Below are 72,089 nucleotides of genomic sequence, written 5' to 3' on the forward strand. Positions count from 1 at the left end.
AACCTCGGCAAACCACCAGATCAGACAACGCCACAGATTGGCGACAAAAAACGAGAAGAGGACAAGGCAAAAGAAAAGGAGAAAGAGCAAGCAAAGAAACAGGGACTACGGAGTCAGAGCAAAACATAGTTATCAACATTTCCAAATACAAATTATCCAAATTTGAAATTCAGTTACTAAATAAAGGACCCACTTTTGTAAGCACATATCGAACAAATGAATTGGAAACTGAGGTAGCCTTTTTCAAATTCATGAGGATATTGCGATTAAAATATTTCTTCACCATTCTGAATCCTATCGAATCACCAGACAATGTAGCTGAACAATTCAAACCTAAAAGCAATTTTATGGCACCAGTTTCCCACAAAAGTTTGGATTTATTCGAAACATTGGTTAAGGCAGACATGACAAAAATTCAAAACAAAAGCAAATTAAAAAATCTGACACGTGCGGAGCAAAGTGCTTTACGTAATCTAAGTAACAACAAGGAGATTACTATTCAAAAGGCAGACAAAGGGGGAGGCCTTGTCATCATGGACACTGAATTCTACATCAAAAAAGGAAATGAACATGTGCAAGATGCTGAAGTCTACCAGAGACTCTCACAAGATCCAACAAATGAGATATGTCAAAGTCTGGATTTGATCATGGATAAAGCCGAGGAATTAGGTTGGATCACACTGACAACAAAAAGATACCTCAGACAAATCTACCCAAGGAGACCAAGAATTTATTTTTTGCCAAAAGTGCACAAACAACTACAAAATCCTCCCATCAGGCCTATTGTATCTGGCTGCTCGTCAATTTTCGAAAATTTGGGCATTTTCATTGATGCACATATGCAAACATTTATGCAGAATTGGCCTACATACCTGGAGGACACATCGCATTTCCTAAGGAGCTTGACCTCAATTAATCTGGAAGAACAAGAGAATCTAACACTTTGTACAATTGATGTTGTATCATTGTATACATCAATTCCTCACAAAATGGGCCTGGAGGCCATGGAATGGGCATTGTTGAGGTTGGACAAACCTATAGAGACAAAATATTTGATTATGCAACTGCTAGAGTTTTGCCTAAACAACAGCTATTTCAGTTGGCAAAACGAATACTACACCCAGTTAAGTGGCACAGCTATGGGTTTCCCGGGAGCCTGTATCTACGCTAATATATTCATGGCTAAACTGGAATTGGAATACATACTGGAGGACAGTACTTGGAATGAAGGCATCTTATACTATAAAAGGTATATAGATGATATTTTCCTAATCTGGAAGAAACCAATTGCGGATCTCAAGAGGAACATTGATAGCTTGAATCTAGTGAACCCGAGAGTAAAGTTCACTAGCCAAATAAGCAATACGACAATACCATTCTTGGATGTATCAGTGGGGCTAAAGGGCAATATTATCATTACAGAACTATACAAGAAACCCACAGACAAGAACACATCACTGCAATATGGAAGTTTCCATCCGATGGCTTTAAAGGATAACCTACCGATATCTCAATTCATGAGAATAAAAAGAATTTCATCCGATGAAATACAATGCACAAAAAACTTTGAACATCAAAAACAATGTTACCTTGACAGAGGATATCCAGAAAAACTCATCATTAAGCAAATGGAAAGAGTAAAGGTAATACCACGAGGGGAATTACTGCAAAAGAAGACGAAAGTAGCAAACAAGAGAATGGTGTTCACATCCAAATATTCTACTGCCTCAAGAGACATCAAAAGAACTATCAATAAAAGATGGGATATTCTGCAAATGGAAAGTGATTTCGGAACATTATATGAGCAAAAACCATTGTTTGCCTATAAAAGATCACAAAACTTGAAAGAACTCCTGAATAAATCAGAGAAGAAGGAATCTTGTGGGGAAACTTTCAAAGGCACAACAAAATGCTACAATTGTAAAAACTGTAACAACGTAATAACCGGAAGCGCATTGCAACATCCACGGACAGGAGAGAAGATAGTATTGAGACATTCAGCTAACTGTAATGCAGAACATGTTGTATATTCAATCAAGTGCCCCTGCGGGCTATTATATGTTGGAAAAACGGATAGAAGATTGAAAATCCGTTTATCGGAGCACAAAAGCAGAATTCGAAACAAAAATATGATGTCGCCACTTGCAAAACATTGGGCTGAGATGAATCACACTATAGCGCAACTACGCTTCCAGATAATTGAACAAGTTCCACAACGATTGGGACAAGACAATGCAAAAATACTACTGAGAAGGGAGATCTTCTGGATTCGGAAACTACAGACTGTGGCCCCTGATGGGCTCAATGATAAACTGGATATGATATGTTTTCTATGACCTCTAAACTAAATATGGCTATGAATAATCTAAGCTACATAAGTATGAATCTAGTATAGAGCCATTTAAAGCAGTTTGTAACAATACCCAATCTCACATACATACATCAATAGCCAAATTCTCAAAGGAGAAACTAACACAGTGTCATATTACAATAGGTTGTAATCGCACACATTATGTATAAATTTCTTTAAGCATTGAAAAATCTTATTATTTGCAACGATTATATGTACCGGTATAAGAATTTTATTTGTAGACATGTAATCTACTTTCCAAATGTATTCATGATGAAGACTGAGATATGAATTTTTTTCAGTATTTTCTACTTTTTTCTATTTTCTTTACCTCCTCTAAACCATTGCTTCACTGTTTCTACATAAACATACATTAGGAGCAGTAAAAACAAAGGGTTCGAACAAAGAACACATTAGCGAACTACATTTCCGCTTAGTAATGATTTTTTCTTTATTAATGTGATAAAAAGCCTCAATAGCAACAAAGTAACCCGTCACACAAATGCGCTATCGGCAACAATTACAATAGTAATTTGTTTGAATAATGGGTTAAACAGTCAGGAGTAACCCCATTCCATCATGGCCGCTGAAACTTTCCGAACTTAGTCCCTCTTCATTGTTGAGTGATTCAACTGAACATGGTAAAAGGACTGTGCACGCTATTGCGTTACTGACCAAAACATCCCAGCAAGAACGCTAACACGGAGCCGGTTATATCGCCTCTCGGTAAGCTTATCTTAAATGAACCCGCGTATTGCGGTAACACGTGAAGGGCATCACCATCTCTGCTTTTTTGGAACAACAGCTCGCTAAAACCAACATTCTTTCATTTTTTCTAGTGAGAGAAAAACGATGTAAGCGAGTCCCTAAAGGTTAACTCCTATACACGCAGGTAAATCCCCATTTTTCAAATTATGATCTCGTACAAAATACTATGTGGCAATAAACTTATTGCACTTTCCACATTTTGTTTAAACCCTAATAGAACTCACACGCTCGGCCACGTGCACAAGACCTAACAGGTGAGCCTTGTGAGCCTTGTGCCATTAATCTAAACGCATAAAGCAGTCATCAAGAGGAGCGTTTTTTGACATGTATGTTTCAATTATTCACAGATACACTCGTTCAACTCAGAAATTCAGGTAATTTCTGTGAGCATCGTTCTTTGTTACATGATAATAATTTCTTAAGTCAAACCATGTGACTTATTCGCTATTCTTTTCCGTTTTCTGATCTCATAGATTCTATTTCTATTTTACAACACACATACATCAAAGGCAACCAGTTACCAGGGTAAGGCAATTGATATATCATTTAAAACTTGCATAGCACATTTCTTTTAAAACACTAAAATTAATTGAGCTTCCTATTCTTCTTTTTTCCTTTTTTCTCTAGACCCCTGACGAAGGGGTGTAGACCCCAAAATGCATTGGGTTACAAGTGTAATTGTGTTGTACTGAAACGGTTTTGGATAAATGTATATGAATTATTGATTTTTGATGCAATGTTCACAAAATGACATGAATGGATTTTCATTGACTAAACTTGTGATGATTTAAAAAACAAAGAAAAATTTTGACTAATGGTTTCATTTGTATAAATACCTAACTGTCGTGCGCACTGGAGCCCTGGAGATATATTGGAATATACCAAGGCAGTTTGAGGAAAAAGTGTCATCAATTGCTCAAAGGTGTCCTTTAAAAGCATTTCCAGACCTACCCCAGTCAAAGTGCCCAAATGGAAAGGGGCGACCGCTCGGTCCCCCCGAACGTATGGTGGAGTACCTCGATCCCCCCGGGAAGCCATTTTGGGCGGGAGGCGAGTCTCGGCTGGTATGCCCGAAGCGGCGTAGCCGGGACGCGCCTTTTCCCGCCCAGGGGTTGTCCTAGACACCTACACCGTTGGCCACGCCCTGTAGGCGGATTGGAGGAGGGTCCACGCCCGCACGAAGGAGGATAAGAGGAGCGACCATCCAAGGAAGCATCCTCTTGTTCCTGTGCTCGGAAGCTGCACCTCCACGTTGCACGTGAGCTCGAGACAGAACAAGGAGCCAATTTTGAGAATTTGTAATTCTTGTGTTTTCTCTTCTAGCGCTTCGAACCTTGGTTCCAGGAACGTTCGGTCGACTATTGTAAGAAAATGCCGGGCAAAAGGGTCGGAAAGAAGGTTAGCACCGACCAAATGCTTCGTATGCTGGTGAAGGACATGGCGAATATGAAGAAGCAGATGGCGGCCATGAACGGTACGGGCCTGCCTAAGAAAGTCATCGGACCAGCATTGCTGGGGATAGTCCCGGCCGGGAGAGGTAAAAGGGCCAGGAACAGGGCGGCAGGGGGTGAGGCTCTGGTTCCCGAGTCACCTCCGGCGAGCCCGGTCAGGCCAGTAGAGGCCCCAGTTCCGATTCCGGATGCAGGACAGCCGATCCCTGTCGTAGTTACACCTGTGAACGAGGGGGATATGCCACCCGAGTTGGCCGCCCAGTTGGCACCGTGGTTGGGCAAGAATAATGAGGGTGCTATAGCTCCAGGGGATACGGCCGAAGAGGCCAAATTAATAATGAAGCAGTTGCGGCAGTCGCGAGATGCTGCGAAGGCACCTTGTCCTTTTGTTCCCCCTCAGGTTCCCGCGGAACAACCGTCTTCAGGCGTCGGAACAGCGGCAGCAGCGAGTTCAGCTACTGATTCGGGTAAGAGGCCGTTGCCAATGGCTGGGGAGGGGTCGGTACCCTAGAGAAGGGAAAAGGTGGTACAACATATACCGTTGGCCACAAAGGAAATGATATGGGCGGATAAATACGTGAACATATTTTCGCTGTTGACTGATCATTATGAAATAGAACACGTTAAAAATCAGAAGGAATTGTTGCATCCAAGTGTATGGCGAGCAAAAATGGCGGGTTTCAGAGTTGATGAGACAATCGCTAATTGGGCCAGGGCTTTTGGGATGTTTACTGCAATCATGGGGGAACGTAGGCCTGAGGTATTGACTGAGTTGGCTTGTTACCAGACACGAATAATGGAGTTTTATGAATCGTACGATGGTGATCAATGGTTGGGTTATGATAACAAATTTCGTAAGGCCAAGGAGCACGACTCATCCCTGACGTGGGATTGTTTCGACTCCATTTCCTGGCAGAAACAGGTCAGGTCGAACTCGACAAAGCCGTCTTCGTTTGGCGGGAATGGGACAGAGCCTTCCCGCCATTCCCCGGCGGTGCCCTTTCGAGCGGGCGCCGGTAGTGACCAGCATGCAAGGAGTAATGGGAACTCTGGCAAGAAAGGGGTCTGTTGGAGTTTCAACAGGGGCAAGTGCACTAGACCGCAGGGGACGTGCAAGTTCAGGCATGAGTGTGCAGGGTGCGGACAGTCTTCACACCCCGAGAGTTCATGCAGAGCCAAGAATGGCGATACAGGGGGCAGAGGCGGCGCCAAACAGGTCTAATGACGGCCGAGGGGCGCTGCTACCTACTCCCATCGACATCATGGCTATGATCCCCTGGCTGAACGAATACCCTGATCATGTCTCCGCTGGGGTGTTGAGGGACGGTTTCTCATGTGGTTTCCGCATCCCGGCGGGGGATTTTCGGGGGGAAGCACTGTGTGAAAACCAACTGTCGGTTCGGCAGAATGCGGTGGTAGTACAGGCAAAGATTGCAAAGGAGGTGGCCCGAGGTCGGGTTGCGGGTCCATATGCGAACCCGCCTGTTCATAATTTTGTTTGTTCACCGTTGGGAGTAGTCCCTAAGAAGGACCCAGGTGAGTTTCGGTTAATACATAATTTGTCCGCTCCTAAGGGTCTTTCCGTGAATGATGCGATTGACCCGGGAGTTTGTTCGGTGCGGTACGCTTCCTTTGATGAGGCTGTCGCCATGTTGAATCGCCTGGGGCCCGGAGCGCTGATGGCAAAATCGGATATCGAGTCAGCGTTCCGGTTGCTCCCGGTACACCCACAGGATCAGCGTCTGTTAGGTTTTGTGTTCCAGGGACGCTATTACATGGATAAATGTATGCCAATGGGTTGCTCCATCTCTTGTGCGTATTTTGAAAAATTCAGTAGTTTTTTACAATGGGCGTTCACCAGAGCCACAGGCTTTACGCTGGTTATGCATTACCTTGATGATTTTCTGTTTCTGGGGGCAGCTGGGGACACGGAATGTGCGCAGGCTTTGAGTAAATTTTGTGATCTCATGAGAATATTTGGCGTGCCACTGGCACCGGGCAAAACAGTGGGGCCGTCTACTTCACTCGAGTTTCTAGGTATTGAGCTCAATTCTGAAGAGGGGTGCTTCCGTTTGCCTAAAGAGAAGGTATGGAAATTTAAGGCCTCACTCGAGGCATGTATTGACCTTGACGAAAGTAACATTGCATCAGTTGCAGCAGGCTGTGGGTCAGCTTAATTTTGCCCTTAGAGTGATGCCAATGGCTCGCCCCTTTTCACGCTCTATTGCTCAAGCCATGGTTGGCCTGAAGGAAGGGCATCACCGCACAAGACTCTCGGCAGAGGTTCGCCAGGACATGCGCATATGGTTGGCATTCCTGGCGGATTTTAACGGTCGTGTCCTGTGGAACAAACCAGCGGTGTCCTCCGAGGAGCTGGGTTTGTGGACCGACTCGGCAGGGAGTGTGGGTTTTGGCGCCATCTTTGGTAATCATTGGTCGGCACAGACATGGCTGGCATGGTGGCACGAGAGTGGGCTCACAGGTAACATTGGGTTTCTTGAACTGTTCCCTATTCTAGTGGCCTTGAAGACATGGCCGGAGGGATTTCGTGATCGCACTGTGGTGTTCTGGTCGGATAATATGACCGTGGTAGAATGTATCAATAATCAGGCAGCACGCTGCAAATTGATCTTGAGATTGATGAAAGAAATTGTCCTGCTATGTATGAAATTAAACGTCCACTTTAGAGCAAAACATGTGCCTGGGGTACTGAACCAGGCGGCTGATGCACTCTCTCGTTCCCACATGCAGGCCTTCCGGGGCCGTCTGCCCTCTGCGGACTTGGTGGCGGCACCATTTCCCGAAGTTCTCTGGTCTCTCGGTGCCCCGGATTACAAAACCTCGTGGGAGAGAGTCTAGCCCCCAGGACAAGGAAGGCATATGAAGGGGCGTTCCGTTCCTATTGGGCATTTTTGGGTCCAGCTAGGGGGGAGCATTGGGGGCAGGAAGAGTATGTCCTGAAATTTCTTGTATCATTGCATCAGGCAGGCCGATCAGTGGCAACAGCCAATAGGCACCGAGCCGCCATTGCGTTCATGGCGCAGGCTCATGGCATTCAGGACCCCACAGCGTCCTTCCTAGTAAAGAAGGCGCTGCGTGGGTGGCAACGCCTGGAGGGTCGTAGAGAGGACGAGAGGCGCCCGATAGGGCTAGCAAGGTTGTCCCAGTTAATGTCCGTACTCCCTGCGACTTGTTCATCTCAGTCAGAGACAGTGCTATTCCGGGCCGCCTTTGCATTAGCGTTCTATGGGGCTATGCGGCTAAGCGAACTGGTAGCAAAGAACAAGCAGGATACGGGGGGGTCTGTGTCGAGAACACATCCTGATTAAAGGTGACACGATGGTAGTCATTATAGCCAAGTCCAAAACCGATCAGGGAGCGATCGGAGACAGTGTGGTTGTTCAGCGCATGCTAGGGTCCCACATGTGCCCAGTGAAATGCGTAGAGGAGTACTTAGCGCAAAGGGCGGCATCATGGGGGGGGAGCTTGCTGAGACATACCGACGCCACCCCACTGACCAGGTTTCAGTTCCAGCGGGTGTTAACAATGGCAATCGCGGCAGTGGGCTTGAACCCGGGCGATTTTGGGACCCACTCATTCCGGATAGGTGCTGCTACAGAGGCTACAGCCAGGGGGTTGAGTGTGGATAAAGTGAAACAGTTGGGGCGTTGGTCCTCGAATTGTTATAAGAGGTATGTGCGGTTGCACATGTTGTGAAGCTAATTTCATGCACTCACGCTTCTTGGTTTCTGTTTGGTTTTCAGTTTCGCAAGCAGGCTTTGCGGGGCGGACTGTGCAGTTGACCCACACCTGGGGACCAGCGGTCAAAGATCACCGGCTGAGGGAAGAGTGGTGTGGGTCGTCGGCCACTCATACGTGAGGCGTGCCGCAGACGTATTCAAAGCAGGTGACATGATTCACATGGCTGGGGAATACGGGTACAGGGTGACCTTCTACGGAAGGGGCGGGCTCTGTATTGACCAGTTTCAAAATTTTATGGAGGGTTTGTTAGGGCGGACAAGGTCACCGCCATCTGTAATCATAGTGCATCTTGGGGGCAATGATTTGGTGACCACTGGTCGGCGAGTACTTCTCGAATTAATCTTATCCACAGTAAGTTGGTTGGCGAGAAGGGTTCCGGGGTGCACGATTGCATGGTCACACATGATTCCGCGGAAGGTGTGGCGGGGGGCTATTTCTGTGCCAGCTTTAAATCAGTCGGTGAAGAAAGTAAATAACAAACTTGGTAGGTTGTTTCGTACAGGTACATTGCATTGTATTCCTCATGGGTGTATCCGGGGGGACCATATGTATCTGGAGGATGGGGTCCATTTGTCCCGGGAGGGGAATGCTTTACTCATAGGAGACTTTGTAGCTTGGTTAAAGAGTGTGTAGCCATGACCTTTAAGTAGGAGTTTGGTGGGGGAGTCCGGATAGCCGGTCAACTATCCGGCCTGTGGCGGTAAGGTCATGATCGGTGAGCAGTAATTGGAAGATCCCTAGAGGTGGGGGCGTCACCCATTATGGATGGGAGCGCCCGGGGGGAGGCGGCCATTGGCCCCTCAAATGGGGAGGCGGTCCCCTCTAAGGATGGGGCTGCCGAAAGGGAAGGCGGTCATAGGCCCCTCCCTGGGGAGGAGGGGCTACGGGCCCCTCCTGGGAATTTCCCGGGGCCAGGACATCTGCGACGGCAGATGTGGTAAGCAGTGTGGGGTGGGAGGGGGGTCTACGCTACCTTCTAGACACCTCACACGAGTCCTCGGACGACCACTAAAGATGGCGTCGAGTAAATATGGGGCCCCCGTTAAGACAAGGGAAATTGGAAGTTGGCACAGAGGGACAGTCCTCTGTGCGCCCGCCCCTCACAAGTGAGGGGGGAGTTCTGGTTTAGGGATCTGACACCGGTTACGACCTTGCCATTGGCCCGTAATGTTAGGATGTACAATTTGAATTTTGAGAAATGCATTTACAGGATGTTTTAGAATCGGCTAGGAGAACCTTTGTATTAGAGATGTGTTAAGGTTAGCCAAGAAACATCGTAATGTGTAAATGAAATTGTACATGATATGAAACTGTTATTTTAATGTTTTAATTTTGTTTCATATTTTAATAAATACGTCCGGGAGGGTAACTCCCTCCCGCCTTCCAAAAGTTCAAGAACCGTTTCCGTCTTCCCATTCTTGGGGAGTGTGTTGGGAGGGGGTGACGGGTATCCCAACCATATGGAAAGGGGCGACCGCTCGGTCCCCCCGAACGTATGGTGGAGTACCCCGATCCCCCCGGGAAGCCATTTTGGGCGGGAGGCGAGTCTCGGCTGGTATGCCCGAAGGGGCGTAGCCGGGGCGCGCCTTTTCCCGCCCAAGAGGGGTTGTCCTAGACACCTACACCGTTGGCCACGCCCTGTAGGTGGATTGGAGGAGGGTCCACGCCCGCACGAAGGAGGATAAGAGGAGCGACGATCCAAGGAAGCATCCTCTTGTTCCTGTGCTCGGAAGCTGCACCTCCACGTTGCACGTGAGCTCGAGACAGAACAAGGAGCCAATTTTGACCCACCCACCAGCCCCTGATGACAGCGATTTGTTTTTGAATAAAGTCGAGTGACACGATACTGTTTCTTTTTCAGGTTGTTTTCGAATAAAGTTGGAAATTTTTGGTATGTAATAAAGTGGTTGCTCTTTCAGCATGTATGTCGTCAAAGCAGTGACAGCAGAGTTAAATGTAGTGCCTAGTAGGAGTGTATTCTTTGAATCGCTCAGTATGACTGTCTTTTTCCATCCTCTTTAGTTTAAAAAATGTCGTATTTATTTTGGTCGGGCGGTAAGGTCATGATCGGTGAGCAGTAATTGGAAGATCCCTAGAGGTGGGGGCGTCACCCATTATGGATGGGAGCGCCCGGGGGGAGTCGGCCATTGGCCCCTCAAATGGGGAGGCGGTCCCCTCTAAGGATGGGGCCGCCGAAAGGGAAGGCGGTCATAGGCCCCTCCCTGGGGAGGAGGGGCTACGGGCCCCTCCTGGGAATTTCCCGGGGCCAGGACATCTGCGACGGCAGATGTGGTAAGCAGTGTGGGGTGGGAGGGGGGTCTACGCTACCTTCTAGACACCTCACACGAGTCCTCGGATGACCACTAAAGATGGCGTCGAGTAAATATGGGGCCCCCGTTAAGACAAGGGAAATTGGAAGTTGGCACAGAGGGACAGTCCTCTGTGCGCCCGCCCCTCACAAGTGAGGGGGGAGTTCTGGTTTAGGGATCTGACACCGGTTACGACCTTGCCGTTGGCCCGTAATGTTAGGATGTACAATTTGAATTTTGAGAAATGCATTTACAGGATGTTTTAGAATCGGCTAGGAGAACCTTTGTATTAGAGATGTGCTAAGGTTAGCCAAGAAACATCGTAATGTGTAAATGAAATTGTACATGATATGAAACTGTTATTTTAATGTTTTAATTTTGTTTCATATTTTAATAAATACGGCCGGGAGGGTAACTCCCTCCCGCCTTCCAAAAGTTCAAGAACCGTTTCCGTCTTCCCATTCTTGGGGAGTGTGTTGGGAGGGGGTGACGGGTATCCCAACCATATCGTTTCCTCCACAGTGCACTATTATGAGGTCAGGGGTTGGCAAATGTAAAAAGGTTTTCACCAATGGTATCAATTGGTGACATTTCAATCCTCTTCGACCAATCCATTTGATTTCCACATTTTGTAAATTGAGGTTGTGTAAATTTCTGTTATCAGCATACCTGTGAGCCCAGTGGATGTAGCTATGTCCAAGAATCCAGACTGAAAACATAGCTAGAGGAGTTTTTGCTGCAGTCAGATGAAGTGTGGGAATGAAATGGCAGTTGAAATAGTGATGTTTGTAATGTAAAAAACTGTGGAGTTTAAGTGCAAATGATTCATTAGCAGTGATTGGTGTATTTCCATTGCTGAAAACAGAAAGTTAGGGTGCATGGATGTGTTCTTTGAAAGATGTATTTTGAATGGTTATTTAAAAATGTTGTTATAAAAGATTGCAGTGGATTAGCAGGTGTACTGAGAGTTCAGAGTTCATTTGAAACATTGTTGTGTGAACTTGTGACCATGACAGGTCTGGCAGGCGGTAGTTGCTATGGAAAAGAGGTAGAAAGGGCAGAGGGGGGAAGGGTGTTGATTTGAAAAAAGTGAGGGAAGAGTTTTTATTGGCTGACATGAGAGATATGTGTGATGAATATCAGCGTTTCGGTGCCTTTGTTGGTTCCAGCCTCTGGAGTGCATACCTTTAATTCTGCTAAAGAATAATTGGTGTGTTTCTGAGTCTGTTTTGAATTTCAAAAAGAATTTGTAAAGGTGAGTTATCGTTTATATATTTTAGATAAAGAGTAGTATGCTTTTTTGTGTAAATAAGAAAGTCAGCTGTGTATTTAAAATGATGTTTTGCGTCAAGTGTTTGCATTCTGCTTTCAAAGGGAATTTTGGATTCTTTTACCAATTGTAATTGTAGATAATGTAAAGTATTAGTACTGACAAGGTGTGTATGTATATAGGAGCTGTGCATGTTAAAAGTTATTGTAAAAAAGGTGCAAGTTCCTTTAAAAAACGTTTTCATTTGTATTAGGGCATTTTAAGTCTGTTCCCCATGAATGTAGGTGTATTATTGTTTTACATAAAAGGTTTAAAAACTTTTTTTGAAATCAAATGCATGCATTCTTAGGGCCCGATGTAGGTGGTCATTTCAGGCCATTTACCGACCGGTTACGGCCGATTTCGGCCGTTTCCGACCGGTAAATGGCCAATCGGTATGTAGGGGCCTAAATCCAAGGCCACATGTAGGTAAATGTACATTTACAGAATCGGAAAAATTATTGGTTCGGTAAAATACCGAATCGGTAATTTTACCGAGTCTGTAAATTTGCTATGTAGGGGGGACTCTTCTGAGTCTCAAAGGCCTTAACGAATCGGTATTTTAGCATGAAATCAAACTTCATGGTAAAATACCGATTCCGATTCATGGCACCTGTGCCTGTTTTGAGGGTGCCAGAGGGTGTCAAAGTGATACCCCCTGCACCCTTGTGAATTCTTTAATTACCGATTCGGTAAATACCGAATCGGTAATGCCTAATCATTCCTATGGGCTTCAAAGCCCATAGGAATGATTAATTCTTTGAGTTACATAGCCATGTTAAAAGAAAATGATGCATAAGTGTTGCACAGGCATTGTAAATACCCTCCTATGTGTGCTTAGCAATTTCAAGTCACTTCCCCCGGGTTCAAGGGCCTTGTTAATACGTCCCCATGTGTGTCTGGTCATTTGAAGTCACTTTCCTCGTAGTGCAAGGCCCTTGTAAATACGCCCCCATGTGTGCCTGGAAAATTTTCATTTTGATTGTTTGAGTTACATAGCCATGTTAAAAGTTATTGAAAAAAAGGTGCAAGTTCCTTAAAAAAACGTTTTCATGTGTATTAGGGCATTTTAAGTCTGTTCCCCATGAATGTAGGTGTATTATTGTTTTACATAAAAGGTTTTAAAACTTTGTTTGAAATCAAATGCATGCACACTTAGGGCTCGATGTAGGTGGTCGTTTCAGGCCATTTACCGACCGGTTACGGCCGATTTTGGTCGTTTCCGACTGGTAAATGGCGAATCGGTATGTAGGGGCCTAAATCCAAGGCCACATGTAGGTAAATCTACATTTACAGAATCGGTGAAATTGTTTTTGATGGTAAAATGATGTGACTCCTGCAATGCGTCGCTTTTGCGGAACAGATATATGATGCATTTGTGTTGTTAATGTTACGGTGTATATGTAAAAAATGATGCATAAGTGTTGCACGGGCATTGTAGATACTCTCCTATGTGTGCTTAGCAATTTCAAGTCACTTCCCCCGGGTTCAAGGGCCTTGTAAATACGTCCCCATGTGTGTCTGGTCATTTGAAGTCACTTTCCTCGTAGTGCAAGGCCCTTGTAAATACGCCCCCATGTGTGCCTGGCAAATTTTCATTTTGATTGATTGAGTTACATAGCCATGTTAAAAGTTATTGAAAAAAAGGTGCAAGTTCCTTTAAAAAACGTTTTCATTTGTATTAGGGCATTTTAAGTCTGTTCCCCATGAATGTAGGTGTATTATTGTTTTACATAAAAGGTTTAAAAACTTTTTCTGAAATCAAATGCATGCCCTCTTAGGGCCCTATGTAGGTGGTCGTTTCAGGCCATTTACCGACCGGTTACGGCCGATTTCGGCCGTTTCAGACCGGTAAATGGCCAATCGGTATGTAGGGGCCTAAATCCAAGGCCACATGTAGGTAAATGTACATTTACAGAATCGGAAAAATTATTGGTTCGGTAAAATACCGAATCGGTAATTTTACCGTTTCTGTAAATTTGCTATGTAGGGGGTTCTCTTCTGAGTCCCAAAGGCCTTAACGAATCGGTATTTTAGCATGAAATCAAACTTCATGGTAAAATACCGATTCCGGTGTGCATGCACATGTGTGCATGCACACCTATGTCATGTGAAAGGCAGACCTGCCCTTAGGGCAGGTATGCCTGCCACATGGCACCTGTGCCTGTTTTGAGGGTGCCAGAGGGTGTCAAAGTGATACCCCCTGCACCCTTGTGAATTCTTTAATTACCGATTCGGTAAATACCGAATCGGTAATGCCTAATCATTCCTATGGGCTTCAAAGTCCATAGGAATGATTATTTGTTTGAGTTACATAGCCATGTTAAAAGAGAATGATGCATAAGTGTTGCACGGGCATTGTAAATACCCTCCTATGTGTGCTTAGCAATTTCAAGTCACTTCCCCCGGGTTCAAGGGCCTTGTAAATACGTCCCCATGTGTGTCTGGTCATTTGAAGTCACTTTCCTCGTAGTGCAAGGCCCTTGTAAATACGCCCCCATGTGTGCCTGGCAAATTTTCATTTTGATTGTTTGAGTTACATAGCCATGTTAAAAGTTATTGAAAAAAAGGTGCAAGTTCCTTAAAAAAACGTTTTCCTGTGTATTAGGGCATTTTAAGTCTGTTCCCCATGAATGTAGGTGTATTATTGTTTTACATAAAAGGTTTAAAAACTTTTTTTGAAATCAAATGCATGCACACTTAGGGCCCGATGGAGGTGGTCGTTTCAGGCCATTTACCGACCGGTTTCGGCCGATTTCGGCCGTTTCCGACCGGTAAATGGCCAATCGGTATGTAGGGGCCTAAATCCAAGACCACATGTAGGTAAATCTACATTTACAGAATCGGAAAAATTATTGGTTCGGTAAAATACCGATTCAGTAATTTTACCGATTCTGTAAATTTGCTATGTAGGGGGGACTCTTCTGAGTCCCAAAGGCCTTAACGAATTGGTATTTTAGCATGAAATCAAACCTCATGGTAAAATACCGATTCCGGTGTGCATGCACATGTGTGCTTGCACACCTGTGTCATGTGAAAGGCAGACCTGCCCTTAGGGCTGGTATGCCTGCCACATGGCACCTGTACCTGTTTTGAGGGTGCCAGAGGGTGTCAAAGTGATACCCCCTGCACCCTTGTGAATTCTTTTATTTTATTCATTTTTATAGCATTGTTGAATCAAATTCTTACTGTTATTGATTTACTGTTTGGTAATAGTGGTTAATAACATTTTTTATTATATTTCACCACAGATTGTACTGCAGATTATTTGGAAATTAGACAATGCCGTCTAAGGATAGAATTCGAAAGGCTACGAAACGTCAAAGACAGCAGTTGACTAACATTTTGCAGCAGTCCTCTACATTAGAATTACCTCAACGGACGAAGAGAACACCGGGTAAGAGGACGAAATCATTCCTTAGAAACATTTGTAGAAACAAAAGTATAACTACAGAACAAGTTTTAGTCCAGAAAAAGAGAGCCAATTTAAATGGAAAGGAAAGGCCCGTCAAAAAAGTTTGTGCTAGAGCAGGAGATAACTCTGTGCATGGCAGTAGAAGGGCAAATATATTCAGGGACATTCGTAAGCGAATGTTCCGCAACAGGGTAATTGTCAATTTGCTAAAACAATTTAAAAAAGGTCAACAGAAAGTGTCATTTTATAAGAAAAAGAAAAATGTAGAGAAAATTATTGATCAGGCTTTCGAAATTAAGCGAAAGTTATTTATTTTGGTAATTAATAGAATTAGGAAACTAAACAAGGTAATCTATGTTTTCAAATCTAATAGTAGATGGAAGAGAGAAGTTAATCGAAGTAATTTTTGTGAACTTTTCTTAGGAGAATGGATGCATAGTTCAAATAGTGAGGCATTTTTTAATGAGGAGAGTTATTTTCAGGACAATGTTTTGGTGCATGCAGTTGACAGCAGTGGTCGAGCATATGAGGTAAAAGATGGTCATCCGGTTGAAAAAGAAATACTTGTGTCTGCAGATGCAGAAGAGGCGCTAAGTGATGAGGTTTTAGGGAGACGTCCTTAGGGACCAGTGTACACCTGGAAGTGTAGTTCTATTTGCAGTGTGCGACAGGATTCCATCAATTTGCTTTGTGATTTTATACGGACATTTCATAAGAAAAGTGTAAAGCAAAAAATAAAGTTGTTGCAAGAATTAGATCCTTGCAGAGTGAGACAAGTGACAGGTTTGCGTGGTCATTCACTGGCTTGTCTTTCTAGGAGAGTATGCCAGAGTGTATTTCATCATTTCAGGATGCTAGCAGTGCATCATAATAAAGTGAGGAAATTAGTTAGAATGTTGTATTATGCTAAGAGTCCAGCAATTATGCTTAAAAAATTAAGCAGAGCTCTTTTGCATGGTTCTGAAGTAGATGTGAAGAATATTTGTCAAGAAATTGAGTTCTGTTACTTTGCTGGTAAAGAGAACAATGTTGATATTGAACCACTAGAAGAAGGTAATGTGGAAGACAGTGTACAGATTTTCAGTACAGATAAGTTTCACAAGGAAATTTCCACCTTTATGGTGAAATCAAGTGAGAGGCCTAATTTCACTTGTGTGTGTTGTCGAAGGACTTATTATAAGAATCAGACTAAGTTAGTGGATATATATGCAAAAAGTGATATGGAAAACAATAGTGAATGGAAGGATTTTGCCACATACTTTGATGGTAGAAAATTGTTTTGATTTGGGAGCGGACCAACGTATGTGTACTTATTGCTATAACAAATTAAACCAAAACCAGATGCCTGCTAGAGCGGTTTATAATAATCTGGAATTAGATGACATTCCTTCTGAATTGAAGGATTTAAATACTTATGAATCTATTTTGATTCAAAGTGTCCATCCCTTCCAGGGTATTGTACGAATGGAGCCAAAGACAGGGAAGTTGCCTCCATCAGATTTACAGAGAGGATTAAAGGGAAGGGTTGTTTATTTGCCTTTGGATTTGAAGAAAAACATTAATACAATTGGAATAGAGAAAGTGGAAGAGGAACCTCTGGTTATCATAGTTAATGGTGTTCCGACAAAGAGTAAGAAAATCTGGCAAGATTTAGTGGATGTTAGGAAAGTCAAAAAGGCAACATTGTATTTGATAAAAAATTATAAGTACTACAAGAATGTATGTGTTGCAGAAGAGGAAGTAAGTGAAGAAGAGGACAGCGATTTGTGTCCTGGACAAATTGAGAAAGTAGAAGCCTCTAAAAAGGAAGAAATATATGAACATTATAGTGTTCATCCTTTGCATTCCAAGGAAGTCATGGGGAATGCTATTGAGTTGTTTCAAATGAAACAAGCCAAAGGGAGTCCCATTAGTGTTTGGGAGGAAAGTTTGGAAGCTCGATGTTTTCCACAGTTATTTCCCACAGGTCGAGGAGGACGATATGATGAGCGACCTGTTCAAATTCCTGCTTCAGAATACCGGACTTTACGATTGTATACAGAAGATCCTAGGTTTCGACAATGCATTCCTTATTTATTTCATCTACTGTTTGAAAGTGATCTCTCTGGATTGTCTTATGCAGTGAACCACATCTTGAAAAGTGGTGTACAACTGCGAAATATCTCGGCAAGGGACTTTATGGATAAAGTCAATGTGCAAGACAGTATTTTGGATTCTCACCTGATTAATCTCATGGCTTGTCAGCGTGGTACTAATGAGTATTGGTACCTCCGTCATGGTGACTTAAAATGTATGCTGAGGAACTTAGGAACTCCCACATGGTTCCTCACTCTCAGCTGTGCTGAGTATGGCTGGGAAGACTTACTTGAATTTCTACGAGAGGTAAATGGAAACATTGAAAATATTGAATTCAAGACACCCGGAGAACTGTGCTCTTTGGATCCAGTGAATGTATGCAGGTACTTTAATCATAGATTTGAAGCTATGATGTCTTTCATCACAAACAAGAAAAATCCACCTCTTGGAGAGGTGTTGGATTTCATCTGGAGAAAGGAGTATCAAGCAAGAGGTGCTCCTCATATACATATGCTGCTATGGATCAAAGATGCACCCAAATTTGGAACAGATCCGGATGACTTAGTGATGAGTTTCATAGAACAGTATGCTACATGTGCTGTTCCAAAGACAAACGAAGACAAAAGTCTAAGAGAACAAGTTTTACGGTTTCAAAGCCATCGTTGTGGAAAGTACTGTCGTCGTAAATTCAGAGACAAGGACAAGTACTACACCAAATGTCGTTTTGCATTTCCACGGTCGGTGATATCAAAAGGAAGAGTTAACAATTTGATGTCATCGCTGCGACATAATGTGACAAGGAAATCACCCAAAAACACATACAATTTGAAAAGAAACGAAGAGTCCAAGTACATCAACGACTACAACCCAGTGATTTTGTCCATGTGGAATGCTAACATGGATATACAGTTTGTGGCTGACAACTGTATGGCTGTGGCTCGGTATGTGACGTCTTACATCACCAAAAAAGAAAAGACAGAACTGAAGGATATGTGGGAGGATATTTCCCATGAAAAGAGCCTCAGTAAGAAGTTGTACAGTTTCAGTCTGAAGATGTTGTCGCATCGAGAAATCGGAGCTTACGAATGTTCTGACCGATTATCTTCAGCAAGTCTCTATGCCAATTCTAGGAGTATCATTTGGGCGAGTCTTGGTCTTGCTGCAACGCGTAATCGAGTTCTGAAACCTGTACGGGAAATTGAGTATTTGGCGGAGAAGGAGCCAAACAGTACAGATATTTTGAAGAGCAACATGTTGGATACATATTATCCAAATAGAAGCAGTCACCTGGAGAATGCTTGTCTGTATGATGTTCTTCAAAATTACGTTTTCAAGAGGAACATCAAAGAAGATATTGATAAAGGAGTGTATGCTGTAATTGGAAGTGAGGGATGTCTGGTCAAGCAAAAAAAATGTCAATTGATAAGTCATCGAAAATTGGATTGCGAATCTCCCGAAAGAAAATAGTTTTTCTATTTAGCTCTTTTGCAACTTTTCAAGCCTTGGCGTGCAGAAGAGGAACTGCTTGGGGATTTCCTCTGTTACGAAGACTCTTTCAATGCAGCCAAGGAGTCCATAGAATGTCCTGTTTTTCCAAAATATCTACAAATGTTGAATGCAGAAATTGAGCAGGAAGCAACAATTGCAGCCGAGATTGCTAGAGACAGTTCTCAGGACAGTCAGAGTTCTGTTTCATTGAGTCAGGATCCACTAGGAGAACCAGTTATTGAAAATGAAGCTGCCACTGCCATGATTGAAGTGGAAAGAGCCATGGCACATGCTCAGAAGGATGCGGTTAACTTAGAAGAATTGGAAAGACAACTTAAAGTTGAGCAGAGGAAAATATATGACGAAGTTACCAACCAAATTGAGCATGGATTAAGTCATGAGAAGGAAGAGTGCTCATGTACGTCGTTGAAGCCTGTCCGACTGTACGTGAGTGGAGAAGCAGGAACTGGAAAAAGTTTCCTTATTAAAGCAATTTCATGTTATCTGCAGAAAAGGACTGAGTCATCGCTGTCTTGTGTTGTGACCGCTCCAACTGGACTGGCAGCTCATAACATTAAAGGGATTACTTTGCATCGGTTACTGATGCTGCCAGTGGAGCATGATAACAAATTACAATACCACAAGTTATCTGGAGATGCTTGTTGTGAAGTATCTAGAGTCCTGAAGAAGATGAAACTTCTTATCATTGACGAAGTAAGCATGGTTTCCAATGTCATGCTTGCTTTTGTGCATTTGAGAATGCAGGAAGTTCTTAAAACAGAGTATGATGTGTTATTCGGTGGCAAACACATCATTGTTTTTGGTGATCTTCTGCAGCTGACACCAGTGAAAGGACAACCAGTGTTTAAACTGCTTACACATGAAGATACCAAGAAGTGCCTAGGGAGCATTGGCAACGTTAACATATGGTTAAACTTCAGTTATGCTGAGCTGCGTGAAAATATGCGTCAGGCGAAGGACGAAGATTACAAGAATATTCTACAAGATATTAGAATCGGGAAAGTGACTGAGCGTGGTAAAGAAGCTTTACATGCACGCTTACTGTCAAATTTATATCCAGAAGAAGACATTTTACCAGAGGATATTTTTCAGAAAATTACTGTGAAGAAATCTGGAATATGTTTGATGCCAACTCTTGCAGAATGTTCCATCTTCAACAACAAAATGTTGAATTTAGAAAAACAAGAGATTGTGAAACTGGAAGCTATTGACAAAATAGAGCATATGGGAGCAACAATTATTTTGTCTGAGAATTTGAAATCTAAATTGGATTCATTAGAGAAGACTATATCTAAAACTGCGGGTTTTGAAAAGACTTTGAATGTGTGCTTAAATTGCTGAATCATTTTGAGAAGGAATTTACATGTTGAAAGAGGTCTTGTAAATGGATCAATGGGTAATGTTGTTGATTTTGAGAAATACAGAAGTAGAGATGGAATTGAATTTTTAAAAATTAAATTTGATGGCATTGAGGAAGTACAGCTAATTGGTCGTTGCTCTGCTAGGTTTTTGCTTGTTAAAGACTTATATGTTCGCCGTAAGCAGTTTCCTGTTTGCTTGGCATATGCAGTGACAATTCATAAATCGCAAGGTTTAAGTGTAGATACTGCTTTAGTGAATATTGGCAGTTCTGTATTCAAAGAGGGTATGGCTTATGTAGCATTGTCACGAGTCAGAACTTTATCGGGTTTGTACTTGATTGACTGTGATGTCACAAACATTTGTGCGGATCTAGATTGTGTTAAGGAATACAATAGGTTAAGAAGAGAGTATGCGCCACATTTGCCTCAATATCCTTTGATTGAGAAACGTGTGGTAGGCCGGAAACGAAGAAATATCAGTAATAGTAGGGAGGTTGTAGCAAAAAGACGAAAAGTCGATGAACCCAAAATTGTAAGCAGGAATAAAATGAATTCTGTTGAAAATGTTGTTGGTTTTAAATTTGAAAATAGTTCTGGTGTCAACTGCTATGCTAATGTAGTTGTTAATGTTCTCTTTTCACTAGAGACTTTCAAAGAACAGATTGTGATCAATTCGGAACAAAGTTTATGCTGTTTGTTGAATTCTGTGTTAGAGAAATGTAGTGCTGATAGAACCAGAGTAGAAAGTGTGTCTGAAATTCGTTTTCTGTTAGACGAATGTTCAGGTCAAACAGAATTCTCTGAAAATATTCAGCAGGATTGTCAGGAGTTTTTAATGTATATGCTTGATGTATTGCAAGATGAGGGTGTAGATGTAGATTATCTATTTGGCCTTTCTTATCAATGGCAGCATGACTGCGAGAACTGTAGGCTATCAAGTACTACTAGTGTAGACTCAGAAAGATTTATATATTTAACTTTGCCTGACAGTAAATCAGTATCCTTCAATAAGCTAGTAAAGGCAGCCGATCAAAACATGGAGTGCAGCCAATGTAAGTCTGGAATGCTGTCCACGTTAATTTTACGAAGTTATGGCCAGTATGTCATTTTAATGTTCCAACGATGTAGGCCTGATGGAACTAAATTGACAACTTTAATTAATAATTTTGTGGCTTCGCAGTTGTCAATATCAGGAAGGACTTTTATAACTACTGCAATTATATATCATAACGGTCCTTCAACTAATTCAGGACATTATACAGCTTATTTGAAATCTGGAAACGGTTGGTCATTCTGCAATGATTCTGTTTTAACTTTCAAAAAAAGATTGCCTTTCCACCTTCAAAATTCTTACCTGGTGTTCTTACAACCAAAATTTTAGGAAAGGAAGCTTGGGATTTGTTTAGAGGAATTTACAGAGGTTCTAATGGCTCCTACTCTATATGGCCTTGTGGATAATTGTAGTACAGAGCGAAAACTGTTTGTTTTTATAAGCTAAGTCAAGCAGCAGATCAAAATAAAGAGTAGAGGAAATGTAAGTCTACAATGCTGTCCATATTTTTTATGGAAACTTATGGGTGAAATATCATTTTACAATTTGAACTACATAAACTGGATGAAAAAAAAGTTGTTAAGTCTCATTAAAAAATTTTGGGCAACACAGTCATCGATTTCAGGAAGAACATTTGTAACTGCAGCTATTATATAATATGCTGGTCCTTTGACAACATCTGGATATTACACAGCTTATTTGAAATTTAAAAAATGGCTAGTCTTTCAGCAAACATTACTAATTGAGTACGAAGCAATGTTGCCTTTTGACTTGATTTTTGAAGTCAGAATTTAGGGTAATTGGACTATAATGATTCTAGGTGTTGCTGTAACTTAGTGTGCTGTTTTAAATTGCTTTGTATGTCTCAGTTTTCTTAAAACAATTGAGTTTATCTTTCAGAAAGTGGCGGGCAGAAAATAGTAACAGCACAACAGAGTATAAGCTGTTCATAGGATATCCTTTGACGTCATAGAAAGTAAGTTACTTTGGAGAAGTTCCTATTTCTGCTTATTTATATTATTTGGGTTTTTTAAACACAATCATTTTGATTGTGTTTTTTTTTCCCCGCTGTTATATGATGAATACCTTCAACTCACTGTTTTCAGTGAAATTTGATATTTTCTGATAACAGCAAAAATAAACCATTAAATATGTTTAATTAATTATCTACTTTGAAGTGTGATTTCTAATATGTATATGGATTGGTGTGGCTCACTGGTTAGAGGCGGCAGACCCGGAAGCAGAGAACGGCCCGGGACCAGGGTTCGATTCCTGACGTGGCTGGGTATTGGGCCATGGTCAGCGGACTCGATAATTCTCGCCTCGGTGCCTACTCCAACCATGGGTCCCACTCAGCAACTCTGGGCAATAGCTTGCTTAATCTCTACTAACGGCCCCATCAGCGCCGGGGATGCCTGGCTTCATCTTGGGGATGCCCAGGAAGGACCATCTCACAGGGAAAGCCAGGATGGGTTCCCCAGCGGTATACAGCGCCGGGACGCCTCTTTGCTGGGGCAGCTGTGCGCTTTACAAGTATACCACATTTAACATTTAACATTCATTTTGTCTCATGCTCACACTTTTTTTACCACCTTGTATTAATTTAAATTTTTTTTTTCTTTCTTACACAGATTAAAAGTATAAAAAAGATAATTTAGTACGGTAATGACAATTATAAGGTAAGTGTTTAGTACTCTTTACATTACATGTCTATCAGATTTAACTTTTATTAGTTCCACTGCTTCTTTTCTTTAACCCTTAGTTTCCTGTCTTTGCTACTTCCTTCATTTCTTTTTCTTTTACTTACTTATACTACTCTTTTCACTTCTTTTATCAGTCCCTCTTTCAACAGTAACTGTGTGTTACTCCCTCTATTTGTCTTTCTTTTCACATTACTCTCTGTTTATTTACTCGTCTTTTTTAAAAAAATATTTTTTTTAGTTCGCTCCCGGTTCGCGTACCCGAACGCTAACCGGGAAGCGAATCAAAAGAAATAGAGGATGCTAGAGTGCTAAACATTCTAGCAATTTTTTTTAAAAGGGAAGGTAGTTCTGAAAAGAACTTTTTTTTATTATTTTTGATGTTTTATATTTTTTTGTGTTTTTTTTGAGGAAGGGGAAACAAAAATGATTCACTTCAAAGGGCTCAACAGGAGCAACAAAAAAAAAATTACTTTCTTGGACGTTTTGGACATTGATGATTTTCAAATGATCTATTTATTAAAGTAATACTCATCTCTCCACATGAAATTAATTTTCCACATGCTACACATGTCAATCTCATCTGCCCAAAGTTCTTTTGGAGATTTGGGACCATTTCCCTTGCCTCTGACTCACTTATTGCTAAGTCATTGGTGGATATTTTAGCCGGTCGGGGGTTATCCACCAAATCTCGAAGTTGTGCTTTAGAATAATTAAGAGGGTGCCAACTCTCCATGTGCCGATGCATGGTATGATTACCATAGCTATATTTTTTTTCGGTCCCTCTCAAGAGTTTTTTTTTGCAGATGAGGCAGGTAACGTACCTGGCATTAACTTTCTTTTCATGAGAAGGAAAAGAAAAAAATTGCCAGATAAAATTCACTTTCACATGGGACGTTCTTGGCATTTCTTTCAGAAAGCCACTTGTCCCTTGCTCCTGTTCCTCGTCTTCCTCTTCTTCTTCTTCCTGGTCGAAGATGACCTGGCTAGTCGGTCCTCTCTTCTTTGGTGGTGATGGAGGTGGTGGAGATCCACCATCTGCAGCTAATACAAATGCCATGTCTTAGCAAACAAAAACAGGTCTTTCTCTCATAAAAATGAAAGTCGGAGTGAGGAAAAAAGGTGGGACTTTCATCATTTGAGAAAAGAAAATGTTCTAAACCAATGAAAAGTGTTTATTTTACGTCATATGATCAAGCGTTCCATCATTAGGAAACTAAAAGTAAAATGAACCAATGAAAAGTTTTATGAACTAGTCACATGACCTGTTATGCTTGCGTTCCGCGTTCTGCGCTGCGCCTCGGATCGATTCCGGGGCTTTACGTTTCGCGCCTTGATTCGCGTTCCAGAACGCTTCCGGGTGCGCTAACGCAGCACGTCATAAGGGGCATTACGTAGTAACGCGATATGTTGCGTTTACGGGACGCGTCACGATGTGCCTTTCTAACGCGGTATTTGCACTAACGGAACGTTTACCGGTTCGCGGACCGGCAGCGAAACAAGAAAAAATAATTTAAACTATAATATAAATTGAATTAAAAAAATATAATACAAATATATATAACATATATTTGTGAATTAGAATAAGAATATATGTTACAGCTATAGATATTAGCTTTTAAAAAACCAATGAAATTTACTGAAAAAACCATAGGTTATAGACCATATATAGTTAGGGATTAGCATTTACAAAACCAAGAAAATTCACTGAAAAAACCATTGGTTATAGACCATATATAGTTAGGGATTAGCATTTACAAAACCTTATTTTACTCGCACAAAACCATAGAAATTCGCATATATAGTTAGTTGCGCTAACTATATATCGCGCACCCGCAATCCACTGCTGATGATGTCACATATTACATCATTCATGACATGGTCAGTGACATCACTGATGACATCACTGATGACAACTCAAATGACATCACTGATGACAACATCCAGTGACTGTATGTTTCTGTAAAGTTAAAATATGTCTTACATATTGAAGAATGAGTGGATGTATAAGTGTCTGGATGAAGGATTTAGTAGGTGCATGACTGACTGTATGAGAGAGTGATTAAATGTGTCGCACTGAGTGCATGGGTTAGTGACTAAACTGTCTTAATTTGTGCATCATTATATCTGTTGTTCTGTAAACTGCTACATGTTTTGATCAGTAGCTATATGAATAACTATATGGGTTATGGATTGGTTGCCCAAGTATTTGAATAGGAGAGTGAGTGTGTGTGGGTGGCTGGGAGGTGTGTGACTATGTGCAAAGATGTGTGAGCAGTTGATTCACTAGATGTATGGGTTCAAAACTGCATGTGGAAACAGCTGTATGGGTGGTTGACTGTGTGCATGAGTGTATTGGTGAGTGAATGGATATCTCAGTGCAAGATGTCAAAGTAAGTACATATGTAAAACACAGTACCTGTGAGAGTTGACATATATAAATAACTGTGTATAAGAGCCAGTGAATGTGTGAGTGGCTGTATGGATCATTGTAAACTTGTATCAGTGATTGTATAACAGAGTAAATATGTGTTAGAATATGTTAGAATAAGTAAGGTGTGTATAACTATATAGTTGAGGAAATGGAGGTGTGATTGATTCTTTGCATGACTGACTAGGTGTATGAGTAACTCCATGGATGAGTGACAGTCTGTAAGTGTCTGTTTACACTGAGTGTATCTAAGGTTATATTAGAGTCTGAAGAGGTTCATCGTATTATCACATGAATGATGTCATCAGTGATGTTATCAGTGATGTCATTTGAGTTGTCATCAGTGATGTCATCAGTGATGTCACTGACCATGTCATGAATGATGTAATATGTGACATCATCAGCAGTGGATTGCGGGTGTATAGTTAGCGCAACTAACTATATATGCGAATTTCAATGGTTTTGTGCGAGTAAAATAAGGTTTTGTAAATGCTAATCCCTAACTATATATGGTCTATAACCTATGGTTTTTTCAGTGAATATATATATATATATTCACTGAAAAACCATAGGTTTCAGGCCAGTTATAGTTAGCTGGAAATTTTACTGACATAAAACCATTGAAATTCCCACGTTATAGTTAGTTGGACTCACTATAATTTGCGCGCCTGCAATGCACCGCTGATGACGTCACATATTACATCACTCATGACATGGTCAGTGACATCACTCATGACATCACTGATGACACCATCCAGTGAATGTGTGTCTTTCTGTAAAATAAAAATGTTTTACAAATGTATTTGTAAAGGTCGATGGAAGAATACATTTTTAAATAAGTGTCTAAATGGATGTTTTAAAAAGAAAAATGTGATTGGTTAACTGGCTTATTAAGTGTATGTTAGTGAATACATATATTAGCGAGTAATTTTAAAATATTTAAATATATGTATCAGTGTTTCACTTTGTGTATAAGTGGCTGCATGGGTTAGTGAGTACCTACATGTGTGTATATATGGGTTATTAGATGTTTTTTTAGTATCAGTATGAGTGTCTGTATGGTTTGCTGGGGGTATTACTTAGCACATAGATGCATCAATGACTGACTCACTGTTTGTATGTGTTTTGAAGACAGCATATGTGTAGGATTGTAAGGATGGATGAGTGTGTATATGTGTGTGTTAGTGAGTGAATGACTGTCTCACTAGTGTCTTTATCAGTAACGACATATGTTTTAATCTAGTATATGTGAGTATTGATGTATATAAGTGAGTATATGTGAGAGTGAGAGATTATAAGAGTTCCTGTTTAAATAAGTATGTTTTTCTATAAGTGTTTGTTTAATAGAGTAAGTATGTGTAAGTTTCCTTAGAAGTAAGGTGGTAGTGTGTGTATAGTTGTATATGCAAATAAATGGATGTTGGGGGGCGTGGCTAGCAGCCGATGAGAGCGGACGTAGCCTAGTGAGGCTCCCGACCCTCAGCCCGTTTATCCGCGGAATATCCGGAATTAACCGCGGGATCCCCGTGCATTTCGGGTCGATCCCGCGTCTACCGTCGGTGCCTGCACTGATCGAGTGGCGAGCCAGCAGGACACCCACAACGAGCGCTACTGGCCGCGGAGTGCCCGAGGTGACGGAGCACAAAATGGCGACATGGAGGCGATCGGCGGCTGCGGACTGCCTTCGGCTCTGATCTGGAGCCCAACTGTGTGAGGGCTACGGGCCAGTGAGCAAGAGCGTGAACCCGTTTGGCACCCCGGCGGATCCGGACCTTGGGGACACCGGTGCGGGACCCTGGCGGCCTGGTGAGGCTCTGGCCCAGAGTGCTCCGAAATTTACCCTCCGGCTTGAAGGCCTGCGGCCCCCTGGAGGTGGCGCCTCGGCGCCTGTTGGTGCGGCGAGAGCGGCGCCGCGAGTGAGTGGGCAGCAGGCCGGAGCACCCGTGACGGCTGCGGGGCTCCGCAGCGGGACTTCCAGGACGCTGGTAAGCGGACGACCAGCGGTTGCGGGGGGCTCCGACCCTGAGGCCCCATAGCCCGAAGGTGAGGGAACAGCGGAGGAGGCAAGTGGGGGCTGCCCGGGGGTCCGACCGGCCCGACTCGGGAGCGGCTGGTGGGGGGCCTGGGCTTCCTTAACGGGGCGCTGCCCACCCGGGATCGGACCCATATGCCCTGGCTCTAGCCCCACGACGATCCGGAGGCGCGCCCTGCCTCCCCCAGAACCATTACGCCCGGCCCCGAGGGTGCGACCACCGGCTAGACACCCAGCGGAGGACCAGGGAGGACCTGCGGAGCTCTGCACGGGGGTTCTGAGCCACTTGAGAAGCTGCAGGCTTGGGGCTCCTGCGACTGGCCATTGAAGTGCCCTGGTGCTAGCCGGTAGCGAGGTGAGGCTGCTCCGGTCCCGAAGAGACAACTCAACTCCCCGGCTTTGGGGCCTGCTCCCCTCCCCTGCGCGCGCGGGGGGGCGATCGGAGGCACAGCACCACAGCCGGTGAGGCCAACGAACGCGGCGCGAAGCCGTCTTGTGGAGAAGTGACCCGAGCAGCAGTTCGGGGTGCCCGGGCCGGGCGAGGACAGGACCCGACCACAGCTGGGTTTCATCACTGGGGAGAGCGGTCGCGGACACCCCTAAAACTCCCTGGGGAGGTGAACGCACCACAGTGGCGGCGAGACCCGCCGGGCGCCGCCAGCAAGAGGGGGGTACTGACCCCACAGAACGAGGGATACCGCCGCCTGGGCAGCAACCGCTTCTACCAGGGGGTACGAATTAGCCATCTGCTGAGTGAACGGACTGCCTCCGACTGCCCGAGCAAAGCCAGCTGGTATCGCAGAAGCGACATGGGGAAACTGCGAGGACCAAAAGGAGATGGAGGCCCGACCACCGAGGCCTTGGAGGACACCCAGCAGCCCCCTTCGGAGTTGCAGCTGATGCAGGACAGGATCCTCGATGCCATCGCAGCCACGAAGGACGCCTTGCACCGAGACATTGTTCAGGTATCGACGGGCCTGGGGCTCCTGAGGGCTGACCATGGGAAACTAGCCGACAGGGTTAAGGAAGCGGAAGACACTCTGAAGGTCATCGCGCCGGGTCATAAAGCAATGGAAGGGAGGCTCACGGACGCCTTAGACCGCATACAGGCACTGGAGAGACGGGCGGAGGACGCCGAAAATCGCAGTCGACGGAACAATGTGCGCTTGGTGGGCCTTCCGGAGAAAAAAGAAGGGGTGGACATGGTGGGTTTCTTGGACGACTGGCTGAGGACGGTGGTGGCCCCGGAGGGCCTATCCCCCTTCTTCACATTGGAGCGGGCACACCGTGTGCCGGCCAGACCCCCGAAGTCGGGTCTACCCCCACGACCGGTGGTGATCAAACTGCTCCACTACAAGGACAGAGACTGGCTGTTGCAGCGAGCGAGAGAGGCGGGTCCCTTCCAAGTAGATAACAGTAAAGTCACGCTGTTCCCGGATTACACCTTTGAAACTCAGAAACAACGTGCCTCGTTCCTGTCCATTAAAAAAGAACTGCGCACGGAGGGGCTGCAGTACTCGCTTTTATTCCCAGCCAGGCTCCGGGTGCAAGTGGATGGTAAAGCTTTATTCTTCACGACATCGGCGGAGGCATGGACCTGGTGGGACTCTTACAAGGCTGGGACGGATGGGGCCCGCTTCAGAGCTGAAGAGGAGCTCCCACAGCGCTCAGTACGACAATCCAAGAGACTCCGGAAACGTAGACAGTACTCGAAAAAACCGACGGCATCTCAGACAGGGGAGGAACGGAAGGCGGCGTTGCAAGCAGTGAAGGAGGTTTCTGGAATAGCATCGGCACCGCTGGAGGAGGAACCGGCCTCGGAGGACTTAAGAACGGGCTCGGAAACGGAACTATCAGAAGTGGACAGCACGAGAGTCCGAAGGTCACGCCACAAACCGCAGAGGAAATCTTCGGCAGCTGAAATTGGGACATGGGGGACTAGCTGCGACAGGTTAGCTGATATGGTTCGCACGAACACTTGAGCAGGCTGCCGTGAGACTGGACTAACGTGAGTCAAGATGCATATTGAGGGGCGGGGGGGGAACAGGGAAGGCAACTGACAACAGCGAAAGCTAGTACACGCACCCAGAGGCCCATAAGGCCACTTCAGTACAGACTGCCGAGTAAGAGGTTTTGAGAGCACGTTGCTCACTTGTTTGGATGGGGGTAACTCTTTTGCAGTTAGGTCCTGTTCTGGGGGGGGAGGGGGCGGAGAAGTTGGGGTGCCTCAGGGCATGAAGGGGGCGGGAGGGAGGGGGACTGAGCTGGGAGGGTACGGAGCTCAGAGAGGGATGGGAGTAGGGTTGTTGGGGGTGGGTGGGGCTGGTGTTCTGCCTGGCGTCTGGTTATTCCTGGAAATGGATCTCATCCGACTACATCGAGATAATGGATAGTGTGGGATCATTAAAATGTGTGTCCTGGAATGTGCGGGGTCTGAATTCAATGACGAAGAGGCACAAGATACATTCCCACCTTGTCCGCAGAGGGGTTCACATTGCCTTTCTGCAAGAGACCCATTTAACTAAAAAAGAGGGTGTCGCACTGCAGAGGAGATGGAGGGGTCACCTGTTCCACACCACATATTCAGCGTTTGCCAGGGGAGCACTAATTTGGATTCGTGCGGGGGTTCCCTTCCAGGCCACTAGGCACACTGTGGACCCAGACGGGAGATTTGTAGCTGTCGAGGGCTTGCTCAGAGGTCGCCATATAGTACTTTGCAGCACTTACGCGCCGAACGTGGAGCAGGCAACATACTTCACTAGATTATCCAGGCTGTTAGCTACTTATTTAACTGGACCAGTACTGATGGGGGGGGACTTCAACTCTATCGCAGACACCACTTTAGATCGATCACACCCGCCACTGCATGCATCCCCGGTACACAGATTAGCGAGACACAGATCAAACTGGCAGGGGAAGTGGGACCTGACGGACGCATGGCGAGTGCAACACCCAACAGAGAGGGACTATTCCTTCTACTCTGGCATACACGACCTCCACGTTCGCATAGATGCTTTCCTGTGCTCCCAGACGGTTTTACCGATGGTTGCCCGGACTGAATATCTGGCACGCACGATATCAGATCACAACCCCTTGCTCCTCACACTGGCTTGGATGAACGAAGTTCCGCTGGTCCCGACGTGGCGGCTTCATCCGGATACGTTGGATGATCCGCCATTCAGCGCAGCGTTAGAAGACAGAATCTCCCAATACCTTGCGGAGAATGAGGGGACTGCCTCCTCCAGGGCTACGGAATGGGATGCGCTCAAGGTAGTGGTGAGGGGACACTGTATATGGAAATTTGCGGGTGCACGGCAGACACTAGTGGACGATTTGGACAAGGCCGAACGGAAATTGAGGGATGCCGAGAAACAACGACCCAATCACCCCGAACTGCTGGAAAGGGTATGTGCAGCGCGAGAGGCAGTGGCGGTGGAGGTGGAGCGCCTACGTAGTTTCGATTATAAAACATACTTGACTAAAGCACTCGCTGAGGGAGATAAGACAGGGACACTCCTAGCCTGGCTGGCCAACCCCAGTAGGGGCACTACCCCGATATTGTACCTGAGAGGAGCAGATGGCGCTGCCTATAGCACCCAGCCGAACATATTGAATTGCTTTAGAGCATATTATGAACGGCTGTACAGGAGGGGCACGGAGGATCGGAACGGGGCGATAGAGGCCTTGCTATCCGAGGTCCAGCTGCCTCACCTAGAGCAGGCACAAGCTGAGGCCATCGGGGGCCCGATTGACTTAGAGGAAATTAGAGGGGCCATAAAGAGAATGGCGCGCAATAAAACACCAGGAATGGACGGACTGCCCGTCGAGTTTTATGGGAAGTACATAGATATCCTAGCCCCAAGACTCCAAATAATATATAATGAAGCCAAGGAGAAAGGAGAGTTGCCCCACTCAATGCGCGAGGCGATCATGATCCCTTTGCTAAAACCACGAAGAGACAGCACAGATCCGGCTTCGTACCGACCGTTGTCAATGCTGACGACAGACTATAAAATTTTAAGCACAATCCTAGCCACTAGACTGGTAGCCCATATGCAGGGTCTGATCCATAAGGACCAGTCGGGCTTCATCCCTACCAGAAATACGTCGCACAACATTTGCAGGCTGCTTAGGCTAATAGCGGACCCCCCGCCGACCGCTAGAGCCCCTATGGTGTTGGCGATCGACATAGAGAAGGCTTTCGATAGCCTGGAGTGGGGTTACTTGTACATGGTGATGCACAGTTTTGGCCTAGGCGACGGTTACGTGCGATGGATGAAGGTGCTCTATGCATCGGCGGGCACTAGGGTGAGAGTAGGAGCTTTGATATCGGATCGGTATGAGGTGAATAGGGGAACTAGACAGGGGTGTGCTCTTTCTCCCCTATTGTTTGCTCTCGCGATGGAGCCGTTAGCGACACTGGCTAGAAGAGGTGATTCTTACCGCGGGTTGGAGGTTGGAGGGGCCCACCAATATATATCGTTGTACGCGGACGACCTCCTGCTATTCTTGGATAATGCCGAGGAGGCAGTGGAGGGTGCGGAGGACCTACTGGCGCAATTCGGGGATATCTCTGGCCTAAAAGTGAATTGGGCGAAAACTTGCCTCTTCCCTCTCCGGAAAGCGGAACGGAGCCCATTGGCCCGCCCCGAACTACGCTGGGAGCCAGACTGTCTGCCCTATCTCTGGGTGTATATCTACCACGAGCCAGCAGACCTATTAGATGGCAATATAGGCCGCTGTATCCGAGCATTGCAGGGCAACATGGCCTTCTGGGCCACCCTCCCTTTGTCCATGGCAGGCCGGGTGTCCCTGCTAAAAATGATTGCCCTACCACGATTATTATACTTTTTTAGGACCCTTCCTGTATGGATACCGGGAGACACCTTCAAACGCCTAAAATCCCAGATAGTGTCCTTCCTGTGGGGAACTGGCAGGCGGAGAATAGCGTTGGCGACCCTGACCCGCCCGAAGAACGAGGGAGGACTCGCGGTCCCTGATTTCGAGCTCTATTACCTGGCTGCCCAGCTACAATTTTTCACGCAGGAGGTGGCAAGGGTGTATCGGGGTCCGGACCAAGAGAGGGACATTGGCACCCCCGCCATGTGCTGGCGTATATCACCTTCCAACAGAAGCTAACACTCGGAGGGCTGTCCCATGAAGAACGGACGCTGAGACTATGCTGGAACCGCATGCAAAAACGAGCCGGTCTTGAGCACCCGTATGCGCCCGAAATCCCAATCGGTATGGTCACAGCGCTACCACATGGTGGAGACTGGTCGAACCTCCAATTTTGGGAGGAGGCTGGTCTACAGATGGTGGGAGACCTCCATACCGACGGGGTACTCACACCGTACCGGACCCTACAGGAGCAATACGATCTCCCAAGAGGAGACTATTTACTGCACGCGGCCGTGGTAAGGGCAATACAGGCACACTGGGGGGAGGGACTGATTGAACCCACAACGTCGCCGGCGTGCCAATACACGATGATGGCAGCAGGGACGGTCAAGGCAGTTACGTGTCTGTACTCCAGATTGCACGCAGAGAATCTGCAGCCTCTTACACGACTCAAAACCCAGTGGGAGGCAGACCTACAGAGAGGAATCCCGGATACAACGTGGTCCCAACTAGTTCAGAGAGCCAGGAAAAGCACCAGCAACGCCCGCTTCCAATTGATACATCTTTACATTCTCCATAGGGCCTACCTTACCCCGAATAAAATAGCGCGATACTTTGGCGCAGAGGACGCAGCTTGCCCCAGATGTGCGCTACTAGGTGCGGATTTCCTAAACATGCTGAGGGGCTGTCCACATTTGCAGGACTACTGGAGGGAAGTGGGCGACACCCTAAACGAGGTAACAGACAGGGAACTGCAATATGACAGTACGGTTGCACTCTTACACTGGTTTCCGCACACACGCAAAAACAAACTAACAAGCAAATTTATAGATATGGGCCTACTTATTGCAAAGAGGGAACTCACCAGGGGGTGGAAATCGAAGACAGCGCCGACACACCGGAAATGGCTGAACGAATTTCAGAAATGGGCTGCAGCAGAGAGCACAATTAGGTACCAACTAGCCCGGCGTAGGTCAGATGAGAAAGCTCAGGAAACAGCGCTAGCATGGGAAATCCCGGTCCAGGCTCTCAGGGATAGTGCAGTGGAGAGTGAAGAAGAGGGGGCAGCTGTAGACCCAGGGGCCCCAGGGGAGGCGGTTCCAATCCTAGCACCTACCCCGGACACACACACCCAATGATTAACTTCAGACTCCTGAGACTACCAACATAATTCAGTGTACTGATACCGGACGCAGGCATAGGACAACAGAGGGGGGGGGGAGAGGGGGGGAGGAGGGAGGGAGAAGCATCCCAGTGGTACCAGAGGGCACAGCAAACAGATGCCGGATGCTGGGGGGGGAATGTTGATAAAAGTTAAAAGCAGACAGCGGTAGACCACTGGGCACGACTGCACTTAGTGGTGGAAAGGATGTAACCAATGTGAGAGACGCCACCCGGCCTCCGGGATGCGGGTTATAAGGCTGTGTATGTGCTAATCGGAAGGAGCGAAGGAATCTAAGGTCCCGCGCACACCCTGTAAATCTATTGCATTACTTGCATTGAGCTCTGCAATAAAAATTGTTTTACAAAAAAAAATGCAAATAAATGGATGTTCAATAGTTTATTTGCATGTGTGAGTATGTGTGTGAGTAACTTTTGGATGACTGTCGGTGTGTAACAGGATGTATAGGTGTATCACTACATATGATGAGTGAGTATATGTATGAGTGACTATATAGAACTGTTGGTGAATGAGTGGATGTGTATATAGATGGTGGAATTACTGAATTGGTATCTCCATTTTTTTGAAAATGTTAGTTTCTATTTTTGAATATGTGTTTCAAGGGTTACATTACACTGAAAGGAGGTCTGTAACTCTATCACAAGGATGGTGTCATCAGTGATGTCATGAGTGATGTCACTGACCATGTCATGAGTGATGTAATATGTGACGTCATCAGTAGTGCATTGCAGGCGCGCAAGTTATAGTGAGTCCAACTAACTATAACATGGGAATTTCATTGGTTTTATGTCAGTTAAATTTCCACCTAACTATAACTGGCCTGAAACCTATGTTTTTTTCAGTGAATTTAATAGGTTTTTAAAATGCTAATTCCTAACTATAACTGGTGTGAAACCTATGGTTTTTTCAGTGAATTTCATAGGTTTTTTAAATGCTAATTCCTAACTATAACTGGTGTGAAACCTATGGATTTTTCAGTGAATTTCATAGGTTTTTTAAATGCTAATTCTTAACTATATATAGGGCCTCAAACCTCTGTTTTTTTCAGTGAATTTCAAAGGTTTTTTTATAGCAAATTTCTATAGCTATGAAATGTAATATTTTTTATAATGAATCCTATATTGTATATTTATGTAATACTATTTTTTTAATGTATATTGTTCATGTTTTTTTTAAATTTAATTTTTTTGCCCTGGAGCGCTCCCGGTGCGCGTCCCGGTGCGCGTACAGGTGAGCGTCCCGTTAGCGCTTTTGCCGCGAACGAAAACATCATCGTGACGTATCGCGTAGCCGCGTCCGTGTGATACGCACGGCATAAACGCACCCGGAAGCACTCGAGCGCACACGATCGCGCAATGTAAGCATCCGACGCGCTTACCCTATGCGCCCCTGGGCGCGCCCCGGGGCGCGTAGCGTAAGCGCGTCGGTTCATGTGACCTAAAAATAACACTTTTTATTGGTTCAGGACAGTTTTGGTTTCCAAATGATGAAAGCCCTGGTCATGTGACATGAAAATAACACTTTTCATTGGTTCAGGACAGTTTTCTTTTCCTAATGATGAAAGACCCCACCTTTTTTCCTCATTCTCACTTTGCACTTTGAGTGAAGAAGATCTGTTGAAAGACCTCTCTGTACCTTTTTGGACTAAAAAATGGCTTCAGTAGCAGCAGCAGCAGCAGGAGCATCTCAGCCACCATCACCACCACCACCACAAGGACCACCACAACACCACAGTGGTGGAGATGAAGAAGAGGAGGAGGAGGAGGAGGAGGAGGAGAGGAGGAGGTTCCTGCCTGAAGACACTACCCCATATAAGCCAAAGGAGCACATTATCTGGGAGTTTTCATTCCCAAAGGACCAGAAGAAAGTAAATGCGCCAAAGGTGAATTGTCTAATCTGTGGCATTCAACTTTCAAAGGGGAACCCTAACAAAAAATACTCTTTTGGCAACAACACCATAATTTGCCACATGCAACGCCGGCACCCTAACAAATATGCTGCGGCAGAGGTCCGAGAAATGACCAGGAACCCTCCCCAATCTTCTCCCAGCACCTCCCAAAGTAAGCAACCCACTCCATCGGGTCCAGAGGCAAGGGAGATGGTCCCAAACATACAAACACAGTTTGGACAATACAAAATCGTTTGTATATTTTGTAGTAAAACCATTACCTATGGTGAGCAAAGCATTAAGCTCATCAACCATGCTGGTGACAACCACAATTGCCCAAAAAAACCTTAATTTTTTCCTGGTTTTTTTTGCTCCAGTTGAGCCGTTTACAATTCCCTGTTTTTTGTTTTTCCCAATAAAAATAACAAAAAAAATATGAAATTGTTCATAAAAGCCAACAAAAGTACAAAATGTTCCAAAAAACAATAAAAAAAATATAAAACAACAAAAAGAATTAAAAAACAGTTCTTTTTAGAACTACCTCCAATTTATAAAAAAATGCTACTTTTTAAAAAAACTCTGTCATTCATTTTTCCCCATGGTACGCTCCCCAGTACGCCCCCCCGTGCAAATCGATTTTTTTTTCTTTTTGCCCCGCGGGGCCCTTTTATGGCCCCCACATCAAACCTAGGGGGTCAGGGGGGTCTACCCTGCCCCCTTTTGATCATTTCCCCCTTTGTTTTTGCCACCTCTTGTGTCTCGATCCAACCGAGACACAAGATGTCGGCCGCTCCGGACTGTTTGGAATGTTGACAGACACCCGAGAGCCAATCAGCTTTCCGCTCGCAAACTCGCATAGTGCGCTGGTGCGCGCCCCGGTGCGCGTACCGGGGCACGCTTATAGATATATATATTTTTTTTAACCTAAATTACTCAAAATCCACTGGAGCACATATCTTAAGACATAACAAAGGCACATCGGGCTACCAGTCCCTACAATTTTGCCAAGTTTGGTGGAAAACCATTCAGCCGTTCGGGCTAAAAGTGAGTTCAACCGCCCTATGGAAATTAACATGGGGAAAACACATTTTGGGACCCCCTTTTATCTCAGCCCCCGCTTGACGAATCCCCCCCAAACTTTTAGGGAAAGAGCAGAGCGTCGCGAGGCAAATTTGAGGAAAATTTCAGGCAGATTCCTGAACGGGCGCCAAAGTTATTCCCAATAGAATGTTGGCAATTCCCTATACAAAATAATCCTAACTATAACTACCTACTGGCGACCGCCAGTAGGAAATATGTGATCAAGCCACTACGGGTGGCGAAACGCGTTATGGCCGACTAATAAACAGCTGAAATTTTCTTCACCGAATCTTGGGTTCGTGTCTACTTTGCTTTGGATATCTGCGGCTTGGAAACATTACTTTGGATATATACATATATATATGCATTCAAAAACGGCGTTCCTCACGAGCACTCAGGCAAAGGACATACAGACCACAATCCACTTATTAGTCCAAATAGAAGATTTATTCCATCATAAATCTACGTGACGCGTTTCGCACTCCACGGAGTGCTTGATCACACAAATTGCACCCGTCAGTATACATCTTTTATGTTTACAATATGGTTTGACTGTGAACATGAAAAACGGACATCAACATTAGAACACTGTTTTCTAGTGAACTAGACTGTCGCCATTTTGTAACGGTGTAACATCCACACTATATTTTAGTGTATTCGTATATAAACATAAGTTGTCACATTACAAAGCATAAATGCAGAATTAATATAATTGCATATGTTATTAGAGTCTCCTTATTACATATGTACAACTTATGTTGTGTAAATCACATAACATAATTCCGTGACAGATTTATGATCCGTAATCCTGCGATATTCATTATTAATTCTAGTAGATTCTGTATGTGAAGTACATAGATTGTTCTCATGACCCAGAGTTCGTGTAGTTAATTATTACGAAAGGCAATAGCGTCATACTGCCACGTATCTAAACTCCGCCCCGGAGAGATATCCGCCCCGTCATCTGGTAGTCAGGGAAACCTTGCCAAATAAACATAAACATTTGAAAGGACCCCAGAGAGTGATGTGCTATCCTAGGTAATGGATGACATAAACTCGTATATGAAAAAGGGTGACGCCATGCTTGGCGAGGAATACCAGATGCATCATTATATCATATAATATAATATAATTCTCTCCTCTTGTTAGTGAGGATCAACTGTGGTACATGCTCAATTACAATAATAATATCTTAGCAAAACATTTCATAGAATCTTAGCAAACATTTCAATCCTGGTTAGTGGACTAAGGCTAATAATGCAGATAGGCGAACCGGGCATGATAGCAAATCCTTTCGTGGAGTCTTAGCAAACAATTCAAGTGTTCAATCCTGGTTAGTGGACTAGGGCTAATAATGCATATAAGTGAACCGGGCAAGATAGACATCTATGTACAAATATACCTTCAACATTTAATAAGTATAGAGAATAGGCACAATTATACGTAAATTTTCAATAAAGTGCACAAATAATAAAAATGTGTGGATGTTACACCGTTACAAAATGGCGACAGTCTAGTTCACTAGAGAACAGTGTTCTCGTGTTGATGTCCGTTTTTCATGTTCACAGTCAAACCATATTGTAAACATAAAAGATGTATACTGACGGGTGCAATTTGTGTGATCAAGCACTCCGTGGAGTGCGAAACGCGTCACGTAGATTTATGATGGAATAAATCTTCTATTTGGACTAATAAGTGGATTGTGGTCTGTATGTCCTTTGCCTGAGCGCTCGTGAGGAACGCCGTTTTTGAGTGCATATTGAACCCGGCTGCTCCGCCGGCTCGAGCCACCCCTACCGAAGGCGAAGGGTTGCTAGCAGGAGCGCTTTTGAAACTATATATATATATATATATATATATATATATATATATATATATATATATATTACCTACTGGCGGTCGCCAGTAGGTAGTTATAGTTAGGATTTTTTTCAATGTTAAATCTGAAAATTCTATTTGGAATAACTTTGGCGCCGGTTGACGAATCTGCCTGAAAATTTCCTGAAAATGGCCTCGCGGGGTTCCGGTCCTTCCCTGAAAGTTTGGGGGGGATATGTTAAGCGGGGGCCGAGATAAAAGGGGGGTCCCAAAACGCGTTTTCCCCATGTTAATTTCCATAGGGCGGTCGATGTCACTTTTAGCCCGAACGGCTGAATGTATTTCCACCAAATTTGGCAAAATTGTAGGGACTGGTAGCCCGATGTGCCTTTGCTATGTCTCAAGATATGTGCTCCAGTGGATTTTGAGTAATTTAGGTCCCAAAAAATATATATATCTATAGCAGCGCACAGGTGCGCGCACCGGAGTGCGCTCCAGGCGCGACACGCGAGGTGCGCATGGAAAGCTGATTGGCTCTCGGGTGTCTGTAAACATTCGAAACAGTCCGCAGCGGCCGCCATCTTGTACCTCGGTAGGATTGAGGTGGTAAAAATCAAAGGGGGAAATGAGCAAAAGGGGGCAGGGTACACCCCCCCTGACCCCCTAGGTTTGATGTGGGGGTCATAAAAAAGCCGTACGGGGCCCCCCAAAATTTTTTTTTTTAAATTTGCGCCGAGGGAGCGCCTGGTACGCGCACCGGTGAGCGTACGATTGAGAAAAAGAATGGCACTTTTTTTTAAAAAAAAAATAGCATTTTTTTATAAATTGGAGGTAGTTCTGAAAAGAACTTTTTTTTTGTTTTTGTTGTTTTATATTTTTTTATACTTTTTGAAACGATTTTATATTTTTTTTGGTTTTTTTTCAGGGGAAAAACAAAAACAGGGATTCAGAAAATGCTCAACAGGAGCAAAAAAATGAGAAAATTTAGGGACGGGGAGAGCATTGGTGTTCCTGTTTCTTTATTGCAATGAGTTCAACGCTCTGCTCCCCGTAACAGAGTAGTTCGTCACAGTTTGTGCATAAACATTTTATTCCTGCAAATACCGGCTGGATGTTAGGGACCATTCTTGCACGTGTTGTACCTGAAGGTGTTGCTCCACCAGTGGAGGTGCTGCTGCCATCTGTTCGTGCCTTCTCTGCCAGCTCCCTGACACTCTCCCTGGAGTAATTGTTGGGGTGTCTTCTTTTGACATGCCTAATTAAATTGGCATTTCCAAAGCTGTATTTTTTTAGAGGATTGCCTCTGGATAAAATACTTCCACATATTTTACAAGTTACTTTACTTGCATTAACTTTTTTTTGTCCTTCAGGGATGTCATAAAATTTCCAGATGAAGTGGTTCTTTGTTTTCTGGTGAGGAGGGTCCTCTTGCACAAATCCATCTGAATCACTGCTGGAGGACTCCCTTGCAGCCATTGCTGTAGATCAGGAAAATTAATGAGTAGAGAATTCACAAAACACCTCTTGCTCTCTCCAAGTGAAAATCAATAGTGAGAGAAATGGGTGGGTTTCTCTAAATTTAGAAAAAAATAATTATTGAACCAATGAAAAGTGTTATTTACAGGTCACATGACCATGGGCTTCATCATTATGAAACCAAAACTGTTATGAACCAATGAAAAGTGTTATTTTCTGGTCACATGACCCGACGCGCTTACGCGACGCGCCGCGGGGCGCGGCCAGAGGCGCGCCGCGTAAGCGTGTCAGACGTCTACGTTGCACGATCGTATTCGCGCGAGTACTTCCGGGTGCGCTTACGCCGTGCGTATCACGCGGTCGCGGCTACGCGAACGTCACAATCATGTTTTCGTTTGCGATATTGGCGCTCACGAGACGCTCCTCGGAGCGCGCCCGGGGGCGCTTTTCAGAAATACGCTTTTCGGGGCGCACTCCGGGGCGCGCTCTGGGAGCGCTCCCCCCAAAAATTAAAAAAAAAAAATGGGAAAATTGTAGGGACAGGTAGCCCTATTCTGAAGTGGTTTGTAAAAAAATTAACTTTATAAAAATATGTATTGTGCTACATTGGGCTTAATATATGTTAGAGCCAAAATGTAGCCCAAATGTAGCCCAAAGTAGCCCAATGTAGCCCAAAGATGGCCACCAGAGACCAAAAATTGTAAATGTAGCCCAAATTTCAACTAGATGTAGCCCAACTGTAGCCCAATGACAGAATGTACCAGAGTGTTAAAAAGAACAACTAGAGTGCTAACAGTCTTATTTATAAAGTGAAACCTATAGTTAGGAATTAGCATTAACAAAACCTATGAAATTCACTGAAAAAACCATAGGTTTCACACCAGTTATAGTTAGGAATTAGCATTTAAAAAACCTATGAAATTCACTGAAAAAACCATAGGTTTCACACCGGTTATAGTTAGGAATTAGCATTTAAAAAACCTATTAAATTCACTGAAAAAACCATAGGTTTCACACCAGTTATAGTTAGCTGGAAATTTTACTGATATAAAACCATTGAAATTCCCACGTTATAGTTAGTCGGACTCACTATAACTTGCGCGTGCAATGCACTGCTGATGACATCACATATTACATCACTCATGACATGGTCAGTGACATCACTCATGACATCACTGATGACACCATCCTTGTGACACAGTCACAGACCTCCTCTCAGTGTAAAGTAACCCTTGAGACACATATTCAAAAATAGAAACTGAAATTTTAAAAAAATGGACATACCTATATCAGTTACAACAAGCAATTCTGTACTTCCACTATCTATATACACATCCACTCATTCACCAACAGTTCTATATAGTCACTCATACATATACTCACTCATCATATGAAGAGATACACCTATACATCCTGTTACACACCGACATTCATCCAAAAGTTACTCACAGACATATTCACACGTGCAAATAAACTATTGAACAACCATTTATTTGAATATAGAGTTATACACACACTTCCACCTTACTTCTATTGAAAATTACACATATTTATTCTCTTAAACAATCACTTATAGAAACACATACTTATTTAAAAAGGAAATCTTACAATCTCTTACTCTCACATATACTCACTTATATACATCAATATTCATATATACTAGATTAAAACATATGTAGTTACTGATAAAGACACTAGTGAGACAGTCATTCACTCACTAACAAACACATATAGACACTCATCCACCCATACAGTCCTGTACATATGCTGTCTTCAAAACACATACAAACAAAGAGTCAGTCACTCATGCATCTATGTGCTAAGTAATACCCCCACCAAACCATATAGACACTCATACTGATACTAATAATAATATCAAATAACCCATATACATACGCATGTTGCTACTTATCAACACATGTAGCCACTTATACACAAAGTGAAACACTAATATATGTATTTAAATTTTTAAACATAACTCACTAATATTTATTTTTCAGAAAGACACATATTCACTGGATGGTGTCATCAGTGATGTCATGAGTGATGTCACTGACCATGTCATGAGTGATGTAATATGTGATGTCATCAGCAGTGCATTGCACGCGCAAGTTATAGTGAGTCCGACTAACTATAACGTGGGAATTTCAATGGTTTTATATCAGTAAAATTTCCAGCTAACTATAACTGGTGTGAAACCTATGGTTTTTTCAGTGAATTTAATAGGTTTTTTAAATGCTAATTCCTAACTATAACCGGTGTGAAACCTATGGTTTTTTCAGTGAATATATATATATATATATATATATATATATATATTCACTGAAAAAAACATAGTTTTCAGGCCTTATATAGTTAGGAATTAGCTTTAAAAAACCTTTGAAATTCACTCAAAAAAAGTTTTAGGGGTGTTATAGTTTGCTGGACATTTCACTCATACAAAACCATTGAAATTGCTCCTATATAGTTAGTTATACTAACTATATTTCGCGCACCCGCAATGCACTGCTGATGATGTCACATATTAGATCATTCATGACATGGTCAGTGACATCACTGATGACATCTCAAATGACATCACTGATGACATCATCCAGTGAATTTGGTTTGCTTCTTTATTTAAACATGCATTATATATATAGCAATTTGCATTGAAGAATGAGTGGTTATATATAAATAAATATTTGGATGGAGGATTTAGCAGCAGTGTAATTGACTGTTTACTTGACCAATTTATAGTGTCTTACTAAATATAGTGGATAGGGACTAAACTGTGTGAATATATGTATCACTTTGTCAGTTGTTGTGTAACCTGGTTCTCCAGTTGGTTACTAACTATGTGAAAGTCTATATTAGTTATTGATTAGATAACTGAGTATTTGTATGGGAGAGTGAAAGTGTGTGTGGTTCGTTTGGGGCTGTGTGACTGTCCAAAGATGTGTGAATAGTTGATTCAGTAGATATATGAAGTTAAAATTACATGTTCTAACAATTTGGGTGAGTGAATCTCTTTAAGGGTGTGGTGATGAGCAAACATATTTCTCAATGGTACATGTTCAACAGACTAGAAAAATAAAAGGCAGTATATGTGTCAGTTGTTGTATATAAATAAGTATCCATAAGACTCAATGATTGTGTGAGTGACTGTATTGTTAACTACATACTTGTAATAATGATTTTATAATTAAATAAGTATGACTTACTATCTAAATGAATAGATGAAGTGGTGTTTGCATAAGTGTGTAGTTAAGTAAGTACGTAAGTATGATCCATTGTTTGCCTAAGTGAGTAGGATGACTTCATATGTTCAAGTTCAAGTTCCAGTTCAGGAATTTGTATAGTGCACTACTCACCCAGAGGGTCTCAAGGCGCTTGAGGGAGGGTGGGTGCATTACTTATCGAATATCCAGGTTTTTAGTTGCTTTCTGAAGGAGAGGTGGTTCTGTGTAAGTCGGAGGTGAGTGGGGAGAGAATTCCAGGTTTTGGCCGCTAAGTAGGAGAAGGATCTTCCTCCCATGGTGGATCTGTGGATGCGCGGAATTGCGGCGAGGGCTTGGTTGGATGATCGTAGTTGGCGGGTGGGTGTGTAGAAGGACAGTCGTGTGTTGAGGCATTCGGGTACTAGGTCGTAGAGGGCCTTGAGTGCGTGGGTGAGGAGACGGAACGTTATTCTCTTGTTGACGGGGAGCCAGTGGAGATCCTTCAGGTGACCGGAAATGTGAGCATGACGGGGAATGTCCAGTATGAGTCTGGCTGAGGCGTTTTGGATGCGTTGGAGTTTTTTCTGTAGTTTGGCTGTGGTCCCGGCGTAAAGGGTATTTCCATAATCCAATCGGCTGGTGACCAGTGCGTGGGTGACTGTCTTTCTTGTTTCGGTGGGGATCCAGCGGAACATTTTTTTGAGCATGCGTAGGATGTTGAAGCATGAAGATGAGACGGCGTTGACTTGTCTGGTCATCGAGAGGGAGGAGTCTAGGATGAAGCCCAGGTTACGTGCGTGATCTGTAGGTATGGGTGCTGTACCCAGGGCCGGTGGCCACCATGAGTCGTCCCAGGCAGAGGGGAATGATCCTAAGATGAGGACTTCCGTTTTGTCCGAGTTAAGTTTTAAGCGGCTGTTCTTCATCCATTCAGCTACTTCTTTCATTCCTTCGTGTAGATTGGTTTTGGCAGTGTTTGGGTCTTTGGTGAGGGAGAGGATCAAATGGGTGTCGTCTGCGAAGGAGATGATGTTGAGGTTGTGTTGGCGCGCGATGGATGCGAGGGGACTCATGTATACGTTGAAGAGGGTGGGGCTGAGTGAAGATCCTTGTGGTACACCACAGATGACTTCGGTGGCCTCTGATTTGAATGGGGGAAGTCGGACTCTCTGAGTTCTCCCAGTGAGGAACAAGATGATCCAGTCCAAGGCTGTGATAGACTGTGTCGAAAGCGGCGGAGAGGTCGAGTAGAATGAGGGCCACTGTTTCTCCGTTGTCCAGTAGTGTTCGGATGTCGTCTGTCGCTGCAATGAGGGTGGTTTCAGTGCTGTGTTTGGCTCAAAATCCGGACTGAGAGGGATCGAGGGAGTTGTTGGATTCAAGGAAGGTGGCGAGCTGGCTATTGACGGCTTTCTCAATGACTTTGGCAGGGAATGGGAGGAGGGATATGGGGCGGGAGTTCTTAAGTTCAGTGGGGTCTGCTGTGGGTTTCTTCAGGAGGGCGCTGAGTTCGGCGTGTTTCCAGCTTTCTGGGAAGGTAGCAGAGTTGAAGGAGCAGTTGATGACATCACGGAGATGGGGTGCGATGATGGAGTCTGCTTTGTTTAAGATTTGGTGGGGACATGGGTCGGTTGGCGAGCCAGAATGGATGGAGTTCATTAGGTGGATGGTGTCTTCGGTGGTGATTGGGTTCCAGGCGCTGAGGTTGTTAGCTGGCGGTGTAGGTTCGGAGGGGGGTGGGGAGGGTTGTTCGTTGGAAATGTTCTTGAAGCTGTTATGTATGTCGGCAATTTTGTTGTAGAAGAAGGAGGATAATGAATTGCAGAGGTCTTGGGAGGGAGAAATGTCATTTGAGGCTGCGGTGGGGTTGGTGAATTCTTTGACGATGTTGAAGAGTTCCTTGCTGTTATGGGCGTTGTTGTCGAGTCGATCCTTGAATGCTGATTTCTTGGTGGATTGAATCAGTTGGTGGTGTTTGCGGGTGGCTGCTTTGAAGGTGGTCATGTTGTCGGTGGATGGGTTTTTTCTCCAAGTTTACTCTAGAATACGGCATAACTTCTTGGATTTCTTAAGGTCATTGTTGAACCAGGGGGCCTTTTTGTTACCTGATTTGATCTGGTGGTTTTTCAAGGGTGCTAATTCGTCAGCGCTGTGAGTAATCCATTGTTTGAGTTTGGTGGCAGCTTGGTTTGGGTCCAATGAGAGGGTGGGAGGGTTTTGGTTGAGTGATGTGAGGAGTTGGTCGGTGGTGATTTTGTTCCAGTTTCTTCGAGGAATAGGTTGTGGGGGGTTGTGGGTCGAGGTGGTTTTGTAGCTGAAGTGAACACAACTGTGGTCCGTCCAATGGAGAGCTGTGGTGCGATCGAAGGAAATGTGTTGTGAAGATTGGGTCGAGCGTATGTCCGGCTACATGGGTGGGGGAGTCAACAAGTTGTTTGAGTCCGAAATTGGCCAGGTTGTCCAGAAGGGTGGTGGTATTGCTGTCGTTTTTGTTTTCCAGGTGGAAGTTGAGGTCTCCCAGTAGAATGTAGTTCTCGGAGGCGAGGGCGTGTGGGCTGATGAAGTCAGTGATGTCTTCGCTGAATTGTTTACGGGTTCCTGGTGGTCTGTAGATGAGGGTGCCTCTAAGTGTAGTCCTGGGGTCGGTGTGGATCTGGAAGTGAAGGTGTTCGGCGGTAGCGAGGTTGTCGTCGGAGCTGGTCGTGATTCTGATGGTGTTCTTGTGGACGATGGCGATGCCTCCTCCTGTTTGGTTGGTGCGGTCTTTTCGGATGATCTTGTACGCGTCCGGGATGGCTATGGCGATGTCGGGCGCTGATGAGGTGTTCATCCATATTTCTGTGAGGAAGGCGACGTCCGGTGATGTGGTGTCGAGTAGGTTCCAAAGTTCAATGGAGTGTCTGTGGACCGAGCGGGTGTTCAGCAGGATGCACTTCAGGTGGTTCGAGTCGGATCTGTGTTTGGAGGGCGTGGATTTGGTGTGGGTCTTGATGCAGGCGAACTTGCAGGAGTGGCAGGCGAAGGGACCGTGGGTACGTCCTGGGGCAGCTTCGTTGCATTGTGGTGTGCGTCCGGGGTTAAGGGCTAAGAGGGTGGCGGCGTCATACGTTAATCGGGAGGAGTGGGTTTTGCAAGGACCAGGGGGCCTGGCACTGGGCGCGGTCCAGGCGCGGACGGGCGTAGACGGGCTTACCTTTGGCGCACCTTCGGCGCGCATGGGGCACGACCGCTGCGCGTGAACGCTGCGCGTAAAGGCATCTGTCATATATGGATAGTGAAAGGGGAGGGGCGAGGGAGGAGCAGCTGGGAGGCGGGTGCGTGGTTGAGAGGGCGGGCTCCGAGGCACAACAACAACAGAAATGGCGTCGGAAGCGAGACCGGAAGTCGGTTGGGGAATCTAAGTAAATAGCGCTGTGGGCAGGGAGGCGCTAGCGAAATGGAGCACACCTTAATTTCTAAAAAACTTAATTAATAAAATGAGAGCGCTAGTCAGGGCAGCAGCGCTACGATACTCCAGGCAGCAGAGCAGTCAGCTGAGCAGCGCAGCGTTGGTGAGGCAGCAGTGTGGCAAATGGAGCACACCTTAATTTCTAAGAACTTAAATAATAAAATGAGAGCGCTAGTCAGGGCAGCAGCGCTACGATACTCCAGGCAGCAGAGCAGTCAACTGAGCAGCGCAGCGTTGGTGAGGCAGCAGTGTGGCAAATGGAGCACACCTTAATTTCTAAGAACTTAATTAATAAAATGCGAGCGCTAGTCAGGGCAGCAGCGCTACTATACCCCAGGCAGCAGAGCAGTCAGCAGAGCAGCGCAGCATTGGTGAGGCAGCAGTGTGGGACAGCGTAGATCACAAGACACCAGGGGCCTTGGGGAGCGACCGCTTCTGACGAAGATGCGTGCTGCTGTGTAATGTTGATATAGGTGTATAAGTATTTTTGATAATGTTCTATTGTTCATTGACAGCATGTATGAGTGAATCTACAGGTAAGTGATTAGATGTGTAGATACATCTATGAATCACTGAGTGGGTATTTAGATACTTGTATTGCTGTGACAATGGATTCAAATATGATACTCTGTATTTTATAAAGAGTGATGAAAGATTTTACTTGTGTATGAAAAGGTGTATGTGATTGTCACATAGATGATATCATCAGTGATGTCATTTGAGATGTCATCAGTGATGTCACTGACCATGCCATGAATGATCTAATATGTGACATCATCAGCAGTGCATTGCGGGTGCGCGAAATATAGTTAGTACAACTAACTATATAGGAGCAATTTCAATGGTTTTGTATGAGTGAAACGTCCAGCAAACTATAACACCTCTAAAACTTTTTTGAGTGAATTTCAAAGGTTTTTTTAAAGCTAATTCCTAACTATATAAGGCCTGAAACCTATGTTTATTTCAGTGAATTTCAAAGGTTTTTTAAATGCTAATTCCTAACTATATAAGGCCTGAAACCTATGGTTTTTTAAGTGAATTTGCAAGGTTTTTTAAATGCTAATTCCTAACTATATAAGGCCAGAAACCAATGGTTTTTTAAGTGAATTTTCTGGGATTTTTAAATGCTAATTCCTAACTATATAAGGCCTGAAACCTATGGTTTTTTCAGTGAATTTGCAAGGTTTTTTAAATGCTAATTCCTAACTATATCTGGCGTGAAACCTATATTTTTTTCAAAAAACTTCTAAGGTTTTGTAAATGCAACTTCTATTAGCGAATAATGTTTTTATATGTTAATATCTTTCTGGTACCACCTGAGCAGCCATCTTGTTTCTCAGTAGAACTGAGGCACAAGAGAGCACAAAACAAGAGTGGAAAACGCGAAAAGGGGGCAGGGTTGAGACCCCCTGACCCCCTAGCCCTTCTTAGGTTGTCCCGGAAGGACCCCCAAGGGCAAAATTATTATAATTTTTTTTATAAAATCGAGGGGTTCGCGCGCAGTACGCGTACGTACGCGTGCCTGTACGCGTACCGTGAGCGTAGCCCGCAATTTTTTGACTTTTTTTTTTTGCCCTTGGGGGTCCTTCTGGGACCCCCTGAGAAGGGCTAGGGGGTTGAAGGGTCTCTACCCTGCCCCCTTTTTGTGTTTTCCACTCTTGTTTTGGGCTCTCTTGTGCCTCAGTTCTCCTGAGAAACAAGATGGTGGCCAACTCTTCCTGGTTTGGACAGTTTGGAATGTTGACAGTCGACTACCAGCCAATCAGGATTGTGCTCGCGCACTTAAGGGTACGCGCACGTACGCGTACGGTACGGGTACGGTGCGTGGACCCTTAAGCTCATATAGATATATATGTGTTTTTGAACCTAATTTTCATAAAAACCACTAGAGCAATTTTCACCAAACAGAGCAAAGGCACATCTGCGTACCAGTCCCTACAATTTTGCAAAGTTTGGCGTTATTCCGTTCAGCGGTTCGGGCTGTAGACTTGTCAGACCATCCTATGGAAATTAACATGGGGAAAACACGTTTTGGGACCCCCTTTTTTTCTCAGCCCCCACTTCACGAATCCCCCCGAAACTTTCAGGGAAGGAGCGGAGCGGAGCTGGCCAAGCTTTTGGAAAATTACACGCAAACTCCTCAACCGGCACCAAAGTTATTCCCAATAGAATGTTGCAGATTTCCTATGGTAGCCAATCCTAACTATATATACCTACTGGCTATCGCCAGTAGGTAATATATATATATATAAATTCACTGAAAAAACCATAGGTTATAGACCATATATAGTTAGGAATTCGCATTTACAAAACCTTATTTTACTCACACAAAACCATTGAAATTCCATATATAGTTAGTTGCACTAACTATATATCGCGCACCCGCAATCCACTGCTGATGATGTCACATATTACATCATTCATGACATGGTCAGTGACATCACTGATGACATCACTGATGACATCTCAAATGACATCACTGATGACATCTCAAATGACATCACTGATGACATCACTGATGACATCTCATTTGACATTACTGATCACATCACTGATGATATCATTCATGTGATAATACGATGAACCTCTTCAGACTCTAATATAACCTTAGATACAATCAGTGTAAACAGACACTCACAGACTGTCACTCATCCATGGAGTTACTCACACACCTAGTCAGTCATGCCAAGAATCAATCACACCTCCATTTCCTCAACTATACAGTTATACAAACTTTACTTATTCAAACATATACTAACACATATTTACTCTCTTATACAATCCCTGATACAAGTTCACAATGATCCATACAGCCACTCACACATTCACTGGCTCTTATGCACAGTTATTTATATATGTCAACTCTCACATGTACTGTGTTTTACATATGTACTTACTTTGACATGTAGCACTGAGATATCCATTCACTTACCAATACACTCATGCACACAGTCAACCGCCCATACAGCTGTTTCCACATGCACTTTTGAAACCATACATCTAGTGAATCAACTGCTCACACATCTATGCACAGAGTCATACACCTCCCAGCCACCCACACACACACTCAGTCTCCCATACAAATACTTGGGCAACCAATCAATAACCCATATAGTTACTCATATAGCTACTTATCAACACATGCAACAGTTTACAGAACAACAGACATAATGATGCACAAATTAAGACAGTTTAGTCACTAACCCATGCACTCAGTGAGACACATTTAATCACTCACTCATACAGTCAGTCATGCACCTACTAAATCCTTCATCCAGACACTTATACATCCACTCATTCTTCAATATGTAAGACATATTTTAACTTTACAGAAACATACAGTCACTGGATGTTGTCATCAGTGATGTCATTTGAGATGTCATCAGTGATGTCATCAGTGATGTCACTGACCATGTCATGAATGATGTAATATGTGACATCATCAGCAGTGGATTGCGGGTGCGCGATATATAGTTAGTGCAACTAACTATATATGGAATTTCAATGGTTTTGTGTGAGTAAAATAAGGTTTTGTAAATGCGAATTCCTAACTATATATGGTCTATAACCTATGGTTTTTTCAGTGAATTTTCAAGGTTTTGTAAATGCTAATTCCTAACTATATATGGTCTATAACCTATGGTTTTTTCAGTGAATTTTCAAGGTTTTGTAAATGCTAATTCCTAACTATATATGGTCTATAACCTATGTTTTTTCAGTGAATATATATATATACATACATATATAAACATATATCATCTGTATATCTATATAAATACAAACATAAATGCATGCATACATATACTTATATGCATACAGATGCATGTTATTTACATGAAAGTTGAAAAAACACTAATAAAAGCAAAGCTAAAAAGCCACCTCATTACAAACAGAATGGCTTTAACTTAAACGAGGGCGAGATCTATTGCATTTTCAATGCTTGTTTACTTTGGTTCCATCAAGAAGGCATTCAGATGTGTCACACATTTGCCATAAATTCTGAATGTTAGCACTCTAGTTGCACATTAGATCACTGTAGTAAAGCTACTGCTCACCAGGGACGTCTGCTGCTGGTAGTCAAAGTGCATGTTTCAGTCTGCATGTCAGAATTTTTTTAATGAAATAGAAGAGGATTTGAGAAGTCACTCAAAATGATCCCTAATTTTTCTTTCTGAAGCACTAATCATACTTTCTATGGCAAAATTAACCCCCTCATGTTGTTCCTTTTTAAATTGAGTGTTTTCAGACTTACCACTTCATTCCAATCAAGATGGCTTCTGGTGTGCCATACTTTTGTCATAAGTAAGACTGTTAGCGCTCTAGTTGTTCTTTAGAACACTCTGGGACATTCTGTCATTGGGCTATACTTGGGGTACATCTGGGTGATATTTGGGCTACATTTAGGCTCTTTTGTCTCTGGTGGCCATCTTGGGAGACTGTATGTCAGAATTTTTTAATGAAATTGAAGAGGGTTTGAGAAGTCACTCAAAATGTGCCCTAATCTTTCTTTCTGCAGCACTAATCATAATTCATATGGCAAAATATACCCCCTCATTTTGTTCCTTTTTAAATTAAATGTTTTAAGAGTTACCACTTTATTCCAATCAAGATGGCTTCAGGTGTGCCATACCTTTGTAATAAGTAGGACTGTTAGCGCTCTAGTTGTTCTTTAGAACACTCTGGGACATTCTGTCATTGGGCTATACTTGGGCTACATCTGGGTGATATTTGGGCTACATTTGGGCTCTTTTGTCTCTGGTGGCCATTTTGGGAGACTGCATGTCAGAAGTTTTTAATGAAATAGAAGAGGATTTGAAAAGTCACTCAAAATGTGCCCTAATTTTTCTTTCTGCAGCACTAATAATACCTTCTATTGCATAATATACCCCCTCATTTTGTTCCTTTTTAAATTAAATGTTTTAAGAGTTACCACTTTATTCCCATCACGATGGCTCTAGGTGTGCTATACCTTTGTAATAAGTAGGACTGTTAGCGCTCTAGTTGTTCTTTAGAACACTCTGGGACATTCTGTCATTGGGCTATACTTGGGCTACATCTGGGTGATATTTGGGCTACATTTGGGCTCTTTTGTCTCTGGTGGCCATTTTGGGAGACTGCATGTCAGAATGTTTTAATGAAATAGAAAAGGATTTGAGAAGTCACTCAAAATGTGCCCTAATTTTTCATTCTGCAGCACTAATCATACTTTCAATGGCAAAATATACCCCCTCATGTTGTTTCTTTTTAAATTAAATGTTTTAAGAGTTACCACTTTATTCCAATCAAGATGGCTTCAGGTGTGCCATACCTTTGTAATAAGTAGGACTGTTAGCGCTCTAGTTGTTCTTTAGAACACTCTGGGACATTCTGTCATTGGGCTATACTTGGGCTACATCTGGGTGATATTTGGGCTACATTTGGGCTCTTTTGTCTCTGGTGGCCATTTTGGGAGACTGCATGTCAGAATGTTTTAATGAAATAGAAAAGGATTTGAGAAGTCACTCAAAATGTGCCCTAATTTTTCATTCTGCAGCACTAATCATACTTTCTATGGCAAAATATACCCCCTCATGTTGTTTCTTTTTAAATTAAATGTTTTAGGAGTTACCACTTTATTCCAATCAAGATGGCTTCAGGTGTGCCATACCTTTGTAATAAGTAGGACTGTTAGCGCTCTAGTTGTTCTTTAGAACACTCTAGGAGGCTGCAGTAGAACACAAAGGAATCAACTGACATTCTCTGTCCTTGTTGGATGTACATGTTTTACTGAGAATGTCAGACTTCATTTTCACATGACTGAGAAAGATAATGTGAATTTACAGAAAATATGCTTTCAGATTAGCTTATAGATCCCCTTCCAAACCACTGTGGGAAAATCATGAGGTATTAGTTTTCTTTCAAACAATATTCATGATATCACAGCAGAAGGTTTTTTCACATGGTAAAATCACCTTAGAACCCACCACAATTCCTAAAACGAGTATGGTACCATCAACAAATGATTTATAATGTAACTAAAGTCCTAAAACCCTCTATTAACTACAATGCTTTTTAATGAGGTGCTATCATGTATATTGGTCCCAAGATGGCTGCCAACACTTCTTGGATGAAGTGCTGACAGCCAATCAGATCAGATGTGTGGTTAGGCTCCGCCCAGATATATATCTTTTTTTGAACCTAAATTACTCAAAATCCACTGGAGCACATATATTGAGACCTAGCAAAGGCACATCGGGCTAACAGTCCCTACAATTTTGCCAAGTTTCGTGCAAATCCATTCAGCCGTTCGAGCTAAAAGTGAGGCCAACCGCCCTATGGAAATTAACATGGGAAAAACGCGTTTTGGGACCCCCCTTTTTTCTCGGCCCCCCCTTGATGAAACCCCCCCAAATTGTCAGGGGCTGCTCAGAAACAAAATGTTCCATTTTCCTGAAAATTTCAGCCAATTCCGTCCACAAACGCCAAAGTTATTAGACATAGAATTTTCAAAAATCCCATAGAGAAAAAATCCTAACTATATATACCTACTGGCGACCGCCAGTAGGTAATATATATATATATATATATATATATATATATATATATATATATATATATATATATATATATATATATATATATATATATATATATATATATATATATATATATATATATATATATATATATATATATATATATATCAACAGCACTTCTGACGGCTTACGAAGCGGCAATGCAACAGGCGCGGACCTCTTCTCTGCCAGGTCGGTTAGCGGAAAGCTAAGACGCCATCACACCGTCTTTACAAAGTGGAATATTTTATTGAACAAAAAGTGAAGAGCTGATGCTCTCCCTGACGCGTTTCGCTCCTTCAAAGGAGCTTGGTCACATTATATATATATATATATATATATATATATATATATATATATATATATTCACTGAAAAAACCATAGGTTTCACACCAGTTATAGTTAGGTGGAAATTTTACTCGCATAAAACCATTGAAATTCCCACGTTATAGTTAGTTGGACTCACTATAACTTGCGCGTGCAATGCACTGCTGATGACGTCACATATTACATCACTCATCACATGGTCAGTGACATCTCTCATGACATCACTGATGACATCTCAAATGACATCACTGATGACAACATCCTTGTGACAAAGTGGCAGACCTCCTATCAGCATAAAATAACCTTTGACACACACATTCAAAAATAGAAACTAACATTTTCTTAAAAAAGGAGAAACCAATACCAATTACAACAACTTATTAGGTAATTCCAACATCTACATACACATCCACTCATTCACCAACAGTTCTATATAGTCACTCATGCATGTACTTACTCATCATATGTACTCATACACCTATAAATCCTGTTACACACTAATACTCATCCATATAGTTACTCACACACAAATTTACACATGCAAATAAACTATCAAAAAACCATTTACTTAATTATACTGCTATATACACCACTACACATACTTCTACAGAAACGGAAACATATTTACTCTCTTAAACAATCAATTATAAAAACACATACTCACTAACCCACCCATACACACAATCATCCACCCATACAGTCTTGCACACATGCTGTCTTCAAAATACATACAAATAGTGAGTCACTCATTCATGCATCTGTGCTCTAAGTAATATCCCCCACCGAGCCATACTGACACTGATACTGATACTCAAAAAAACAACTAATAACCCATATACACACTCATGTAGCTACTCACCAACCCATGCAGCCACTTATACACAAAGTGAGACACAGATACAGATATTTAAATATTTAAACATTACTCACTAATATATGTATTCACTAAGATACATTTAATAAGTCAGTTAACCAATCAATTTTACACAAAAAAACATCCATTTAGACATTTATTTACCCATTTATTCTTCCATCAACCTTTAGATATACATTTATAAAAAATATTTATTTTTCAGAAAGATACACATTCACTGGTTGATGTAATCAGTGATGTCATTTGAGATGTCATCAGTGATGTCATGAGTGATGTCACTGACCATGTCATGAGTGATGTAATATGTGACGTCATCAGCAGTGCATTGCACGCGCAAGTTATAGTGAGTCCAACTAACTATAACGTGGGAATTTCAATGGTTTTGTGCGAGTAAAATTTCCACCTAACTATAACTGGTGTGAAACCTATGTTTTTTTCTGTGAATTTAATAGGTTTTTTAAATGCTAATTCCTAACTATAACTGGTGTGAAACCTATGGTTTTTTCAGTGAAAAAATATATATATATATATATATATATATCTATATGTATCACCTCCACATTGGTTCCGACTCAGGATTTTGCAGCGCTCGTACATGTGCGTTGTCCTGCGGCTGAACCCACGCCGCTTACTATTCCAACAACTTCCCCACCAGGGGAAAAACGGATCGCACAACCAGTTGGAGTTTTGCAGCAATCTACTTTTATTGCTTTAGTTACACAGGGCAATAGCGCAATTGATCTACGCGTTTCGGTGTGTCGCCACCTTGCTCACGGGTTCACCCCACCCCTGTGTTTTTTAAAGGTACATTTTTTTCTGTTTCTGTCATTTCCAGTCACATGTTAATAAGGATTCTGGTCCTTGTAGTTTTCATATTGTTTAACAAAAGTCAACGTATTAGTGCACTTAGTAATGTCTATCTGACAAGTTTAACCAATTATATGAAGCAATTCATTAGTTAAGTGTTGATATCGTACGTGATCTGCCTTCCAATAGGCTTTCATATTCAAAATTTTCATGCCTTCAAATAGGCTGACTTATCCTCATGCTGCTTTATCACAATGTTCATTGTCCATCACAGATCTTTTTTATAAGTGCACATATAATTCCTCCGATTGATTTAATCCTTTCGGCTGCAGGGTCCTCAGGTTGATGATAAATCTCGATTAAACTTGTCTCAATTTTCTCTCACGATCACCCCCGCGTTCTCCCTTGGGGATAGTTTGTATGCCATAGAATTTCAGTTTTTGCCAGTCTCCCTGGTGGAATTGTTCCATATGTTAAGCTATGGCATTCGAGCGGTCCTTGTGGATTGTTGCCCGCATGTGTTGCAGAATTCGATTTTTTAATTCCACTGTTGTGCTGCCCACGTATTGCATTGGGCACGGACACTCAACTACGTAAACCGTGAATGGAGTTTTGCAGGTGATACACTGTCTTATCTGCCATTTCTTCTTGTTCGCTAAAGTTATCTCTTTTGTTGGCTTCGCTATTTGGCACATTTTACATCCGTGACATTTCACGAACCCTTTAGTTTTTAGCCAATCATCTTGTCTTTTCTTTTGAAAGTGACTATGAATCAAATGGTCCTTCAAGTTTCTAGCACGTCTGTATGTTATAGTTGGATGATTTCCCACAATTTCCTTCACTGTATTGTCCAACTGTAACAGTTTCCAATTCCTTTTTAGGATTTTGCTTATTTTTTCACTTTCTTGAGAGAAATCCATAATCAACCGAATTTTTCCCTTTTCTGTATCCTCTTCAGGGTTTTTTCTTTTTAGACATTCCTCTCGTGTCTTTTCCCTCGTTTTAATTAAGCTCTTTCTTACAATTTTTGCCGGGTATTTTCTTTTTATGAATCTCTCCATGGTGTTTTTACTGTTTTTTTCCCACTGGTCTTGTTCACTGCATATCCGACGGACTCTCAAAAATTCTCCGTACGGTATGCTGTTCAGTAATGTTTTTTGGTGAAAGCTAGTGGCTTCAAGATTGGCATTGGTGGAGGTTGATTTTCTGTGGAGAGTTGTGTGAATATGCTGATCCTTGATATAGATTTCGGTGTCCAGGAAAATGATTCTTTCTTTACTCATGCTATAAGTAAATTTCAAATTTGTGACACTGTTGTTCATTATTTAAAAGTATTCCTGGAATTCTGCTTCTGTACCATCCCAGATTATTAATAAATCGTCAATAAACCTCTTCCAGCTCACAATTTTATTAACTGATGTTTCATATGTCGAGTCCCATGCTATTTCTTGCTCCCACCATCCCATTGTGAGACATGCGTAGGAGGGACTAAAAGAAAATCCCATTGCTGTCCCATTCCATTGTTTGAAGATTTCCCCTCCGAATGTGAAAATGTTCTCTTCCAAACATGTTGTAATTATTTCCAGTAGCATCTTGTTGTGGCTACTGAACTCCAGATTTCTCTCCTTTAGGAAAAAGTTGCATGCTTTTGTTCCCATCTCATTGTCAATGTTGGTATATAACCCAATTACATCCATTGCAATCAGGTATTAAGATTCTTGCCAAGGTGTATCAAGTAAGATTCGCAATAGGTCACTCGTGTCCTGAATGTAAGAGTTCAAGTTTGCAACAAAAGGTTGTAAAAAGTGGTCTATATATTCCGCCATCGGTTCCAGTAATGACCCTTTGGCGGATATAATTGGTCTTCCCGGAGGTTTTTTTTATCTTTATGTATCTTCGGCAAGAAGTACATAGTTGCCAATATAGGGTGTGTCACAGTGAGAAATTTCCTCTCAGTTTTATCAATGAGTCCTTTTGCTGTCCATACACTTAGTTTGTCATCAATTTTGTTCTTTATTTCCATTGCTGGATTTTGCTTAAGTTTTTCATAGTGCTTGTCATCTCTTAGTTGTCGATGAGCTTCTATCATGTATGCGCTTCGATCCATGATTATCACGTTTCCGCTCTTGTCGGCGACTTTTATTTCTATCCTGTCATCCTTTGATAGGTTTTTAAGTGCCATCCGTTCTTCCTTTGTTAGATTATCCTGGTCATAGTTCCATTTGAGTTTATAGAGGTCTTGAATTACAGCTTCTTGAAATAAATCCACTTTATTTCCCGGATTTAACTGCGGGTAGAATTTTGATTTTGGTTTTTTTCCACTTAAACCAGCCCCACATTGAGTTACCGCTTGTGATAAAGATAATTCCTCCGTTGGGTCTTGATCTATATTCATTAGGGTCAAAAACCCTTCTGCATCCTTTAGTTGTAGGTTTTCATCATTTGTTTCCATTTGATTAGATGTTTTCTCCTTTAGCATTTTCTCCTTAAAAGCTTTTGCCAATTTCATTTTCCTGATGTATAGGTATAGATCAATCCTGATCTGGGCTAAGTTCATGTGACTTTTCGGGCAAAAGTTTATACCCCTTTTGAGTAAAGATGTTTCAGTGATTGTTAGCTGTCTGCTCGATAAGTTTATTACTTGTAACTCGTCAGGTGTTACTTCCGTTTCTGTCGCATGTTCCTCGTTTCCACCCCTATTCTCTCTGTTCCACCACTTGCTCCTTTTTCCTCTTCTGTTGTGTTTCTTCCTGGCCATTGCCTTCCCCTTCCTCTTCCTCTCCGTGGTTGGAATTGTGGGGTTGGGCGATTCTGATCCCAAAATCGTTGTTGAAAAATGAGGCGCATGTCCCCTCAAAAAGGAATTCTTCTATTTGCATCTGTTTCATTGCCTGGTGTTTGTTCATTGGAAACCGTTGAAGATGCCGAGCTAGACATGCTTGACATACTTGCCCAAGCCATTTGTTCTTTCAGCCCATCAAATTTTCTTGCAAAAGAGAAAATGCGACCTTCCGCATAATCATTTGTGTCTCTGATGAATTTAGAATGTTTACACTCCATCACAATTTCTTCGTGTTTATCTAATTCAGTCTCCAAATCTTCTTTGAATTTTGTCAGTTCCGATGTTAGTTTAAGTGTGGCCAGATCTTTCTCCACTTCCTGCAATTCCTCTTTTAATTTCTCCAATGCTATCTCAATATGTTTTATTAAGATTGCAATTAGTCCCAGTGAGGAGTGTAAGATGAACTCACCCCATTCTTCTAACAACTCATTAGATGCATCATGATTGTTTGGCATAAGTAAGATCCTAAGTCCTCTAGGAACCATCTTTGCCTCCAAGTATTTTTTTAATGTGATAATGTCCCATGATTTGTTAATTTCTTTTCAACTCAGTTTCTCCCAAGTTTTTAATTTACTTCTTTCATCCGACTTTCCTGATGTTGACGCTGCACCCGTCTTTTCTTTTGGGTTGCTTTTGTCAAACAATTCATTCACTCGTGCTGTGCGTTTTGCTTCACGTTTTTCCATGTTTGCGCTAAGCGTTTTCACTTGCCCTTTTACTTTGGATCGTATTTCAGTATTTTCTCCTTGCTGTTTTCCCTCCAAACTCGGCCGGTATTCCACAATTAACTATACAGTAGTTAGCCTGTCCCGCATTCTGTCTCTGAGAATTTATTGCGGCTTTTCAACTCGGTTAATTGGTTTCCCGATGTCAAACTGATTCGACAAATTACTTCCTCATCCACACGCGTTCATTCAGCCCACAAGCTTACCAGAGTCTTCGGCGTGTGCCTTGTTCCGCGTTCAATTTCACTGTCTCCGTTGTTAGTATTCACTGCCTTTCGTAGGATTCCGTTTCATGCAAAGTCGGCGTTCACTGCTTCCTAAAATTAATCACCTCCACATTGGTTCCGAATCAGGATTTTGCAGCGCTCGTACATGTGCGTTGTCCTGCGGCTGAACCCACGCTGCTTACTATTCCAACAACTTCCTCACCAGGGGATAACGGATCGCACAACCAGTTGGAGTTTTGCAGCAATCTCCTTTTATTGTTTTAGTTACACAGGGCAATAGCGCAATTGATCTAGGCGTTTCGGTGTGTCGCCACCTTGCTCACGATCAACAGGTTCACCCCACCCCTGTGTTTTTTAAAGGTACATTTTTTTCTGTTTCTGTCATTTCCGCAACACATGCGGGCAACAATCCACAAGGACCGCTCGAATGCCATAGCTAAACATATGGAACAATTCCACCAGGGAGACTGGCAAAAACTGAAATTCTATGGCATACAAACTATCCCCAAGGGAGAACGCGGGGGTGATCGTGAGAGAAAATTGAGACAAGTGGAATCGAGATTTATCATCAACCTGAGGACCCTGCAGCCGAATGGATTAAATCAATCGGAGGAATTATATGTGCACTTATAAAAAAGATCTGTGATGGACAATGAACATTGTGATAAAGCAGCATGAGGATAAGTCAGCCTATTTGAAGGCATGAACATTTTGAATATGAAAGCCTATTGGAAGGCAGATCACGTACGATATCAACACTTAACTAATGAATTGCTTCATATAATTGGTTAAACTTGTCAGATAGACATTACTAAGTGCACTAATACGTTGACTTTTGTCAAACAATATGAAAACTACAAGGACCAGAATCCTTATTAACATGTGACCGGAAATGACAGAAACAGAAAAAAATGTACCTTTAAAAAACACAGGGGTGGGGTGAACCTGTTGATCGTGAGCAAGGTGGCGACACACCGAAACGCGTAGATCAATTGCGCTATTGCCCTGTGTAACTAAAGCAATAAAAGGAGATTGCTGCAAAACTCCAACTGGTTGTGCGATCCGTTTTTTCCCTGGTGGGGAAGTTGTTGGAATAGTAAGCGGCGTGGGTTCAGCCGCATGACAACGCACATGTACGAGCGCTGCAAAATCCTGAGTCGGAACCAATGTGGAGGTGATTAATTTCAGGAAGCAGTGAACGCCGACTTTGCATGAAACCAAATCCTACGAAAGGCAGTGAATACTAACAACGGAGACGAACAAGGCACACGCCGAAGACTCTGGTAAGCGTGTGGGCTGAATGAACGCGTGTGGATGAGGAAGTAATTTGGCGAATCGGTTTGACATCGGGAAACCAATTAACGGAGTTGAAAAGCCGCAATAAATTCTCAAAGACAGAATGCGGGACAGGCTAACTACTGTATAGTTAATTGTGCAATACCGGCCGAGTTTGGAGGGAAAACAGCAAGGAGAAAATACGGAAATACGATCCAAAGTAAAAGGGCAAGTGAAAACGCTTAGCGCAAACATGGAAAAACGTGAAGCAAAACGCACAGCACAAGTGAATTAATTGTTTGACAAAAGCAACCCAAAAGAAAAGACGGGTGCAGTGTCAACATCAGGAAAATCGGATGCAAGAAGTAAATTAAAAACTTGGGAGAAACTGAGTCGAAAAGAAATTAACAAATCATGGGAGATTATCACATTAAAAAAATACTTGGAGGCAAAGATGGTTCCTAGAGGACTTAGGATCTTACTTATGCCAAACAATCATGATGCATCTAATGAGTTGTTAGAAGAATGGGGTGAGTTCATCTTACTGGGACTAATTGCAATCTTAATAAAACATATTGAGATAGCATTGGAGAAATTAAAAGAGGAATTGCAGGAAGTGGAGAAAGATCTGGCCACACTTAAACTAACATCGGAACTGACAAAATTCAAAGAAGATTTGGAGACTGAAATAGATAAACACGAAGAAATTGTGATGGAGCGTAAACATTCTAAATTCATCAGCGACACAAATGATTATGCGGAAGGTCGCATTTTCTCTTTTGCGAGAAAATTTGATGGGCTGAAAGAACAAATGGCTTGGGCAAGTATGTCAAGCATGTCTAGCTCGGCATCTTCAACGGTTTCCAATGAACAAACACCAGGCAATGAAACAGATGCAAGTAGAAGAATTCCTTTTTTAGGGGACATGCGCCTCATGTTGCAACAACGATTTTGGGATCAGAATCGCCCAACCCCACAATTCCAACCACGGAGAGGAAGAGGAAGGGGAAGGCAATGGCCAGGAAGAAACACAACAGAAGAGGAAAAAGGAGAAAGTGGTGGAACAGAGAGAACAGGGGTGGAAACGAAGAACATGCGACAGAGACGGAAGTAACACCTGACGAGTTACAAGTAATAAACTTATCGAGCAGACAGCTAACAATCACGGAAACATCTTTACTCAAAAGGGGTATAAACTTTTGCCCGAAAAGTCACATGAACTTAGCCCAGATCAGGATTGATCTATACCTATACATCAGGAAAATGAAATTGGCAAAAGCTTTTAAGGAGAAAATGCTAAAGGAGAAAACATCTAATCAAATGGAAACAAATGATGAAAACCTACAACTAAAGGATGCAGAAGAGTTTTTGACCCTAATGAATATAGATCAAGACCCAACGGAGGAATTATCTTTATCACAAGCGGTAACTCAATGTGGGGCTGGTTTAAGTGGAAAAAAACCAAAATCAAAATTCTACCCACAGTTAAATCCAGGAAATAAAGTGGATTTATTTCAAGAAGCTGTAATTCAAGACCTCTATAAACTCAAATGGAACTTTGACCAGGATAATCTAACAAAGGAAGAACGGATGGCACTTAAAAACCTATCAAAGGATGACAGGATAGAAATAAAAGTCGCCGACAAGGGCGGAAACGTGATAATCATGGATCGAAGCGCATACATGATAGAAGCTCATCGACAACTAAGAGATGACAAGCACTATGGAAAACTTAAGCAAAATCCAGCAATGGAAATAAAGAACAAAATTGATGACAAACTAAGTGTACGGACAGCAAAAGGACTCATTGATGAAACTGAGAGGAAATTTCTCACTGTGACACACCCTACAATGGCAACTATGTACTTCTTGCCGAAGATACATAAAGATAAAAAAAAACCTCCGGGAAGACCGATTATATCCGCCAAAGGGTCATTACTGGAACCAATGGCAGAATATATAGACCACTTTTTACGACCATTTGTTGCAAACTTGAACTCTTACATTCAGGACACGAGTGACCTATTGCGAATCTTACTTGATACACCTTGGCAAGAATCTTACTACCTGATTGGAATGGATGTAATTGGGTTATATACCAACATTGACAATGAGATGGGAACGAAAGCATGCAACTTTTTCCTAAAGGAGAGAAATCTGGAGTTCAGTAGCCACAACAAGATGCTACTGGAAATGATTACAACATGTTTGGAAGAGAACATTTTCACATTCGGAGGGTAAATCTTCAAACAACGGAACGGGACAGCAATGGGATTTTCTTTTAGTTCCTCCTACGCATGTCTCACAATGGGATGGTGGGAGCAAGAAATAGCATGGGACTCGACATGTGAAACATCAGTTAATAAAATCGTGAGCTGGAAGAGGTTTATTGACGATTTAATAATAATCTGGGATGGTACAGAAGCAGAATTCCAGGAATACTTTCAAATAATGAACAACAGTGTCACAAATTTGAAATTTACTTATAGCATGAGTAAAAAAAAGAATCATTTTCCTGGACACCGAAATCTATATCAAGGATCAGCATATTCACACAACTCTCCACAGAAAATCAGCCTCCACCAATGCCACTCTTGAAGCCACTAGCTTCCACCAAAAAACATTACTGAACAGCATACCGTACGGAGAATTTTTGAGAGTCCGTCGGATATGCAGTGAACAAGACCAGTGGGAAAAAAACAGTAAAAACACCATGGAGAGATTCATAAAAAGAAAATACCCGGCAAAAATTGTAAGAAAGAGCCTAATTAAAACGAGGGAAAAGACACGAGAGGAATGTCTAAAAAGAAAACACCCTGAAGAGGATACAGAAAAGGGAAAAATTCGGTTGATTATGGATTTCTCTCAAGAAAGTGAAAAAATAAGCAAAATCCTAAGAAGGAATTGGAAACTGTTACAGTTGGAAAATACAGTGAAGGAAATTGTGGGAAATCATCCAACTATAACATACAGACATGCTAGAAACTTGAAGGATCATTTGATTCATAGTCACTTTCAAAAGAAAAGACAAGATGATTGGCTAAAAACTAAAGGGTTCGTGAAATGTCACGGATGTAAAATGTGCCAAATAGCGAAGCCAACAAAAGAGATAACTTTAGCGAACAAGAAGAAAAGGCAGATAAGACAGTGTATCACCTGCAAAACTCCATTCACGGTTTACGTAGTTGAGTGTCCGTGCCCAATGCAATACGTGGGCAGCACAACAGTGGAATTAAAAAATCGAATTCTGCAACACATGCGGGCAACAATCCACAAGGACCGCTCGAATGCCATAGCTAAACATATGGAACAATTCCACCAGGGAGACTGGCAAAAACTGAAATTCTATGGCATACAAACTATCCCCAAGGGAGAACGCAGGGGTGATCATGAGAGAAAATTGAGACAAGTGGAATCGAGATTTATCATCAACCTGAGGACCCTGCAGCCGAATGGATTAAATCAATCGGAGGAATTATATGTGCACTTATAAAAAAGATCTGTGATGGACAATGAACATTGTGATAAAGCAGCATGAGGATAAGTCAGCCTATTTGAAGGCATGAAAATTTTGAATATGAAAGCCTATTGGAAGGCAGATCACGTACGATATCAACACTTAACTAATGAATTGCTTCATATAATTGGTTAAACTTGTCAGATGGACATTACTAAGTGCACTAATACGTTGACTTTTGTTAAACAATATGAAAACTACAAGGACCAGAATCCTGATTAACATGTGACCGGAAATTACAGAAACAGAAAAAAATGTACCTTTAAAAAACACAGGGGTGGGGTGAACCTGTTGATCGTGAGCAAGGTGGCGACACACCGAAACGCGTAGATCAATTGCGCTATTGCCCTGTGTAACTAAAGCAATAAAAGGAGATTGCTGCAAAACTCCAACTGGTTGAGCGACCGCTCGAGCCTGCACCAGGCGAGGCGCCCCCACTTCCGCTGCTCCTGCCCGCTGTGGCCAGGACCCTGCCCTGCTGAGTGCTGCGCACTGCCTGCTACCACCTCCGTTTTTCGCTGCTGTTTGCCTGTTGCGGCGTGCCTGGTTTCCCCTCTGTTTTTTCGCCCGCTGTATTGTACTGTTCACTTGTCTCCCCTCCCCTCGTATTTTCTCCTGTTTCCCCCCGTTTTGTTAAACTTGTCTCCACTTGTATTTTCACCTGTTTCCCCCCGTTTTTAAACTTGTCTCCCCTCGTATTTTCTCACTTGTCTCCCCTTTTGCCTTCTGTACCCCTTCTGCTGCCCTCCCCCACCTGTGTGGTCCCTCGAGCCGCCGGACGACCCAGCCGCCGCTGAGCCGCCCTCAGCCCTCCTTCTCGCCACTGTTTCCCCCCCCATTTTTAAACTTGTCTCCCCTCGTATTTTCTCACTTGTCTCCCCTTTTGCCTTCTGTACCCCTTCTGCTGCCCTCCCCCACCTGTGTGGTCCCTCGAGCCGCCGGACGACCCAGCCGCCGCTGAGCCGCCCTCGGCCCTCCTTCCCGCACACAACAGCAAGGAACTCTTCAACATTGTTAAAGAGCTCTCCAAACCCAACGCCGGAAACAACGACATCACCCCTTCGCAAGACCTCTCCAACTCCTTCGCCTCCTACTTCCACAAGAAGATCGCGGACATACACAACAGCTTCAGCACTCAACCGACGCACGCCACGACCGAACCACCGCCCCCCACCACCACCCTCCGCGCCTGGACCCAGATCAGCACCGAAGACACCGGCCGCACAATGAACTCCATCCACTCCGGATCTCCGACCGACCCCTGCCCTCACCACGTCTTCAACAAGGCCGACGCTGTCATCGCACCCCACCTGCGGGACATCATCAACACCTCCTTTGACACCGCTACCTTCCCGGAGAGCTGGAAGCACGCCGAACTCAGCGCTCTACTAAAGAAGCCATCAGCCGACCCCACCGACCTCAAGAACTACCGTCCCATCTCGCTCCTCCCGTTCCCTGCAAAAGTCATCGAGAAGACCGTCAACAAGCAGCTGGCCGCCTTCCTCGAGACGAACGGATCCCTCGACCTCTCACAGTCTGGCTTCCGGGTCAACCACAGCACCGACATTACACAAAAGGGGGGTTATACCCATGCAGTCACGGGGACCTGGACGCTATGTAGTACATAAGGAACAGGGGGTCCCCGCAAAAAGAAGGAATGCAATATGAAGTTTGCCAAATTTGAAAACAATTGCAACTATTTATGAAACTTTAGCGCAGTATTGCAATTTATTAACAACACTGAACACATCAAATGATGATAGATTCTAGATTTTGAATCAACAATTATGAGAAGCCCGAGGAGGGGGGAAGGGAGGAGGAAGGGAAAGGGGGGTGCTCATTAGAGGGAATTACAGAAAAGTGGTAGTCATATTGAGTCAGACAAATCAAAATATTAACATACAACAATTGAACATTTCAGATGCAACATCCAAAAATGGGGAACAAAATTGATGCACTTATAAAAAAAGAGACATTCTCCGGTATGAACCACATCAATGGAAATGTCAGGGACTTGAAACCGGATGTCGGAGAAACACAAGCCGTCGACGTTTTGACCCCTGTATTGTAGGTCAAGTTAAGTCCTTAGATGGGGTCTTCATCAGGACAGAAACGGGGAAGGTGATAAAGGGGCACCAAAATCTGGAATTTAAAAAGGGGGAGGAGTTAGTCATTCACAAAAGAAGGGGGGGTACAAATCATCGTTACAGATTAGCTAAAGACGTCGTCACAACGGCGTCAAAGTGTTAATAACACAATTACCATGTGCAACAGGCCACAAGGGGCTCTGCTGTAGGAACTCGGGTACACCACTCAGTCGTAGGGGAATATCCGCCGTGAAACCCAAATCGCAAACTATAGAGGAATTTAAAATCAGAAGAGAAAGATCAATAATGGACTTACAAGGGAAAACATCTCTGTGAGTCGTGATCATCGAGGGCTCCCTCTGATATTAGGTAAATGAAGATATGCAAACCTTAGGACCAGGAAATACATTGCAATAAATGACTATAGTACCCAATCAGTGGAATTAGGAGCCTTTAGTCATCCTCGGGGAAGGGATTCAGAGAATACACTGAGGTAGTCCTGGATATCAATTCAAAATAGTAATTCAAAATAGTAACCGAGTAGAGAGGTCAGACTAGGTAAGGTGGTTATACAATACAGGCCACCACCTAAGTGTGACATGATGCTCACCTTAATTTTAAAACCAAAGATGGCCTTAAATAACTACAGAGCCAAGCTGTAGAAACGGGTATCCTGTGTCACTTGAACAGGGGACATGAGTTCGAATAAACCGCTGTGGGCAAAGAAAGGATAACACTGATCAGTGGACTTGGGTAGCGTACCAAACTTGTGATTTAAAAGTGAACATCACTTACTAAATTGATACGGGAAAGGCAGACACCGTGGGTGTGCTGTTTGTGGAGGGTTGCAAGCGGTACTGCAAAAGACAAAGTCAAAAAAATCACAAAATGGGCTGGCTCAGGAGGGGGTTTCTGCAAGAGGCCACAAATGTAACGGAAACACTTACTTGATCCTAAGTGTATTTGTGGACAGGACCAAAAAGAGGCAAGACTGCTCAATATGTCTCGAAACTCGGTCGCTGTAGCGGGGAAACAGAATCGAAAAAGAAACGAAAAAAGAAACCGTGTTCCATTAACAGGATCGGTTTGACATGGACGACTTAACACTCATCAGCAGTAAAGGAGGGAAAAAGGAGCAACTATTGTAACGGAAACACTTACTTGATCCCAAGTATGGCAAGACTGCTCGATATGTCTCAAAAATCAGTCGCTGTAGCGGGGAGACAAAATCGAAAAAACGGATCCGTATTTCATTACCCGGATCGGCTTGTAAACAAACTAAACCGTTTTAAACTCATCAGCATGAGAGGTGGGGGTAGGAGAGGAACTCACGGTTAGTCGACTCGAAAGACGCCGTCCAGTGAAGTGGTGGGAACAGAGGCGGAGTTGCTGTGACACTACGCGTAGTTATGGGTTGTTGGGTCACGTGTCCGACATGCCGTGAAAAGTGAAGAGATACTTCACCCAAAACCGGCGATCAGCTATTAACATTAGTATTCCACTTGGTTGTTGACTATGTTAGAGTGCTTGATGATATTAGATGTAACAAGAGGTTGTGGACAATTACAATGATATGCAAATTAAATCACAATTACATATTAAGTGCGGTTAATGAATTCCTAAATCGCCCATTGCAATATTCCATCTGTTTCATGTTGGAAAATAATATCCGTACAATTCTCAGAACATGAGATTGTAGACGGATTTTACTGGATTATGTAAGTTCTAAATATCTGAAAAAACAGTAGATGTACATAAATTATTTACTCAATGCCAGTCGGTAACCTGTGGAGTTAAAAAAAGAAAATCAAACATAAACTCGGGCACTTCTCTCACACGAGAGTGAAGCCGAGAGACAGTGTCTTAATTAATACAGTTTAGAGTCACATGGGAATGCTACAGGAAAGGTTTTTAGCCAAGTGCTGCCAGTTGGGACAAGCTACTATCTAATTCATTTAGACCATTTTTAATCGTATCCAAAAGTGACATCCATTTAGCTTCGCGTGTATTCAGTATGGTCATTAAATTTCCCCCCCTCCTGCTTAGGGTTACTTTTTCGACAACCAACCACCTCAAGTCACTCACTTGATGGCCACTTCGTTGCCAGTGGTCCACAAGAGGGGCCCCTGTCACCTTACACCTTATTCTACTGCTATGGGATGAAATCCTTGCTTTAATCTTTTGTTGGGTCTGGCCAACATATAGCTGATTGCAAGGACACATAACAATGTAAATAACACCAGCCGTGTTACAATTGGTGTAATAGTTAAGGTGAAATGTGCGTTGACCATGTTGGAAACTTTTTGTCTGAATGGTTGTCTCGCAGGCGATACATGTCCCACATCTATAGTGCCCTACCAAATTGGGTAAGTTCCATAAGGTAGTGATAGTGGGTTGGCTGGCTGGTTCCAAGTAGGAGTGGACTACCATATCTTGTATATTCTTGGCCCTTTTAAAAGAATGGAGAGGTGCATTCAAGTGTCCGATTTCTTCGGCCACAAGGTGCCAATTTTCATTGATGATTCATTTGATCTCATTACTACGAGTGGAGAATGTCGTGACGCAGACTATGCGGTCCATCTCCTCTTTGTTGGTCACTTCTGGATTCAGCAAGGTCTCCCGTGGATTATACCAGGCCCGTTTCCTAGCTCGTTTGACCATCCGAGCAGGATATCCGCGAGTGATAAGGCGATCACACAGCACCTCAGATTCTTGGATGTAGTTGCCTCTGGTTGAACAGTTACGCCTCACCCTAAGGAATTGGCCAATAGGTAAATTGTCTTTTAGGCCCCTAGGGTGGTGGCTACCATATTGCAGTAGAGAGTTACGCTCGGTGGGCTTCCTGTACAGGGGTGTCTGCAATCGATCATCATTGACATATATCGTGATGTCCAAGTATGGAATGCTTGCATTGCTAGATTCCATGGTGAACTGGATGTTGGGATTGCACAAATTCAACCATGAATGAAAAGCACACAAATGTTCTTTATCGCCATCCCAGATGCACAGGACGTCATCTATATATCTTACCCAAAGTGTAAGATTTTTCTGGAATGGGTTAGTGTTGGAGAATATGAATTGTTGCTCAAAATGATCCATGTAGATAATAGCCAAGTTGGGGGCAAAAGTAGCCCCCATCGCCACTCCCTTTGTTTGTAAAAAGAAGTCATCTTGAAAAATGAAGTAATTCTTCATCATAGCAATGCTCAGTAATTCAATAATGAAATCCGTGGGCACCGCAACCGGGGCTGGTCTTTTGTCCAAGGCTAAACGCATCACATCCAGTGCGTCCATTTGGGGTATGCTGGTGTACAATGACACTATGTCACACGCTACCAGAAGTTCTTTTGTGGAATCGAAAGGTCTCTTATCAATGAGATTAATGGTTTGAGTGGTGTCTCGTAGATAAGTTCTTGTTTGGAGTGCAATCGGCTTTAAGAAGAAGTCAATATACTTGCACAGCGGTTCAAGCATTGATCCACAGCCAGAGACGATTGGCCTACCTGGGGGATTAGCTAGGTTTTTATGTACCTTTGGAAGTGTGTATATCGTCGCTAATCTGGGAAATTTCTGATTCAGAAATTTAAATTCTTGTTCACTCAAAAAACCGGACTCCAGGTCTTTCTGTGTGACAGTTAAGATATTGTTGGCAATATCACGGGAAGGATCACAGGTTAGTTTGCGATAACTGATGCCGTTATTCAGTTGTTTAAAAATCTCCTGTTTGTATTGGGTAAGATTTTGAATGACAATGGCCCCGCCCTTATCGGCGGGTTTGATGACAACCTCTTTGTTAGCACTGAGTCCAATAAGGGCCATTTTCTCTCTTTTGCTGAAGTATTTCTTCACTTTTCACGGCATGTCGGACACGTGACCCAACAACCCATAACTACGCGTAGTGTCACAGCAACTCCGCCTCTGTTCCCACCACTTCGCTGGACGGCGTCTTTCGAGTCGACTAACCGTGAGTTCCTCTCCTACCCCCACCTCTCATGCTGATGAGTTTAAAACCGTTTAGTTTGTTCACAAGCCGATCCGGGTAATGAAATACGGATCCGTTTTTTCGATTTTGTCTCCCCGCTACAGCGACCGATTTTCGAGACATATCGAGCAGTCTTGCCATACTTGGGATCAAGTAAGTGTTTCCGTAACAATAGTTGCTCCTTTTTCCCTCCTTTACTTCTGATGAGTGTTGAGCCGTCCAGTTCAAACCGATCCTGTTAATGGAACACGGTTTCTTTTTTCGTTTCTTTTTTCGATTCTGTTTCCCCGCTACAGCGACTGAGTTTCGAGACATATTGAGCAGTCTTGCCTCTTTTTGGTCCTGTCCACAAATACACTTAGGATCAAGTAAGTGTTTCCGTTACATTTGTGGCCTCTTGCAGAAACCCCCTCCTGAGCCAGCCCATTTTGTGATTTTTTTGACTTTGTCTTTTGCAGTACTGCTTGCAACCCTCCACAAACAGCACACCCACGGTGTCTGCCTTTCCCCTATCAATTTAGTAAGTGATGTTCACTTTTAAATCACAAGTTTGGTACGCTACCCAAGTCCACTGATCAGTGTTATCCTTTCTTTGCCCACAGCGGTTTATTCAAACTCATTTCCCCTGTTCAAGTGACACAGGATACCCGTTTCTACAGCTTGGTTCTGTAGTTATTTAAGGCCATCTTTGGTTTTAAAATTAAGGTGAGCATCATGTCATACTTAGGTGGTGGCCTGTATTGTATAACCACCTTACCTAGTCTGACCTCTCTACTCGGTTACTATTTTGAATTACTATTTTGAATTGATATCCAGGACTACCTCAGTGTATTCTCTGAATCCCTTCCCCGAGGATGACTAAAGGCTCCTAATTCCACTGATTGGGTACTATAGTCATTTATTGCAATGTATTTCCTGGTCCTAAGCTTTGCATATCTTCATTTACCTGATATCAGAGGGAGCCCTCGATGATCACGACTCACCGAGATGTTTTCCCTTGTAAGTCCATTATTGATCTTTCTCTTCTGATTTTAAATTCCTCTATAGTTTGCAATTTGGGTTTCGCGGCGGATATTCCCCTACGACTGAGTGGTGTACCCGAGTTCCTACAGCAGAGCCCCTTGTGGCCTGTTGCACATGGTAATTGTGTTATTAACACTTTGACGCCGTTGTGACGACGTCTTTAGCTAATCTGTAATGATGATTTGTACCCTCCCCTTCTTTTGTGAATGTCTAACTCCTCCCCCTTTTTAAATTCCAGATTTTGGTGCCCCTTTATCACCTTCCCCGTTTCTGTCCTGATGAAGACCCCATCTAAGGACTTAACTTGACCTACAATACAGGGGTCAAAACGTCGACGGCTTGTGTTTCTCCGACATCCGGTTTCAAGTCCCTGACATTTCCATTGATGTGGTTCATACCGGAGAATGTCTCTTTTTTTTATAAGTGCATCAATTTTGTTCCCCAATTTTGGATGTTGCATCTGAAATGTTCAATTGTTGTATGTTAATATTTTGATTTGTCTGACTCAATATGACTACCACTTTTCTGTAATTCCCTCTAATGAGCACCCCCTTTCCCTTCCTCCTCCCTTCCCCCCTCCTCGGGGCTTCTTATAATTGTTGATTCAATATCTAGTATCTGTCATCATTTGATGTGTTCAGTGTTGTTAATAAATTGCAATACTGCGCTAAAGTTTCATAAATAGATGCAATTGTTTTCAAATTTGGCAAACTTCATATTGCAACCACAGCACCGAGACCGCCCTGATCGCAGCCACCGATGACATCCGAGCACTGCTTGACAACGGAGAAACAGCAGCCCTCATCCTCCTAGACCTCTCCGCGGCCTTCGACACTGTCTGCCACCGCATACTAGTGCAGCGACTCAGCAACATCGGAATCCAGGAGAAGGCACTGGAGTGGATCATCTCCTTCCTCACAGAAGGACACAGAGAGTTCGCCTCCCCCCGTTCAGATCTGAAGCCACCGAAGTCATCTGCGGCGTTCCTCAAGGCTCCTCGCTCAGTCCAACCCTCTTCAACGTCTACATGAGCCCCCTCGCAGACATCGCACACCAGCACAACCTCAACATCATCTCCTACGCCGACGACACCCAGCTGATCCTCTCCCTC

The sequence above is a fragment of the Lissotriton vulgaris genome, chromosome 8 (assembly GCF_964263255.1).
Source record: "Lissotriton vulgaris chromosome 8, aLisVul1.2, whole genome shotgun sequence".
Classification (NCBI taxonomy): Eukaryota; Metazoa; Chordata; class Amphibia; order Caudata; family Salamandridae; genus Lissotriton; species Lissotriton vulgaris.